The 71526-nt window shown below is 43.5% G+C and overlaps 3 protein-coding genes and 1 long non-coding RNA gene across 10 annotated transcripts; 1 reads left to right on the top strand and 3 right to left on the bottom strand.

Moving 5' to 3' along the window:
- Nucleotides 1–2740: 2740 nt before the first annotated feature.
- LOC308394549 lies at nt 2741–12171 on the bottom strand. 4 transcript variants are annotated; one of them, XR_013971231.1, is made up of 4 exons: nt 11885–12171; nt 4850–4929; nt 4210–4746; nt 2741–3379 (listed from the first exon to the last, which is right to left on the bottom strand). It is a non-coding gene; the product is annotated as an uncharacterized lncRNA (long non-coding RNA). The 4 variants fall into 4 exon arrangements; XR_013971233.1 differs by having other exon boundaries at nt 2741–4293; nt 4712–4746; nt 11885–12142; XR_013971232.1 differs by having other exon boundaries at nt 2741–4746; nt 11885–12142.
- Nucleotides 12172–12238: 67 nt separating this feature from the next.
- mxra5a (matrix-remodelling associated 5a) lies at nt 12239–24880 on the top strand. The gene is made up of 8 exons (XM_080878908.1): nt 12239–12428; nt 12658–12887; nt 13057–13186; nt 13830–14220; nt 14367–18164; nt 18872–19787; nt 19908–20234; nt 22028–24880. The coding sequence occupies exons 2-8, from the start codon at nt 12697–12699 to the stop codon at nt 23616–23618; spliced, it is 7344 nt and encodes a 2447-aa protein (XP_080735034.1). The 5' UTR covers nt 12239–12428; nt 12658–12696; the 3' UTR covers nt 23619–24880.
- A 13914-nt stretch (nt 24881–38794) lies between these two features.
- Nucleotides 38795–52091, bottom strand: gyg2 (glycogenin 2). The gene is made up of 9 exons (XM_080878279.1): nt 51786–52091; nt 47750–47888; nt 45851–46025; nt 44885–45047; nt 43724–43850; nt 42375–42561; nt 41540–41662; nt 40817–40948; nt 38795–40107 (listed from the first exon to the last, which is right to left on the bottom strand). The coding sequence occupies exons 1-9, from the start codon at nt 51790–51792 to the stop codon at nt 39988–39990; spliced, it is 1173 nt and encodes a 390-aa protein (XP_080734405.1). The 5' UTR covers nt 51793–52091; the 3' UTR covers nt 38795–39987.
- Nucleotides 52092–54005: 1914 nt separating this feature from the next.
- Nucleotides 54006–68935, bottom strand: cd99 (CD99 molecule). Of its 4 annotated transcripts, XM_080876817.1 has the most exons (14): nt 68597–68924; nt 64218–64250; nt 64076–64135; nt 63577–63609; nt 63320–63367; nt 63117–63155; nt 62680–62733; nt 62164–62241; nt 60233–60253; nt 59953–59973; nt 59565–59585; nt 57159–57269; nt 57008–57061; nt 54006–55658 (listed from the first exon to the last, which is right to left on the bottom strand). In XM_080876817.1, exons 1-14 carry the CDS (start codon nt 68655–68657, stop codon nt 55630–55632), a joined length of 663 nt encoding a protein of 220 aa, XP_080732943.1. In that variant the 5' UTR covers nt 68658–68924; the 3' UTR covers nt 54006–55629. The 4 variants fall into 4 exon arrangements, with proteins under 4 accessions (XP_080732943.1, XP_080732944.1, XP_080732945.1 ...); XM_080876818.1 differs by lacking the exon at nt 60233–60253 and having other exon boundaries at nt 68597–68928; XM_080876819.1 differs by lacking the exons at nt 54006–55658; nt 57008–57061; nt 57159–57269 and adding an exon at nt 58253–59016 and having other exon boundaries at nt 68597–68930.
- Nucleotides 68936–71526: the final 2591 nt, after the last annotated feature.

Genomic DNA, 71526 nt, shown 5'->3' with positions numbered 1-71526 from the left:
GATTCAGATAATTATTTAATAACAGTGAGACATTTTAAATGAGAATAAGAAAGAAAAGTATTTCTTTGTGCCCCCCTCTCCCTGTTAATGCCTACCTGGCCCCCTGGCAACACTTTGCTAGACCCGCCCCTGCACAGTTACCAGCTGTCAGCTGCTTAGAAAAGGATCCTGGTGTTATTTGTCTCTCAGAAACAGCTCATAACTTCAACTCATTCGTGTCACCTAAAAGGTAAACCTGTTTCTCCATCACAGCTCTGATGATTCAGTAAGGACATCTCCTGGTTTCATCTTCATGTTTCCCTCTCACCACATATCCAAACCGACATCATGACCAGCAGCTTTACAGCTGTGGCTCCAGCAAACATCAGCTGATACTAGAAATTAATATTAAATAAATTCCAACAACAGCTGATCAAGCTTAAACCTGCTGCTGTTGTTTAGCGCGACATCTGCTGGTTTCTTCTTTCTGGCGCAAAGTGGGCGATAAACAAACAAGAGAGACGATCAGCTGATCATTGATCAGTTTCATGATTGAAGTAGCAACAGGAGAGGGAGGGGGAGAGAATGAAAGAAGAAGAGGCAGCTGTGCAGCGTAAACACAGAGTAACTCCAGCTTTGTGTCTTTTTCATTGTAGGTGAAGTCCGGGACAAACTGTTCCTTTTCACTTCAATACGAAACGCGTAATAATTTCTCTGAATGCGGGACGATTTCATTTTTTTTACGGGACAGTTGGCAACTCTACTAACTAACCTTATGAACAAAATAAAGTTCACTATCAGTAACATCATAGCACCCACCCAGCTGTATAGAAACTCCGTCATGCTAGCTAGCACGCAGTACGAGTTATTGTAACTGACTGTAAAAAGTCAGCACAACGAAAATAAACTCCACCTAAACTTGGTTTATATCTGACCCAGAGAGACTGCAGGTCATAACTTCTTACCTGAAGTTCAGTTCACCTGATACTCGGACCGGCGGCCGCCTCGAGTCTCTCCTCCTGTCTCCCCTTCCCTCATCCACCTGCTGCCTCTGTGGAAGCTCCACCATAGCCACCACCAAACAACTGAGTTATTTTTACACATCGACCAGTATCTGGCCAATCCACCACCTCTCATTGTTTATACCGTTAGAAGAAAAAAAAAAATCATCGGCCCATAAAAACGAAAAATCACCATCGACCCACCGGGCAAATACCCGATGGCCAGTCCAGCTATGGTCGTGCCAGCAGTTAACCCTTCGCGTGCCAGCTGTGGCACACGTGCCCAGGGTGGCCGACCCCTGGTATAGACCATTGTCAGTCAATCTCCTGCCGTGTCGCCTGTACAGTACAGAACGCGTTTAGCTTGTCAAATTTATATAAATCTGCGATCACGAGCAGTGTGACTCTGAAGTGCTGCACTGTATGTTTGCAAGTTTTCTCCCCAACAAACACAAAAATGTTGATGAAACGGTTTGCACCGTCGAGCCTTTGTTTTCATTCTATAATACTGGACTTATTTTTCTACGAAGGTTTGAACTTTGAGAGTTTAAACAAGAGAGAAAAGTGAAAATGTTCATGCCTGTCTGAGAAAAGTGTGTAGTGAGGGGTTTTACAGCATTAAAACATCTATAATAATTGTAAAAAATAAAGTTGGCTACTTCGCGGATTTCACCTATCGTGGATTATTTTTGGAACGTAACTCCTGCGATAAACGAGGGACCGCTGTAATATCGAATTACCTAGTCCAGCACTTTGAGGCTCAGCACCCCGTAACACCAACCCATCTTCATCAGGGAAAATTTCACCTTGGAAACAGAAGCCATCAGTGATGTAGCCACCTGTTCTTGGGCCATACAGCTTCATCATGTTGACATGACAGGGCGTCTACGATCTAGGGTCCGAATTATGTAGTTGGTCTTGCTGTGCTTTTTGTCTACAACTTAAGGACTAGAAAATTTAACAGAAAGAGCTGAGCCAGACACAGGAAGGAGAAGGACCACTTTGTCACCTGGCTGGAATGAACGGTCAACAGCCCTCTGGTCAAAGTGTCTCTTCGTCTTTGCTTGTGAAGTTGGTAGTGCATTCCTTGTTAGGGAATAAGCTCTCTTTAACCTGTCATTTAGCATTTTGACAGACTCTGGGAGGATTTTGGTGTTGTTAACCGGAGTAGCCAGCCTATCTTTAAGAACTTAGCTTCATGACAGGCAAATAACACAAGGGGAACACTTTCGTCCCAGTCCCGCTGAGAACTGTAACAGTGTTTCCACAACATGGACTGATCAAGTCTGATCAAACCTTTTTAGCGCCCCCTGACGCTCAGGACGGTAAGGACTAGGGGTTATGTGCTCAATGCCTAATGTTTTAAGGGCCTGGTCAAACACTCAACTTAAAGTTGGTGCCTTGGTCACTGACCAATGGTCAGTTTGCACAGCTTTAGGCAGACCAAAGGTTGAAAAGAATCTCACCAGAGCTTTGACAACAATCTGAGCCGTAATCCTCCGTAGTGGGATTGCCTCAGGAAACCTGGTGGAAGCACACATAACTGTCAACAGAAACTGAAATCCAGTTTTAGGTATGTAACGGAGGGAAGGTGATTCTATTTCCACAGTGTTTTTTCTAAAGGAAGGAAACCTTCCTCCAAACGGACAGAGCAGTGGAGCCGCCAAGGGAAAGCACACGATTAAAAAACTGTATAATTAAAATATAATTTATTATATTTAAATAGTTAAAAATGTAAAATGAATTAAAACAACCCTGGCCAAGGGGTAACACAATAAAAATCAATAAAACACAACATTAAAAGTCCAGTGGCATCCGCCACGGTATAAAAGTCACAAAGAACTAAGAAATCCAGCGAAGTGATATAAAAGGGAAACCCAGCGGAGTCCTCGCCTTCCTCCCCGCGTTCCGCGTCCTGGTACGCTGAAGAAAGGGAGGGAGCGGCAGTCACTATTCTTTTCGGCAGTTTTCATTCGTAAAAAGGGGATAAGTCGAAGACTTACCCCGGGTGGGCAGAGCTCTCAACTCCGCCCGCCGCTTCTTTAAAACTGCAAATCGGCACCAGCTGTCTCGCCGCCTCTGCTCTCCCGCAGTGCACAAGCTGGGCTCTTGTTGCTACTGCCGTCCGACTGTTCGCTCCGCGTCCCTAGTCGCTGGTGCTGTATCGTGCCCTGGAACGCCAAGCTCCAACCCGTCTTATGTGTCTCAGGCCTCATCTCCTAAGCCTCCGTGTCACTTCAGGCTCTCGTGGGTTCCCGTGACACTCATGGGTGCCTTCATGCTTCGGTCCTCTCTTGCCTCTCGGTCGAACTGCTTCCTGTGGTCTGCCAGGCCCTCTTATTGGCCTCTCTGGGATCTCTCGCAGGTGTGATCAGTTTATTATCAGGTAGGGGCGGAGTCTTTCCAGGACAAGTCAACAAATAAATACCATTAAAACATGCAGTAAAACTCATAAAAATAACCCAATGTACAATATTAAAACATTAAAAAGATAAAACACAACAAAAACATGCACAGTAAAAAAACTTAGATAACTTGTCCCTTTCCACCCCATGACAGGTAAAGGTCCCACACAGTCAACAATCACTCTTTGAAATGGCTCCTCTGCTACTGGGACAGGACCGAGGGGAGCCAGAGGGATTCTTTGGTTTGTCAGTTTGTTTTGTCATGTATGGCAGTAACAAATGACATCCAATTTTAGACCTGGCCAGAAGAAATGTTTTGTAAGTGCCGAGGGGATCTGACCTCTTAAAGGAATCAGCCAAGTCAGGGTCACACTTTTCTGACTGGGTAAGTACAGAGGCTGGTCTTGAGCCGAGGTAGACTCCAGACTCGGGTTGGGTCTGTCTAATACTTCAGGAACGGACATGCCTTTGCCTCCAGCACAGTCATTACCTAGGATGAAGTTAATACCTTTGAAAGGCAATGCAAAATGTGGAGATCCCAGTTCTACTCCCTGGACAATGACACTTGATTGACAGAATGACTCTTCAGAAAATGGTAAGATCACTTCTCTAATGACGGACTGAGAGGCCCCGTGTCTCTCAGTATTTTCACCAGTTGCTGATCTTTTGGATTCCCAGTCAGTGAAATTACTCCCTTTTAGGATGAAGGGCTTTAATCAGTCCCACCCCTTCTGGTTGTGAGGAGGGTTGCTGTTTATGCTTTAATGCCAGACACTCTGCAATGAGATGATCCTTTTTATGGCAGTAGAAGCATTAACGCTCACCATGTGGAGGTGAGGGTAGTCTTACTGGCCTAGAGGAGGGGCAACTAGACTCAAGCTGTGCAGGATACAACGGTGCAGGTTTGCCTGGACGAGAAAAAGGGGTAAACACATTTTTATCTGTTAACAGAAACTCATCGGCTACCACAGCTGCTTTTGACATTGACATCACCTTCTGTTCGTTTGAGAACGTTATTACTCCATCAGGTAAAGAATTCTTAAAGTCCTCCAATAGCATTAACTCACAAAGGGACTAATCATCACTAACTCTGTTAGTAGGACACCATTTATCAAAAAGAGCCCCGTTTTCATGTGCAAACTCAGCATATGTTTGACTGCTGGACTTCTTGTGATTTCTACATTTCTGCCTGTAGGCCTCAGGTACAAGTTCATGCATGTAAAATTATTTCTTTCAGCACTTCAAATTGCATTTACGCTCATGCTTATTTTAAGCTTATGTTTACTTTATATTTTGTAAAGCATGTATTGTTCAACAGTCACTTACTCATCTATTTATCCTTATGTGTTTGTCACACCATCCTTGGACAAAAGGCAATAAAAGGAAAGTCCAGTTATACACTTGTTCAGTATATAGCACAGAGTTTTATGAAGAAGCACTATACAGATAAAGTGATACATTTACCTATTTACAAATAGGTCACGAGATCCAAGGTCTGGGTGGATTGGTCCTGCAGTATTCATCCCTCAACTATTAAGAAGAGACTAGCAGATAATTCATCAGTGTAAACAGTAGAGCTGGTGGTCATAATGCTTGGTTTGCAGTGGGCAGAAAGAAATAATCCAAAAAGTTATTAGTTAAAGTTATAAAATTATTGATAATGATTTGGGTCTGGGAAAACATGCAACTAAAATGCTAACATGAAAAATATTATAGTTTGCAAAGATTGCACAATAGGTGTGTAAATACTGAGTTTCTTTGGATTCCCACACATGTACGTGTGGAAGGAAACAAGGATGTGGATATACTGACAAAACAATCATCGAAACTACAATCACTTGATTTACAGACACCACTGAGCAAAGCTTATGTTAAAAGTTATAGTCAAATCCAGAAAATATGGCAGAAGTACTGGGACATCGATACAGGAACGCACTCATACAAAATTCAAAAACATGATGGTCATGGGAAGTGAGCAAGAACCGAAATAAGAAATATCAGTCACCCGTCTCAGGATAGGACTCAGGTCTTCATAAAACTTTACAATAAATATAATGTGAAATCTATGGCCAACTGATGGAATTTGCGATTTGTAATAAGCGTGTCTGTTTTTCTGTCAAATTCCTGATCCAGTGGGTGGCAGTAATAATAGTAATAATCCCGGGCAGGGATAGCTCAGTAGGTAAAGTGGTCGCCCCATGATCGGAAGGTCGGCGGTTCGAATCCACTTAACGGCTACCCTGAGGTACCCCTGAGCAAGGTACCGTCCCTACACACTGCTCCCCGGGCGCCTGCTTAGTGGGCTGCCCACTGCTTCACTGAGTGAATGGGTCAAATGCAGAGAAAAACAAGTAATTTCCCCATGGGGATCAATAAAGTATCCATTATTATTATTATTATTAATACACCTTTAAGCTGGTTTGCCAACTGCCATTAAACCCAACAGATGAAGAGGAGCTTCTGTGGAAAATACCTGTCTGAACTCTGGATTTATCTTTGCCTGAACCAGCGATTCCTTTTGTATGAACTACTAAACTTGTCAAATTTTATGTTAGACTCCAATATTTGAGTTCAACCTGCCCGAGTGGCCATGAGATCAGTTACCTTTTGTGTTATTTGCAGTTTACTTTGCTAGGTAGCAGAACAGTAACAAGTAGGAATCATTTTTTGACTGTACTTAAGTATAATTTACTTTACCTACTTAAGGTATCTGCATTCTTTGTGCTTAGTTGGAACTTATTGTAACCCTTTGAATTATTTACCTGGTTTTTCTTGATTTAGGAACTTTTCAGCTTTAAATGAAGGAAAAAGTTTGACTGAATATGCACTTGTATAAAAGAGAGAGAGACGCAATAGTACAGGGTGGCCATTTATATGGATACACCGTAATAACATGGGAATGGTTGGTGATATTAAAGTCCTGTTTGTGGCACATTAGTATATGTGAGGGGGCAAACTCCTCAAGATGGGTGGTGACCATGGTGGCCATTTAGAAGTCGGCCATCTTGGATACAACTTTTGTTTTTCCAATAGGAAGAGGGCCATGTGACACATCAGACTTATTGGTAATGTCACAAGAAAAACAATGGTGTGTTTGGTTTCAACGTAACTTTATTCTTTCATGAGTATTTACAAGTTTCTCTTTGTTCACAGCCATCGACATGTCGAAGAGGTTAACACGTGAGGAGCAGATCAAAGTTGTGTTGATATCTGGTGAACGCAGTAACCGGGTCATTGCAGCAGATTTCAATGCAAGACACCCTACGAGACCACCCATCTCCCATGCTACAGTCAGCAAACTGCTTGCTAAGTTTCGTGAAACTGGTTCAGTGTTGGATTTGCCAAAATGTGGACGCAAGAAAACTGTGACTAATGAAGAAACATCAGTGGCTGTGCTAGCTTCATTCAGCAAGAGCCCACAGTGTAGCACTCGCCGCATGTCACTGGAGAGTGGCATTAGTGTAATGAATGGGCGAAACAAACGAGATGTGCAGCACCTGAAACTACGGATACTGGATGCCTGTGCTGGCATTTCTCCTGCGGTGTTATTATCAGTGTGTGAAGAGTGGGAGAAGAGGGTTGCATTGACAATCCAACACAATGGGCAGCACATTGAACACATTTTATAAGTGGTCAGAAACTTGTAAATAACTCATGAAAGAATAAAGTTACGTTGAAACCAAGCACACCGTTGTTTTTCTTGTGACATTACCAATAAGTGTGATGTGTCACATGACCCTCTTCCTATTGAAAAAACAAAAGTTGTATCCAAGATGGCCGACTCCTAAATGGCCACCATGGTCACCGCCCATCTTGAGGAGTTTGCCCCTCACATATACTAATGTGCCACAAACAGGACTTTAATATCACCAACCATTCCCATGTTGTTACGGTGTATCCATATAAATGGCCCAGCCTGTAGAATGATAGAGTTGAAGAGCATCAGGAGGATTCCTGCATTTACAGTCACTCTAAATGTCTCTCAGACATTTGGCTTTTCTACTCTATATGCTCAGGGTGACTTTTTTATGACGATTCACCTCAGAAAACAGTCCCACAGCATGTGCTAAAGAGTATTTGGACACTTTGCCATTATGTAAACGCCAAGGGAAACCTAATGGCTGGAAATTTAGAAGATGAAATCCTCAATTTCTGCCACGGCATCCCATCTTCCTGTGTTCAAAAATGACTAGCCAACAGAAGGTAAAGGGATAAGTTCTTCATCATTCTTTCTGCAGGAAAAGCAGCATAATGTGAAACAGGATCCTTGAAGATTTATTAACACATCCACAAGATTTTGTCCTCCAACAACCAAGCCAGATATTAGAAAAAATGTAGAGAAATAGATAAGACTGGTTGAACTTTAAGTCATTGCAGAAAAAAGCTTTGCAGGAAGGAGAGGGGAGGAAAAAGTGACTCACTGCTGGATGGAAAACTCTCTATGACCTCGTAACCCTCACACATACTTTCAAATGTTAACACATGTCTTCTTGTACAGCATGACCTTGTCTGACTCTCTCTCTCCGCCTTGTCTTTTTCAGTAGACTGGTTATAACCTCGTGTAAGATCCTGATCCATAACAGTTAAAATGGGAGGGGTGGAGGAGGCGACTCAAGCTGTGACATTTATAGCAGTTTACTTCACAACTCTCTAACATGACTTCTGGTCTTTTCATGATCATTCCTTTTTATTAACTTTTAGAGTAAGTTTCCTTTCATTCTAGGTTTATAGCTTTTCAGTCCACAATCAGGAGTTTTATTCTCACTCACTATTTTCAAAGTAAAATTGTAGCCATGACAGATGTTTTTAGGGAAAAATGCCAAACTAGTACACTGCATGCAGTCACAGAGAATAACTAGGAAATATAGTTTACGTACCAAAATGGTTCATCTTTGACATTAATTAAAGCTTAAAAATATCCAAATTTACTCGAGTCAAAGTATCTCAGATTTCACTTTTATGTGTATGTTTGTTACGACGGGTAATTTGCTATTTAGGAGAGACTTAAAACAGTATTCCCACTTTGAACAAACAGCTGGCTTGTTTAGCAAACTTATGCAAGAATAATAGTAGCATTAGTATTATTGTTTCAGGCTTGCTCTGTTTATCTTCTGTCTTAGTGTTTCCTGTTTTATTTTGGTAGTCTGCTGTCCTGTGTCAGTGTATCCAGCTTTGCTTCCTCTGTCTCATGATTATCCCCAGCTGTGTTTCCCATCCCGCTGTTTTCCTGTAGGTGTACTTAAGTCTTCAGTCTTTGCCTGTTTGCCACGTTAGCTGTGTTTAGTGAGTGTTTCATGGGCTCTTGTTTATGTATAGTGATGAGCTTGTAGTGTCCAGAGTCTTTGCTTTGTTTGCTTCTTTCTACTTTGTTTTTGAGTTTAAGTTCCCAGTGGATAAAGCTGAAACTGTAAGTTAATTCTTCTTGTCAGAGTCCTGCGTTTGGGTCCCACCCCTGCCTGCCGCACAGCTCACCTTGGTACATATTGTAATTTTTTTGTAAGTTTCAATGCAAACATGTGTATTATCCAACTAACTGAAGGAAACAAAATCTAATTTATTGCGTGCACTATACAGAGGTATTGCATTGTTTTATACCACTAAATTTCACTTCAGTTCTTTATATGTTAGAACCGTTCGGTGGCTGGCTGACAGACCAACAGCAGCATCACCCATTGTACCACACACTTTCTACACTGCCTTCACCAGCTCGCTGCAGGCAGCTTGGCAGTCCCTGAATTGGCAGGGAGTGCACCACGCCGACCATAAAACCAGCTTCACCTTCCAAGACCGCCTGTCTGGTTTGATTGAAGTATTCAGTTTGAATGCTGCACTGTCTTTAATCAAGATATTGAACATCTGAACATTGATCATCGTGAGCCTGTATGATCAGTTTAGTTTATTTGTACTGATATACCAACAATTCACAGCAACAGATTCTTCATTGTGTTATTACTGTTAGGCAGACCTTATGATATTAGAATGAAAATGCTAGCAACCAGTCGATCTCCTATATGAGCGACCACTTGTTGGTGGCAGGAAAGAAAAAGTCTTTAAACAGGAAAAAACGTTAATCAGAACCAGGCTCCAGGGTGGGCAGCAGCTGCTTTATGGTGAGGAGAAGAAAAAGGATCGAGAGTGTTGATCAAAGGTGATTCCATGCAGCAGTGACATAGACCTGGGAGAGAAATGCTCATTTCATCATGTGACTTGTTCTCATATAGCATCTTTATACTCTACCTCAGGGGTCAGCAACCTTTAACACCCAAAGAGCCATTTGACCCGGTTTCCACGCAAAAGAAAACACTGGGAGCCGCAAATACTTTTTGACATCTAAAATGAAGAAAACGCTGCATATATTGTTTTTTACTTTAAAGCATCATTCACACACATAACATGTGGACCGCTCCAAAGCAGATGCACCCACCCAATATTTCAGCCTATCAAGCAAAATTTGGTGGTCAATGGTATCGAAAGCAGATGTCGGGTCCAACATGAGCAGAGCTGAACACTCGCCTGCATCGCTTTGCATCAAAATGTCACTGGACAGTTTCAGTAGAATGAGTGCTACAAAACATGACGGTTTGTCAAGTAAACATCTGTAAGCTGCTCAGCAACAACCTTTTCTAAAATCTTAGCAATAAACGTAGCAATGATTTGGAGATTGCTCTGTAATTGTGAAGAAGAGCAGGGCCAAGCGTAATCTTAAAAACAAGCAGGGACCAGCTCGAGTAAAGAAACGGGCAAAAACCTTCTACAATAACAGGATAAGATGCTGGCTGGTTATTAAAGACCTCATATGTGGATTTACTCTTTCACACAGGGCTGGATACATATGGCTTTGTTTTTTCTTTAATAGTAACTGAAACCAGGATTTAATATTTTTTATCTATCATTAAAATTAGTTTGATGATCTGAAAAATGTAAGTGTGACAAATATGCAAAAATACTAATAAATGTGACAGAGGCCAAAACCGCTCTACTCAATTCACAGTGTCCATGAGCTAACTCAGTGTAGTTCGTCTGAATGTTAATGAATGATGAGAGGACTGAATCAAACCAGAAAACACTGGGCCCTAAAATAAAAAGAAACGTACAGCCTAAACATGATTCTCAGTTTCTTTTAGAAGAACTTACAGTGTCAGATTATTTATTCTAATGCAGTGAAAAGTCGTCTTTTTTAATCTCTGCTGCAAATGATTGTAAGAAAACTTGAAACACACCTAAAAGTAAAACGTCACCGGTGTTAAGAATCAACCATGAGCTCAACTGTGTTAGAAAAGCAACAGGAACAGAGGGAGCTCCATCACCTCCACTGTTCTCCACCACGTTACAAAGCCTGAGCTTCAGCGTGTTCTCTATGTGTTTTTGTTTATGGCCCATTCTTAGTAGGCCTTGTATGCGTGTCTGTCTGTTTGCTGGGTTTTTTTGTGCCCTATATGTATGAGTCAGTGTGAATGACTAGTTTACATTTTCTTTATATTCAGCTTGAGTTTAGGGAAAACCGAGCAGTAATGCCACCTTTCGGTTCTTCTGTCTCTGCATGCAAATATCAGCTAAACCCAGACGCTCAGTACTGCATCAAAATTTCTGTTATCTTCGACTTCTAATCAAAACAATTGGATTTGAAATGTTTATAATAATGCACAATGAACTGGCCTAACTCCTAATTCCTTACACTGGAGGGGAAGAGGGATTACTGCTGGCACTGTGACAGTCTACAGTTTCTACAAGTACGTTTGGCATGTAACACAGTTGCACTTAAAGTAGAGTAGAAAAGCACTATCTAAGAACCAGTTCAGTTATGCGAGCTGCAGCATGCTGGCAGCACTGGTTCTACTGGTCAGTTTGACCTTGAGTAGGCTGGACCAGTGAAACTCCTCTTTCTGTCAGTTCATATTTAATTGTTTCTCTACGTGATAAAGAAAAAGCTGCTGTGACACAGAAAGAAATCTGTCAGCACGACTCTTTGGACTTAAACTGTAAGAAATAAATGTGCAAAATTACAGAAAACGTTCTGAGAGCTCAGACGACTGTCCAGTTTTTGTTTTTAATAACTGTAGTTTTTAAAAGCCTGAAATTTAGATATTAGAAAGCGAAAAATAGACATTTTTCTGTCCTTGAATTGTTTATTGCTTACTGACTGTGTGTAGTGTGAACGGCCATCAGGCAGGAAAAGGTGTCAAACATATAAAAACTAGTGAGCAGCAGATCAAAGAAGTGTGAACGGCTTCAGGCACATTCAGACCTGTGAGACTCACACTGAGCCTCTGTGCTTCCTGCCTCTCTGCCACAGTCAGCATGCCACTTTGTACATGCTGACTGTGGAATATTCAACACTCAACTATAAATTTAGGCTTTTTCAATGAAGCAATTTTTACTCAGTGTTTTCATAAAAGCCTTACTTTTATGGATTCACTGCTACAGCGGAGAACACACACGAGGTTTAAGACCTGTGGCTGAAAATAAAAACGGGCATCACTGTATCAGTTCTGCACTCACCAACATCATTTCATGTTTTCACTCATTTCTTCACTGTTTCCCGACGCGATGCTTTTAAACCCGACTCCCCGTCTCTCTGTGGACCTGGCCTGTACCACTACATTATCTGTCCTCAGAACTAAATGTCAAAGTTTGTTCAGTTTGTGTAGTTCAACAGTTTCTCCTCCTCATTCTTTCAGCTTCCAGCGTTGATCTACTTCCCAATAGCTTCAGTATGACTCACGAAGCATATCTAAACACTCAGCAGTTGTTAGAGAGCGGTGTGACGTCGCTGCTCCGTCCTTCAGCGTCTACGCTCTCCTCCACGGGCTTCGCTGGCCCCTCCTCCTGTCGGGTCTCCGCCGAGCGAGCGGAGGAGACTCACCGCTCGTTCCCCGACGGAGGTTCACAACCAGGGTCACTGCTTAAAGCAGTCAGTGATCAGGAGGACTGTACTTTAAAATCGTTTTTGCTTTTGGGGGTTTTCTGCAGCACGTCATCTTAAAGTTTCGGTTTTAACAGTGTCGTTAAAATGGGACACAGGAGCCCCCCTGCAGGAGAGGAGGTAAGGATATCTGCATTTGACTGCAGTGCTTCAAGCAGACGTTTATGAAACCTTGCTTCAGCGCTATGTGCATCATTCAGCAGAGCCTCAAAGTCATGCATGGGGGATGAAAGTGCTGAAAGTAAAGTTGACCTTTGACAGATTATGACTGACATCTCAGGCGAGCCTTTTCACCAGAAAGTGAGCAGCTGGGTTTTTCTGTACTCTTTTCATTGTTCTGTCATTATAGTGACTTTACAGGCAGCTGCTGTGACGGATAATCCCGCAGATGAAGATGGATCTTCCCTCTCAGTTCGTCCTAAACACTCTGCTGGTGCTGATTATTGTTCCTCTTGCCACTTGTGGCTTCTGCCCCCGACTTTGCTCCTGCCCTCAGCCCACCGAGCTCCACTGCACCTTCCGCTCCCTTCTCACCATCCCAGCAGCTATACCCAAACACGTGAAACACATGAACCTGGGGTCAGTCGCTCTGGCATCCGTAGCATTGATTTAGCATGGTTATTAAACTGTCAGTGACTGGATTAAACACTTAATGCAGTGAAATGCTTTATGTAAAGACCGAGGCTTAGGAAGTGCATGAGTTGGTTTCATGTCTGTTATCCTCTCCACTCTGGTTTTGTTATTTAAGGTTCAACAAAATTAATAACATCACTGACAAATCACTGATGGGCCTGAGGAAGCTGGAGATGCTCATGCTTCATGGGAATGACTTTCACCAGCTACCTGATGGAGCGTTCACGGAGCTCAGTTCACTTCAGGTGCAATGACCTAAATCAATAAATGGTGGCAGGGGGATTGTTGTTTGAGCAAAACAGTGAATTTTAATGATGAATCCATATTAGTCTGAGCCTTTCATAATCTCTCATATGGTATCTCACACACACATATGATTATGAGTGTATACATAAAGCCTATATCTCCTAAAATGCTCGGTTTTAATACAATAATAACTATTTTACTAATGTGCAAAAGAGTCAGCACATATTACTGATTAATTCAACACGAGCACTTAAATGAGATTGTGCAAATATCTTAGATTTATCCACACAGTCTAGTTTTAGGAATAAAAAAGCAAAAGATATCTGAACCTGGGCCAAACTGTGAATCGAAATTTACAAAAGACATCCAACTTTAATAATCATTTTATCTGCTGGACAAATTCCTGATTCTTCCTAAGAATTTGTAAGATATGAAGTAAAAATTGTGTAATTTTAAATCCCAAATTTCTCCCTGAAATGTTAATGAAACAAAGCACTGACACACAAACTGTATGATGTATATGTGCCTTGATGCTGAACCTTGATGCCTGGTTCATGTATGTCTCAATGCAGCAGAAACTAGAAGTACTCTAATATGATGAGCAATAGAGACGTTCTCTGTTCTCCCTGCTCACTGATGTAGATGCTGAAGATGAGCTACAACAAACTGAAGGAGATCAGCAGGCACGCTCTCCACGGTCTGTGGTCTGTGGCCAGGTTACACCTGGATCACAACCAGCTGGAGTACATCCATCCAGACGCCTTCCAGGGCCTCACTTCTCTCTGGCTGCTGCAGCTGGAGGGCAACCAGCTTCAGCAGCTGCACCCAGACACCTTCACCACCTTCACTGTGAAAAGCCATTTTCATGTCTCAACTCTGAGGCACCTCTACCTGTCAGACAATGATCTGGTGACACTTCCTTCCAGGCTGGTAGGGACCATGCCCCAGTTGGAGAGCCTGTACCTCCATAGAAACCCTTGGATCTGTGACTGCAGCATGAGGCGGCTCCATGACTGGAATAAAAAGTTTCCAGGTGGTATTTTTAATATGTACGCTGCAATTATATTTAGAGCTTTCTTTTTGTGATGGTTAAAGTAAACTAAGACTCAAAATGCATAAAATATTCAAAGAGACGTGATGATCTGATTTTATAACGCTCATGCTCTGTTCTTTGCCCAGGTGTTGTAAAATGTAAAAAGGATAGGACCCTTCCTAGTGGCCAGCTGTGTCCCATGTGCTCGTCTCCCAGACACCTCCAGAGAAAGGACCTCTTTGATGCGGAGAACCTGGTCTGCAGAAGCCCCGTCATCACCTTTCCTCACAGGATGTCCACACCTAAGGATGTTGAGAGTGAGGTTTTGACCACAGAGGATTTTATAGAACCATTTGGAAATCTCTCGTTTGGCCTATCTGATGAACATGGGAATGAGCTGGATCTGATGTGTAATATTAGCAAGTCTAATGAGCTTACCAAGATCAGCTGGCAGCAGAGCAGTCAGCCTCAGCTGACCAACATCACAGTGGCGGTAGATCTGGACTGTCCAGTTAATAGAGAAAAATATGAAAAACTGTGGAGGCTCATAGCATACTACAGCAGTGTGCCAGCACATTTACAGAGGGAAATTATTCTAAGCAAAGACCTTCATCAAACCCATATGTACAGACAGGACTCTGAGAAAGATGCCCTGTACTACACAGGTCTCAAAGTTAATATAACAGCCCAACCACCATGGCTGCTGCAAACATCTGTGAACCTTCAGCTGAACCGGCTTCAGTCGTCAGCCAGGATGGCAAAATTGAGTATGAGCACAGAGCTCTCAGAGATGGTGGAGACGGAGGAGGTGCAAAGACAGAAGAGGTCATGGGTCACGATTGAGTCAACAAACACCAGTCAAAAAGTCTTCAGTGCTATCCTAGGAAAGCAAACTCGAATGAACTGCAGCGTGCACAGTTCAGGTCAACCAGTTATTCGCTGGATGCTGCCAGATGGCTCCAAAGTGGAGGCACCGTACTCAAGTCCAGGCAACAGACTGTCTGTGTCCCGCGGTGGAACGTTGATTATTAAGGCTGTCCGCCCCACAGACGCAGGAAGTTACTACTGTATCGCCAGGGCTCACGAAGACTTTGCTGTCTTGCCGTTCTATCTGACAGTGCAGGAATCCTCCAGCCCTCCCCCGAGGGACGAAACATCAATCAAACCTAGTGAGGTATTTGTAGGCAAACCTATTTCCCTGCATTGCACTGCATCTGCCTCCCCCGATGCTGAAATTAACTGGATTCTGCCAAACAGCAGCATCGTGAGTTTCCAAGCCAACTCATCCAGAGCTTTAGTCTATTCCAATGGCACTCTACATATTCCACAGTCCAAGTTATTAGACAGTGGTTATTATAAATGCGTTGCCATGAATCAACATGGTGTGGATACACTGGCCACAAAACTCGCTGTTATCAGGCACAACTTCAGGAAGTTTCCAGCAACACCTCAGTCAGCTTCAGGAGTCAACACTCAAATTAAAATCCCCACAGAAGACACAGAAGAAGCATCAGGGGACACTGAAGGCACTCAGGGTGGGGCTCCAGTGAGCCACCTGGAGCCTTTGAGAAGGAGAACTCCAGGAGGTGTGGTCCCGAGCAGGAGGGGCATTCACCCGTCCAGGCACTTCTGGCGGAAGCCCCCAATGCTTCAGCAACCAAGAGGATCGCGTGTTGTAGACAGGAAGAATCCTACTGACAACACAAGGAGGATTAATATATCGAAAGGTAAAATAGATCCACAGAAATGGGCTCATATTTTGGCCAAGATTAGAGATAGAAAGGCTCAAAATGCTGTGACACCAGTCCCAACTCAGCACACAACAGAGAGGAAAGCTGCAGAGGGGACAACGCAGTCAAATGAAGCTACTAAAGGATCAGCAGACAGTGTGACTGAGCAGGCACGGCAGGGTTTTTTCAGGACGCTGCACACTCCTGTACACAATCCGCTGTTCAAAACTGATAAACAAAATGTACAAGACCAGGCCACACAACGTGTGACATCTAACAGCAACATTATAGACAACGCACACAGCGTGCAAGCTACAACAGCACAGACATCCAACGATGCGGTCTTAGACCTACACACAAGTTCAAACAGTGTGTTTTCCCCACAGGCCACATCTGTTCCACTGTATGCTGTCACGTTCTGGCAGTCGCTCACAAACACAGATGTTAATGAGGATAAAACAGCTGATTGGTCCAAGGAATCACAGAGGCATGTCAATACAGATAGACTAAAGGTTATTGCCAGTTCGAGGAATGATAACGAACCCTTTTTGAAAAGGATCCTTTCAGTAAATCCAAACAAATCAACGAAAAGCAAAGAAGAAAAATATCCTAGTGAGCCTGTCATAAAATCTGATGATTTGCAGTCTGTAGCAAGGGCATCTCCAACAACTGGCTCTGAAGGCTCTGAATCCCCTCCACGCCTCCAACAACATAATTCCAGGCGAAGGAATGGGAGTCAGAGGAGGAGGCCAAACAGAAGGAAACAAAAGCTTGTGAAATCTGTCCCGTCTATGGCCATCACACCTGCCAAAGCTGTCCCAGCAACTGTCAAGACCACTCCCTCCACACTGCTAAAAATAGCTTCCTCAGAAGTTACAGCAACCAATCCCAGTACCACTGTTCCATTCACTGGCAGCCAAGAAGCGTCATCAGGAAAACTGAGTCATAAAGAAAGCACAGCCTCCAGGCACGACCACGAGGCAGCCACTAAACCCTCCTCCCCACCAGCTTCTTTCCTCCAAACAAAGGACAGCCATCTGCCATTATTAAAAAGCACGTTAGCGGCACCATCGCTTCCAGCAACTTTTCCAGAAGTGGGTGATACAAAGACAACCTCTCAAGCAGCCTTTGGAGTTTCAGACTGTCCACTAGAGCACTTCAGTGCACCAACACCGGCCACTTTGCAGCGGCTTATAAACACGCCTGCTCCACCTATTAGGCTTCCTGAGGAGACACAAAGGTCAAGTGTTATGGGTGACCTTGGGCCTCTGCCAAGCTCTGACAGCTTGTTGGTGGGTTTTTACGCCACCAACACTTTAGAACTGCAAAGCAATGTGGAGGAGAGCCAACTGGGCCAGCAGTACACAACTAATGAGGGGATGCTGTTGAATGAGAGTGGGGAGGGGTTTTTGGCACCGCTGTCCCCATCCTCCACGTCTTTGATCGACCAAGTAATCAAGACAACCTCTGGGTACACTCCCAGTGACTTGACTGTGACACCAAGCACACTTTCCAAGGATTATTTGGAGACAGCTCTGGGTGTTACACAGACTTCTGCAGTACCTGAAAATTCACATTATACTTCTAGTCAAAGTAAACCCTCAAAGGTAGCTCAGAATCTTAAAGAAGCTCTAAATGAAAATGTTTTTCCTTCTACTGCTAGTACCTTTAAAGCAAAACCTACCTCTCCTGCCACTCCGAGGCTTGATCCTATAATGCGTGTCAAAGTGACAGTGGATACCACACTTCCCAAAATATCTTCCACAGAAGCCAAGATGGACTCTTCACTGAGGACCAGCATGCAGGAGACTCCCCGGATCAGAGTCGGCCATAATGAAGACCAACAAATAAACCCCATCATTAACATATCAGAGCCACGGAAAGAATTAAACTTCCAGCCCACAGCCCAGTCGGCAGACCACAAACCAACTAGCACACGTCTGACTGGCAGACAGATCGTCTTACAGTCGGTCACCTCTGCTCCGACTGCTACAGTCCAAACGAATCCGCATAGAGGGACACTGTTAACAAGTACTCACAATGTGTCCAGGAAGCACCAGGTACCTACACAAGGATCTGTTCCAAGAGGAAAGCCAAGGATAACTAAGACTCATTTCCAGACGTTCACTGTTAAAGCTGAAACAGATGCTCAACTTCCCTGTGAGACCGAAGGTGACCCAAAGCCCTTCCTGTCATGGACCAAAGCTCTTAGTGGTATGTATGACTCAACCTCATTCATTCTTTTTTCCATACATTTTCAGAGCCATCATACTTCTGTCTGCTGAAACATGGCTATGAAAATAGAAAACATATCATTTATTTATTCAAATGGAAACATCCAAAAATATTTTGATGTAGTGAAATGTTAACCAGAGCAAAATGTAACTACCTGCAGACTTATATAAATATAGCTTGCAAAGATGTTTTATTGGAAATATTGGCACATAGTATATCAAATAGCAGATTATCAGCAACATTTGCAAGCATATCAGTATGTTCAGACATTCCTTATTACTGTAGATGTGTTTCCATATAACCTCCATGACTGACGATGCTATGATGTAGATGATGCACTTGTAAGATTATGGTTATAGTCTTGAAGTTTGTAACATTTTTATAATCTATGTTACTTACTTACTTTATTATGATATGAGTTTTTAAAAGGGCCTTTAGCCTGCTCATAATTAAAAGTAACTATTTTGCTCTTATATGGTACGGGGTTTTTTTCCACGGTTGGCAATCACACTAAAATATTTGCATTTTTCAATAAGTCCTCTCATTTATTGTATTTTTGTACACTATGTAAATGTGACATCAATTTCTCTTACGCTAAATATTTTATACTCTCAATTATTTTCATCTTAAATTTTATTCTGTGTTTGAGAAAAGACTGTGCAATTTGTGTCTGTCCACTTTTGCAGGGGCGAATATTCCTCAGAACACCAGGGTCCAGAGGTTTGAGGTCCACCAAAATGGTACATTAATCCTCAGGAGCACACAGCTCACAGACGGAGGCCAATACCTGTGCACAGCGCAGAACCAGTACGGCACGGACACGATGCTGGTCAACCTTGTGGTCTTGTCTCAGCCTCCGCGGGTCCTGCATCCTCAGCACAGAGAAATGACTGTGCATCTAGGTGACAAAGTCAGTGTGGAATGCAAAGTGGAAGGGCATCCTGCGCCCCGGGTCACATGGGTACTCCCTAACTACGTCCATGTAGCTGCTGGTTCCGTTTCTGTTCCGTCTCAGCAGCACGTAGTTGTTGGAAATAACGGGATCCTCCGGATCAGCCAGGCCCGCTATACAGACAGAGGGATTTATAAGTGCATTGGCAGCAGCGCAGCTGGAACTGACTCTGTTTCAGTACGTCTTCATGTCCGAGCATTGCCACCCGTGATTCAGCAGTCACATCATGAGACTGCCACCATTTCAGAAGGCAGCCCTGCCTACATCCACTGCACTGCTACAGGTTCCCCTCCATCTGTTATTCGCTGGTTTACACCTGATGGTGCACAGCTCACTGCATCCTTAGACACTGGACAGAACCTAATTGTTTTCCCCAATGGGACTCTCTACATACAGCGTGTGGGCAAAAGAGATGCTGGGAGATACGAGTGCTCAGCCAGTAACACAGTGGCATCCAGCAGGAGAACTGTGATCCTGAACATAAGGAAGAATCTGTCCTCTGCCAAGGCCAGTATCACCTTATCATCACCCCAAAGAACACATGTCATCTATGGGAGTAGTTTGTTACTAAACTGTGTGGCAACAGGACAGCCAGAGCCCCGAATCCTCTGGAGGACACCTTCTAAGAAGCTAGTAGATGCTCAGTACAGGTGAAACGTAAATCTTGTAATGAAACAAAATGCTCAAACTAAGTGTTGTCATTAGAAATCATTCAAAGCAATCTTAATTATTAATCATATGCATCAACTTTGGTTGTTTGTTTTTTGCAGTTTTGACAGGAGAATCAAAGTGTTTCCCAATGGCAGCATTAGCCTTCATCCAGTGACTGACAAGGACAGTGGCGATTACTTATGTGTGGCTCGTAACAAGATGGGCGACGACCACGTGCTGCTGCGGGTACACGTGCTGAGCAGACCAGCCAAGATCGAACAGAAGCAGCAAAGATCCAGTCAGGAGGTTTTGTACGGTGGGGACCTGACGGTGGACTGTGTGGCTTCTGGCCTCCCCAACCCGGAGATCAGCTGGGTTCTGCCGGATGGCACGATGGTTAACCCAGTCAAACAGAGCGATGGTGTCTCTGAGGGGCGCAGTCGCAGGTACGAGCTGTTTTAACTTCTACAAAGTGCTCCCAGTGTCTAACACAGGGGGAAAACACCTTCACCAGCCAGCATTTGTGCTGTCTGATCCAAGTTCTTCTGTGTAGATGGAAGTTTAACCATTTTTAACCCTGGAGAACCCATGGGGTCAGATCCGACCCCATGGGTTCTCCAGGGTTAATGAAGTTCTATTCTGTGGTGATGCTTTGTTTATCAGAAGGATCTGTGAGTGTGGGAACCTAGTCACTAGAGAAATGACTGAACATCCATCTTCCTTTAACTGTTTCATGAACTTCTGGGCATTATTACAGAAAACCGAGCTAATCTTCTTTCTGTCTCTGTGCTTTCCCTTTTGCTGCAAGAACTCGACTTAACTGTAACTTAAACAATTCTGCCACCATGGGGTCAAGAGCAGCTACAGAGCAAGTAAATGAATTATTTAAAAGTACAATATTGCTCCAATAAATTGTATCCATTTAAACAAAAATGACTAAAAACATAGCTTTGCTAGTTTGCCTTATGAAAAGTCTGCAACTACCCCATAAATATGTTGAAAGGTGTCTTATGTCATTGGTCTCATTTCATTAAAACTAGACTCCCTTGGAAACGATTAGTCGAGTCTCTAGTGCTCAAAGCTCACTAAACTATTTCAACAACCACACAAAGATATAAACACAGAGCGTGGATCGTTCACCCGACCGCACGTAAACAGGCACGCCGTCGGTGCTGAAGGCCGACGTCTCACAGATTCTGATGCTGCAGGTTTTGTCTCTCTCCATCCAAAATTCACTGAACCAGCAGCAAAAGAAGATCCAAACTAATCTTCATGTTTGATAAACATCGTTAATTCCCTCTGACTTTGGCTGTTTTGCTTCCACCACAACATAATCACACTTCCTGCACAGCTCTTTCTCTCTCAGTGAACTTCAAGAACAGTTTACCATACTAGAGAAATCCTAGAGTATTTAAAAGTAGAATGGGAGGCAGAGCCTTCAGTTTTCAGGCCCCTCTTCTGTGGAACCAGCTTCCAGTTTGGATTCAGGAGACAGACACTATCTCTACTTTCAAGATTAGGCTTCAAACTTTCCTTTTTGCTAAAGCATATAGTTAGGGCTGGACCAGGTGACCCTGAATCCTCCCTTAGTTATGCTGCAATAGACGTAGGCTGCCGGGGGATTCCCATGATGCATTGAGTTTTTCCTTTCCAGTCACCTTTCTCACTCACTATGTGTTAACAGACCTCTCTGCATTGAATCATATCTGTTATTAAACTCTGTCTCTCTTCCACAGCATGTCTTTATCCTGTCTTCCTTCTCTCACCCCAACCAATCACAGCAGATGGCCCCGCCCCTCCCTGAGCCTGGTTCTGCTGGAGGTTTCTTCCTGTTAAAAGGGAGTTTTTCCTTCCCACTGTCACCAAAGTGCTGCTCATAGGGGGTCATATGATTGTTGGGTTTTTCTCTGTATCTATTATTGTAGGGGTCTACTGTGCAATATAAAGCACCTTGAGGCGACTGTTGTTGTCATTTGGCGCTATAGAAATTAACTGAAATTTAATTAAATTAACAGATTTCAGTCAGACTGAAACATCAGGTGTAATCACTAGTTATTTTTCCTTTGGTAAGAAAAGAACTTCATGTGACATGAATATGTGAAGTTTAAATTTAAATAATGTAATTATATATGTTGTATTAATTTAATACATTCTCTTTGTTGCCAACCAATGAATCCAGTCATGAAAGTGTAACAGTGAGTAACCATTTCTTATCCTTCTCTTCTGGAACTACATGTAGGTATGTGGTGTTTGACAATGGGACACTTTACTTCAACAATGTTCGCATGCCAGAACAAGGTGACTACACATGTTACGCGGAAAACCAACATAGCAAAGATGAGATGAAGGTCAGAGTCAAGATCAAAGCTGCACCCTCCCCACCGAAAATTCAAAATAAAGACCCACAGACTGTCAGCGTTTTCTATGGCAATGAAGCTACACTGAAATGTAATGCCAAAGGTGAACCAGCGCCAGTCATCACATGGTTATCCCCTTTAAACAAAGTGATTTTCCCTGCATTAGACAAATACCAGGTTCTGGATGATGGGACATTGGTAGTTCAAAAGATCCAAGGTTTTGATAAAGGTAACTACACATGCATAGCTAGAAACAATGCAGGACAGGACCGTGAAGTTACCAGACTCGAAGTCTTGATAACACCTCCAGTGATCAGTGGGTTAAGAGGAACTTTGAATGCTATCAAAGTAACCGCAGTTCAGAATCAGCAAAAGCTGCTGGACTGCAATGTACATGGAAACCCCAGCCCTCGAATCACTTGGCTTCTGCCAGGAAATTTGACCCTTTCTGCTCCATATTACAGCAATAGAATGGTAGTTCATCAGAATGGTACCTTAGAAATCCATTCACCCAAGGAGACAGACTCGGGGCAGCTGGTTTGTATTGCTCGTAATGAAGGAGGAGAGGTCAGGTTGGTGGTCAACTTGGATGTGAAGACAGTTGATGAGAGGCCACAAATTAGAGCTCCCAAAGCAAATGTTCAGTCACTGAGTGTAGGCAATGCTGTGGCTTTGAATTGCTCCTTTGAGGGCTCAATACTACTGCCTGTCACCTGGATCCTGCCCAGTGGTACACCTTTGCGTAGTGGTGCTCGGTTCTCCAAGTTTTTCCACCAGCCTGACGGCTTGCTGATCATCAGCAACCCCTCTATGGCTGAGGCTGGTATGTACCGCTGTCTGATACATAATTCAAGGGGGCTTGTGGAGCATACTGTTACACTGTCCCCAGGAAAAAAACCAGAGATCAACAGCAGATATAATTCCCCTGTCAGTGTCATGAATGGGGAAAACCTTTGGCTTCACTGTCAAACCACTGGTGAAGCACTCAGACTAGCATGGACTCTGCCTAGTGGAGTCGTCCTCAGCAGACCACAGAGAGCTGGGCGATACGCCATACAGCCCAATGGAACCCTTGCCATTCAACAAGTGTCAGTCCACGATCGGGGTCCCTACGTTTGCCGAGCTAGTAATGAATATGGCAGCTCCTTGCTCTCCACTGTGGTAAATGTAATAGCATACGCACCTCAAATTACTAACGGCCCTCCCTCTGTGACTTATGCTAAACGTGGAGTTGCTGTTCAGTTAAACTGTGTAGCAACTGGCATCCCTAAAGTTGAGGTAGCATGGGAAACACCTGACAAAATTCGTCTGGCTGCCAATGCAAAGCCAAAGCTCTTTGAAAACAAGTACCTCCTTCCGCAAGGTTCCCTCATCATCCAGAATCCAACACAAAGAGATGCTGGCATCTACCGATGCACAGCCAGAAACGCCATTGGCTTGGACTCTAAAGCTACAGTTCTCAACGTGTTCTAAAATGTCACCGTTCCTCTTCGTCTGTTGCTGCCCAAACAACTGCCTGATTAAAAGGAAGTGTTTAATCACCACATGTAGTAATAACTTCAGTTATAATGATGAGTTGATTAAAACCTGCAGTGATGCTTTGAGTGTTTGCTCTTTAGAGGCCGTTAGTTGAAGACACCGAGTGCCAGTTTACAGTTTTCACCATTTTGCAAACCTCCCATTTCAAGCATGTAGGAAATATATGCAGTTTTTTTGTTTTTTTTTTATAGAGGACCAATTCACAACAACGATTTCCTCAGGCCACTTTACATTGTGAGGTAATTAGCCTACACAACTGGAAAGAGAAAGCAAAAGTAATTGTCTTGTGCTGGCACTTCACACTATCAAGCAGAATAGCTGTGTTCACCTGCTATGTGCAAGACAAATACTGTAATAAAGATAGACTTAAATAATATAAAACATCGTTGTTTCAAGTGACTCAGGGACGTGGAGCGTGCATGCCAGCATGCAAAACACAAAATGACTCTTTTATTCAGTAAAGAAGTGAAGATGATGTTGATTCGTTTTAGTATAAGATGCTTATCTTATCAAGGATGTGCAATGCTTTAATTTATTTTTCTAAACTTTTGTAATATAATTGTTAATTGGAAATCTACATTTGTATTCAAACTAAATATGTGGACAGCGATTTTGTTTTGCTGGCTTGTGATTACCTCAGCTGCTTATGATGCTGCCGGGGTGCGATGTGCAGGTTATGGCAGATGGATCACGCCTAACCACAATCGTCTACATGAGACTGGTGCTAAATGAACAACATTGGAATAATTAGCATTTACGCCAATGACTGCCAAACTGTTCAGCATGTTAAAATGTAGCCTGGCGGGACAAAGCTGTGCAAAGAGTTACTCTGCAGACCCGGCCTTAAACTATCCGGCTTTGGCTCTATCAGCTCCACTCAAAGTTAATCACGACAAAACATTTTATCCTTTGGCTGATCTCCAGTTGATCAGTGAGCATATATTCCCAGCTGTATGTGTACCTTTTCTTCAGTGGAACAGTTATTTCTGACAAGGACAGATGATGTCAGCCTGTAAAGAATTGCTAAACAGCTCATTTAATTGTGAAATACTTTTGAACTTAATAAAATTGACTGAGAATATATGTAATTTTGTTGTTGTTGTATTTTTATTTAAAGAAGCTGAAACTGCTGGTATCCTGTGCTTTTCATAATAAAGGCCCAACCTGAATATTTCCATGTTTTTGTACCTTGGTGCAGATTTTTCAATAACTCACAGCAACGTGGAGCATCTTTGAATCTGCTTCTGCAGAGTGCTGACACTGTACTACGTTCTTATATGTAAATAATTTGTGTCTGTCAGACTGTGATGCGTAGCAGTTTTCCTTATTTGAATATAAAATTCCTCCACATTTCCACTAAGCTCAAAAACAAAACCTTTATTTCTGCTGAGGTTGGAAAGGGAACAAATTGAAAAAGTGATGACTCAAGAATGTTTTGCCACTCTGCTAAAAATGTTTGTAGTATTTTCTTGGAAATATAACTTTCTAACTCTAAATAAATAATTCAAGAGTGCAGTTTTTGTTTAGCTGGCCTTATAGATCGAACTTTGCAATTAGGACGAGGGAAGCTGGTCGCAGCTACGCTGAGTCGCCTCGGGGAATACAGCCACAGTCTGCAAAGCTGTGAGGAAATCAATTAGATTAGCATATATGTCCTAAAACAATCCCACTATGAGAATTTTAGCATCAGCTACTCTTTTTGTGACAGCTGGTATCAGAATTGTCAGGGTTAATCAGTAAACGGACAGATTTTCTAAAGTGCTTTTCCACTCTCCCGGAGCGCAGTACTCAACTGTGGTACACCACCCAACTTCTCAAATGCTGTGCAGCTTTTTCACCAGTAAAATGACTGGAATGCAATGGTGCATGTTTTTAATAATGTGGCTACAAAGATTTAAATGCAGAACTGAATAACCTTGAAGTCTTGGTCTGTGACCCAGGAGGTACTAGGCTACAGTTTGGAGATGCCACCACGGATGGTTTCCTCCTGCTGTAACTGTGGTTTTCTCACTGATCAGGATTATGTAATGCCTCTCCTCTGGGTGTTTATGCTCTTCATATGTACCTGTTACTTTGTTGTGCTTACCCGCTCTGACTTCAGATGATTTACAAAGGGAAGTCAAATCATAGGAAATGGAAAAGGACCCTTACTTCAGGGATTAGTGGTAATGAAAGCATGTGCCCTCCTGCTCAGAAACATCAATATATGGAGAATCTGCTTTGATCTATGGATGACTAGAGATTGTCACATGATGTCACAGCTGACTGATGAACCCTAAGCTGGGTGAGAGGCACTTCATGGCTGCGTAGCAGAGAAGATAAATGTAATGGTTAAAGAGAAGAAAATGCTTTCTCTCTTTGGACCATGAGAATAAGGACGTACAGATGCCTCTGCAATGAGAGCAGCACTAGCTCATCGTAATGATCAGATTTGGAGCTTTGAGCTAACTGTGAGTGTTAATGTGGCAGGTTGCTCATTTGTGACAAAGACACTGAGCTGAATGCTCGCGCTCATTCTAAATCATATCAGAGAGACTGAAAAAGGGACGAGTTTATTTACTGGGAGACTGAGACAAGCTGCCTGATGGTCAGCCAGTCCAATGAGATTCTGTGCTAACATGTTCACTTCACCATTTCCATTTAATATTTACCAGTGTTCAACACTGTAACCAAAATCTTCTGTGTTCTATAATCAGATTTTTAAATATACATTAGCTTTGTTTGGCATCCAAACTTCAGTCAGTTATAAAAACTATTGAGACCATTTTATCTGTAACATCTAAATCCACTGGCAGTGGGGCATTGGTTATCACTTTGTAATACAGTGTCCTGCTCTGGCCTTGCCGTTTACATAGACATTATTCTGACACGTACAAAGTGTTAAAGAATAAACACCTGAAATCCCACACAACAGGGGGCAACCCCAGCAGTACACTACGGCCCATCACACCATCCAAAGTGAGCACAAACAGCCTCCCCAGATCCCAATCCAAGCATGGGATGCAATAAACCTGATCCACACATACCTCCACCTGCAGGACCAACCGCCTCTGACACAGTCCCTGTGACAACCCACCAGGGTCAGAAACAACAAAAGTAGAAGAAGAAGAGGGACAAACATATCATATCATCATCTGAAAAAGCTTCTAGTTGACTTGTATACATTCAAAGATTACTCCCACTAGGTTTATATCTGGGACTCTCCACCATTTGACCTTAGAACTGAAGAAGCTTCTCGGATGAGAGGTGAAACGTCTTCAAGCAACTTAAAGAAGTCCAGACGCTTTTCTTTGCAAGCTCCTTAGACTACATTCAAAGAGTTCTATTGAAATGAGGTAAGGAAAAAAACAGAAGCATACATGTTTTAAAAGCATCTATAGTTCTGAATTTCCTGTTTAGTTAGGTGAGTTTCCTTTCATGCTCCAAACAACCTCCCATCTTCTATTCTTAATCTCTTATCCTTGACCTCAATGATGATGCCATCAATCAAGGAAACGTGTGAACATATTCCAGCTTCAATCTGGGAGACAGACACTCTGTACTTTTAAGATTAGGCTTAAGAATTTCAAAAAAGATTTTCACCGAGCCGGACCAGGTGACCCTGGATCCACCCTTCTCAGGATGCTTGCTCAAAAGGGGTCGTCTGATTGACGGGGCTCTCTCTGTGTCATTTCTGAACCGAAAATAAATCTTTTGCTATCAAAAATGTGTTTTTTATTCATCAGATGGTCTGAATATAACAGAAGTTATTCATTACTATGCTATGCATGATTGGAATAAGTTTTAAGTAATTTGATTTATTTATGGGGTTTTTATTGGATTGTATAACACTTGTGGTCCTCGTGGACAAAAATGACCCCAAAGTACAAAGTGTTGCAAAGAACCATATTTTCACACCATACTGCTTTCAAACATCTTTGATCTTGGATCACTGATGTGTGGGGTCAAGCACTGGTCATAACAACCACAACAACAACAACAACAGGCAGCACTATGAGGAGGAAGGTGCTCTATATTCAATGAAATTTTATTTATACAGCGCCAAATCACAACAACAGCCGCATCAAAGTGCTTCATAATGTAAGGTCGACCCTACAATAATACATACACAGAAAGTATGAAAAAAGTACATTTTTTTACCATGTTGTGCAAAGCAATGACCAGTAGAACAAAGCACATATTGTCCTCTAATAAAATGAGGAGGAAGAATCAACGATCAGTTTACGACATCCTGAGTCTGGTAGAGAAGTTTTAAAGGTGACACAAGATTAATCATAGAAGCACAAAAAGGACATAATTTCTTGATAAAGACACAATAGATGATCATCGTTCATGACACAAACGTGCTCCTGTGAGGTGTATGGAACAAGTGGGTGTTCCTCCTGCTGTGATGTAAGATCCTGGTACTGATGTGACTGTATGAGCACCAAGTCCCCTTCAGAGGACTCTGTCCAACAGAACATCCAAGTAAACCAGGGAACTATGAGATACAAACATGGGCAGCATGTGATGCAGGTCCAGCTGTACATGGAACATGCTCTTGTGCGATGGCAAACCGTCTGTCCTGCAGTCAGGACACGAGTTGTCCCTAACATTGCAGGTTTCCAAAAGAAAACAATCACCTGTAACAGCTTGTTTACTGTATATGCCCCTTGGCCTGCAACTGCAGAAAGAATGCTGTCCATGATGGGACCAGTGCAGAGGAATAAACCTGAGCTTCCTCCTGCACTTGGGTCAAATATGGACACGCCTTTGTCCTCATGAAAGTTTGCCTTCACTCAGACTCATGCCCTCCTACCATGCCAAAATATAGAAAACTGTCAGGCAATGAGTTGGAATAAAGATGAATAAAACCTTGAAACACAGAGATGGATGATATTTTATACTTGTTGCTTTATAAACAGTCAAAGCAAACAGGGTCATTTTTGACCCCTGAGGACCACAGGTGTGATTATGTGCTGCCAGTAAAAAACTTGAAGTAGTTTAAAAACAGCTTTCTAAATTAACTTTGACATAAACCCGTCTGTGATCATCTGTTAAAGCAGCCGACTCTGGTTGTGAAACGATCCTCACGATAACTGATGATTTCATTTATTTTTTATGCAAAAACAAAAACATTTTATAATAACATATACAATAACTTTATTTATACAATAACATTGTATAAATAAAGTTTTATCAGATATAAATTTGAAATGGAATAAAGAAATTGTGTCAAAATGTTTGAATTAAGTTTTAATTAAAAGTGGGGGAAAATCCACTTCATAGTAATTAAGTATCAATCAAATGGTAAATGGCCTGTATTTATATAGCGCTTTACTAGTCCCTAAGGACCCCAAAGCGCTTTACATATCCAGTCATCCACCCATTCACGCACACATTCGCACACTGGTGATGGCAGCTACATTGTAGCCACAGCCACCCTGGGGCGCACTGACAGAGGCGAGGCTGCCGGACACTGGCGCCACCGGGCCCTCTGACCACCACCAGTAGGCAACGGGTGAAGTGTCTTGCCCAAGGACACAACGACCAAGACTGTCCAAGCCGGGGCTCGAACCGGCAACCTTCCGATTACAAGGCGAACTCCCAACTCTTGAGCCACGATCGCCCCGTATCAAAGGAAATGGGACCACAGCTGTGATTATGTGCTGCCATTTAAAAATTTGAAATGATTAAAAAACAAACAATTCTCACTAAAGTTCAACATACAGCACTCTGTGGTTAGTCAGACAGTCAAAATAATCTAAACATTTAAATATTTTATTGTCTTGTTTTATTTTTGCTCAAAAACAGACGATACTTTATGTAAACAAGGTCTGGTGGCCCTAAAATGTAAAATGTTGGGTAAATTTTGTGTTAATGTGTTGGTCTTAAGTTAAACTAAGGTGTAACACTGAATTGATTGACAATTTATACTTTGTACTTTAAAAAACACTCAAATGAAGTGGGGACATTTTTGACCCCAGAGGACCACAGGTGTGTGGAGGACATTATGAGGGTTAAGCTGCTGCCAGCGTAGTGCAGGTGACTGTCACACAACAAAGGCTGAAATAATCTAACCCAGCTTTCTGTTGGTCATCCTAGGTTACTGCAGTTACTCGAATCATTTCAAGAATTGTATCGCCTCCGTGGACTGATCTCTTGATTCCTTTTAGTTTTCAGGACTTAATGAATGAGGTGGTCATGTGAACTTATTAACCCTGTCATGCATGAACTATGCCAACCTCAATCAGGACTTTTATTCATCTTTAGGCATGAAAAGATGAATAAAAATCCTGACTGAGGTTATCATAATTCATGCATGAAACAGTTAAATAACAATAATTACAAAGAAACACATCATACATCTATAGTAACATTAAAGGACCAGGCAGTGCTTGGAGTGACACATCAGTGTCCAGTGTAGGGGTTTAAGTATACCATCAACACTGACACGAATACAAGACAACAGCCTTTGCATAGCTGTCCACTGTCGTGACTACTATGTGTGAAAGGGTTGACTTATCCCAACTCTGCACTCACACACTAATCTTGAATGAATTAGAATGAAGGAGGAATTGCTTAGAAAGCCGGGCACATCACTGCTCTTAGCCGAGGCCTTCTCACATCTTTACTCTTGCTTTACATTCAGCACACTGCATTGTGTTGTGGTGACAACATTATAGGAGAAATGCTTATGAAAATTACATGCACTGTGCGCCCATTGGATAAGGATCACACAGCATCCTGCCAACAGCAGAGAGACAGCTATTAATCTCTGCTTTTGCTTCTGTGATGAGCTGAGAAGATGGCCACTCTAAAGGACCACAGTGCCCCCTACTGGAAACATTAAAGAACATCCTTAAGAAATAAGGTAGTGAGAGTGTGTGTTTGTGCAGATGCACACATGGGGTGGCCTAGGAAGTTTTTATAAATCTGACTACATGACCAAAAGTAACAGCTCCACAAAACAAGCAATTTTGTTGCAAGTTGATTCAATACCAGCTCAGAAATCACAAATTAAACTGGTGCTACTGGTTTCTCAAAACCAGCTAAAACAGAAAGCAGTTCTTATTACACGTTAAAAAGCAGAAGCCATCATCAATCATTTCACCTGCTTTGGTGCACATTAAAGAGACACCAGCTACACTATGGCGTTATTTTTGTGCCTCTACTCTGAGTGCACATAAAAAAATGTTGCAAGTACAAATGTTGCATTTTGAGAAGAAAATTATTTTGAGCAAAGAAAAGTTTAATTTGAGTGAACAAAATTCATTGCTGTGTGCAAGAACTGCATTTCAGTGTTTGCTATTATCCATATACACACAATAACAGATCTCTGCTCTGTGAGTGTTTTTTAAAGTACAAAGTATAAATTGTCAATCAATTCAGTGTTACACCTTAGTTTAACTTAAGACCAACACATTAACACAAAATTTACCCAACATTTTACATTTTAGGGCCACCAGACCTTGTTTACATAAAGTATACTTTATGACTGCAGGACAGACGGTTTGCCATCGCACACTAGCATGTTCCATGTGCAGCTGGACCTGCATCACATGCTGCCCATGTTTGTATCTCATAGCTCCCTGGTTTACTTGGATGTTCTGTTGGACAGAGTCCTCTGAAGGGGACTTGGTGCTCATACAGTCACATCAGTACCAGGATCTTACATCACAGCAGGAGGAACACCCACTTGTTCCATACACCTCAAATGGCAGCACGTTTGTGTCATGAACGACGATCATCTATTGTGTCTTTATCAAGAAATTATATCCTTTTTTTGATTCTATGATTAATCTTGTGTCACCTTTAAAACTTCTCTACCAGACTCAGGATGTCATAAACTGGCCGTAGCGACTCTACTGGATGCACGGCAGTAAGAATCAACACACCCACATATGCCTACAGCTGCATTCGGTCCATTTTTCTTCCTCTCTCGTTGTCCCTCCTTGTTCGTCATTGAGTTGGCTGTAGAGCAGGTCATCTGCTAATTGGATGGTTGTTGGTTCAATCTCTGTGTGCTCTAGTCTGGAGTTCTTACCACGGTGTCCTTGGGCAAGTTACTGAACCCCAACTTGGTCTCTGATGCATCCATTGGCATGTGAACGTTAAAAAGCAGAATACAAGCAGAATACACTGTGTATAATGCTTTCAGTACTCGAGTAGAAAAGCCACTGAAGGAGTATGGGACCTGGCACATGTGCTTGGACTGTGGTAGATCATCTTTCTCTGAGGCACATGAGAGAGTCAGGCATCGTCTGTCACTGGGAAGGTTAGAAGACCAGATCAGTGTTTCCTTACATTACTGCAAATGGAGGCTTGTGAGCATACTTTGTGTGTATGTATTATTGTAGGGTCGACCTTACAATACAAAGCACCTTGATGCGGCTGTTGTTATGATTTGGCGCTGTATAAATAAAATTTCATTGAATATAGAGCACCTGCCTCCTCATTGTGCTGCCTGTTGTGGTTGTTATGACCAGTGCTTGACCCCACACATCAGTGATCCAAGATCAAAGATGTTTGAAAGCAGTATGGTGTGAAAATACGGCTCTTTGCAACACTTTGTACTTTGGGGTCATTTTTGTCCACAAGGACCACCAACGTTATAAAATTCAATAAAAACCCCATAAATAAATCAAATTACTTAAAACTTATTCCAATCATGCATAGCATAGTAATGAATAACTTCTGTTATATTCAGTCCATTTGATGAATAAAAAACACATTTTTGATAGCAAAAGATTTATTTAGAGGAGAAAAATTACCCAAGGACAACACAAACTAGATTAAAACCAACGGTGGTCTTAGTTGACTGTTGTGTTATCAGTGTTTTGTGTTCAGAATTGCCACTCACTTATGCCCCATTAGTCGTGAATGGACTATGCTGCTCAGCCCCGGTGGATACCGGGTCTTCAGCCACAGTTTTAAGACCCGATGTGGTGGGAAGGGGGGGTAGGATCCTCTCTACCATGGTGAAGCTGCAAACTGTCATGGGAGAGTGGGCCCCCATGCTAGGGGAAGCGCTGCTCACCCTGAGTGTGAGGAGGAAGTCAGTCCACTGCTCGGTATGGGTGGCAAACTGTATACTGGGGCTGGAGGTACTCGGGGCACTGGACTGCGTTATTTATACAAGCAGGGGAGGGGGGGGGGGGCACTCTTGTTGTTCCTTGACGGGTGTGTTGTTCAGTTGTTGAGGCGGCCACCCCAACCTGATCAGCCTACAGCCCACGCCATGTCTGAGCTGGCAGCCGACTCCTCCCCCGATCTTGATGATGTTCCGGCCGCTCCCAAGGACCCGCTTACACCAACCTCAACTGTACCCTATGCTGCTTCATGCCCTCCCCTTCCCCCCAAAGAACCGCCAGACAAGGACGGGAGAGTTTAAGCTGTGAGGGGGGTGTGGGAGGGGAGCTGCGATGGACTGACTGCTAGCAAGCAAGGCTTGCTCTGGCAGCTGCTGCTGGACTTCAAGGACTGCTTCTCCTTTTCAGAGGATAATATGGGCCTGGACTGACCTCATTCAACATGACATCAATACAGGAGATGCACAGCCCATTCAGTTGAGGCCTAGACACCTCCCCCTGGCCAGACGGGTTGCAGTGGACAGGGCTCTGCAGGAGATGCAATGTGCTAGACTCATTGAACCATCCAACAGCCCCTGGGCCTCGCCAGTTGTTATAGTTCCAAAGAAAGTGAAGGATGACTGGCGGTTCTGCGTAGATTTCCGGCCTTTGAATAAGGTGACAAAGAAGGACCCACATCCGCTACCATATAGATGAGACCCTTGACACTGTGGCAGGATTCTCATGGTTATCCTCCCTAGACCTACGTAGAGGGTAGTGGCAGGTACCCCTTGCACCAGAGGCCAGACCAAAGACCGCATTCATTACCAGTTGAGGCTTATGGCAATTTAAAGCTCTTCCTTTCGGCCTCTGCAATGCCCCTGCCACATTTGAGAGACTCATGGATAAGGTGCTCACTGGAATTCCCCATGGAGAATGTGTGGTGTACCCATAGCTGGACTGGCCATCGGGCATACCGGGCATTTGCCCGGTGGGCCGCTGGCGATTTTTTGTTTTTATGGGCCGATGGATTTTTTTTTTTTTTTTTTTTTAGGAAGGGTATATATAATGAAAGGTGTTGGATTGGCCAATTGGTCATGATCGACTCTGGGCTGGACCAATTACAGCCGAGGAGGCCGGATGCACCCTCCCCCTTGTTTAGCAATCACGTGATTTTCGTGCATTGCATGCCGGTAACTCGTGGCAAAACAATCCAAGTACCGCATCAAATGCAAGCATTTGCAGCACCGCAAAACGTTCATTCTCCGGTTCCAATACCTTCTTGTTTTTTCTTTGCCGCACAAAAAAGTATGTACAAAACAAAAGGAGAACAATGCCGGTCCGTACAAAGACAGACTCGACAAAAAGACAAAGAAAAGATACGAGGAAAAAATCAAAGGAGTGAAAGGGTCAGACCCTTACGAGCACACAGAGTGGACAAAATACGTTAGCGTGCTGCCCAACTTTCACCACGCTCAGATTTATAATTATACGGTTCTTGGAGTGAGTGCATAGAGATTGACAGACCACGTGACTTTCGCGCATTGCATGCCGGTAACTCGTGGCAAAACAATCCAAGTACCTGCATCAAATGCAAGCATTTGCAGCACCGCAAAACGTTTATTCTTCGGTTCCAATAAATTCTTGCTTTTTCTTTGCCCCCCAAAAAGGTTCTGTACAAAACGAAGGAGAACAATGCCGGTCCGTACAAAGACAGACTTGATGAAAAGTCAAAGAAAAGATACGAGGAAAAAAATCAAACCAGTGAAAGGGTCAGACCCTTACGAGCACACAGAGGGACAAAAGACGTCAGCGTGCTGCCCAACTTTCACCACGCTCATATTTATAATTATACGGTTCTTGGAGTGAGTGCATACACTCATGAAGTTTAGTAACTTCAGGTCACTGCAACAAGCCCAGGTACAGTTTACTGACGGATGGGTACAGGACCTTGAAATGCACCGTGTAGAACGAAAGACCATCGTACGTATCATAAGTTTACCAGTCTCACAAATCGTCGTCATAAATACACATTTGTTAACCGTTTATTAATAGGACCTTTGAGCTCAACGGTAATTAATTAGTAGTGGAAATAATTTCTGGTAGCATCACAGAAATGTAGCAGTGACAATAATACTGTATGCTGTAATCGCACTGGACAATTAGTGATACAAAACAACTGTTTTATCCTGTGAATAAAAGTATATGTTTTTGTCAATGTACCATAATAACAGAAGCGAAACACAATATTGTGTCAGGACAATTCACTATTTATGCACAATAAACAAAGGAGCATAGCGCCACAATTTCTGTTCAGCGCCAGACTTGCTTGTAACCTATATCACCAATTATGTTATGAAAATGACGTATTAACTACTACAAAACTCTGACCTTTGTGGAAATGCTTGGAGCAGACTAACATGTGAGCTGGAGTGTTCTGGGACGTTATATTTGGTATATCCAGACCATCCGTCGGCTCTTACTTCGGAAACATGGCTTAAAAAATTTCTCTTCAACGACGTAATCCGATAAAAAAAAAAAAAACTATCTCTTTACCCGTCGGCTTCCCGTGGCTGTCATGCGACCGGCTATTGCAGTTAATAATACAACAGCTTCGTGCCATTTTTTGGGTTTCTTTTTATCGCTGTGTAACTGAGTTCAATTGAAAGCCTGCGTGCGCTAGTACCTCTTGCCACAAGTTCCCAGAATCCTTTGCGGTTTTACCCCTGAATGACGTCACATTTTCAATCTTTATCCTGGTGGGCCGGTCTCTAGTCAAAATGCCCGGGCCGATTTTTTGTCCCGGTCCAGCCTTGGGTGTACCTGGACGACATCTTGGTACATGGTGTTTCTTTCTACGTTGCCCTTGGGGCCCTCAGACGGGTCCTGGAGAGGGTATTGGCAGCAGTGCTAAAACTCAACCCACAGAAATGCTGCTTCATGCAATGTCAGGTCACGTTCCTAGGCCACTCACTGGGGGCTGGGGGGGTCGGCACCATGGATGATAAGATCCAAGCTGTGAAGGACTGGCCCACCCCAAAATCTGTGCAGGAGTTACAGAGCTTCCTGGGCTTGGCATCCTACTACAGAGGGTTTGTAAGGGGTTTCTCCTGCATAGCTGTGCCACTGTTCCATTCCAGTGGACAGCAGGCTGCCAGGGAGCTTTCACCTCACTGCAGGAAGCCCTAGTGGGGGCCCCAGTTCTCTCTCCGCCTGACCCCACACTGCCCTTTGTCCTTGACACACATGCCAGCAGTGTCGGATCTGGTGCAGTGCCAGCCTAGATGATACCCGGCGGGAAGAAAGTGGTTGAATACCATAGTAGGGCCTTCAACAAAGCTGACCGCCGCTTTTGTGTCACAAGGCGGGAGCTTCTCGCAGTGGTATGTGCCACACGCCACTTTAAGTACTACCTCGGGGCCTCCACTTCACGGTCAGAACTGAACATGCTGCCTTGCAGTGGCTCATGTCTTTTAAGGAGCTAGAGAAGTGAGGAACAGTGACAACCCCAAAAGGAGGAAATCGCCATGTTGTCACAGGCCACAAAGGGACTCTGGTCCATGTTTAATGCCGTGCGGCAGTACGATGGAGTGCTGCAAAGGGGCTGGAAGGAACCAGCTACGGGCGAGATGAGGTGGCAGTTGGTGGTCCCGCGGGCCCTGCAAGAGATGGTGCTTCACGCAATGCATGGAGCCCCAGGGTCTGGCCACTTTGGTGTCACTTAAAAACTCTGTCGCCTCCAGCAGGGATTCTATTGGGCCCGACATAGGTCGGATGTAGAGGACTTTTGCCACTGCTGCGACAGCTGTACAGCACGGAAGGGGCCCACAACCAAATCCCATGCCCAACTCCAACCGTTTCCAGCAGGGTACCCTGTGGAGAGGGTGGGGATGGACATCCTGGCTCCTTTTGCCCGCACAGAACGGGGAAACTGCTATATCCTCACAGCTATGGACTACTTCACAAAGTGGCCAGAGGCACACAGATTGCCTAACCAAGAGGTCGAGATGATTGTGGATGCTCTGGTGGAGGGGATGTTCATCAGATTTGGGGTGCCTGTAGTAATCCACACGGAGCAGGGCAGGAACTTTGAGTCCCGTGCGTTTGCGGCCATGTGCGAGAAACTAGGCTCCCATAAGAGCCATACAACACCCTTCCAACCACAGAGTGAGGGACTCGTTGAGAGATTTAACCGTACACTGGCAGAGCAACTGCCGCTAGTGATGGCTATACATCAACGTGACCAGGACACTCATGTTCCCCTGGTCCTCATGGCATATCATTTGGTGGTCCAAGGCTCGACTTTGTGCTCCCCTGCCCTCTTGATGTTGGCAAGGGAGATTCGGACTCCAGCAGAAATGATGATGGACCGACCCTCTGATGCTGATGAGGATCAACCAGGTTCTGACTATGCGAGGAAGCTCCAGGATCGCATGGAGTCTGCTCATGACTTTGCTTGAAGGAAACTAAGTGCGGGGGTGGGGCAGAAGACGAACTACAGCATCCATTCCAGAGGCCGACATTTTGACATTGGGGAACTGGTCTTGGTGTACAACCCCTGGAGGAAAAAGGGCAGATGCCCCAAGCTGGACAGTAACTGGGTTGGGCCCTGTAAGGTTCTGGAACACCTGGGAGAAGTGGTGTACAGGGTACAACTACCCCCCCCAAGGGAAGGAAGGTCGCCCTGCACCAGGACACACTGGCCCCCTATCGGGGCACGGACAGACCTGGACTCCACCCCTACAGACTCTTCCATCACCATTGTGACTCCCCCTACAGTGAGCCCCGTGAGCCTTGGGCCTGTGGCCGCTTCAGATGTGGCACCTTCGCCCAAGGAGGCACCATAGACCACCAGGCCACCTGAGAGACTTTATCCGCCCGGCGAGGGACTATCCTTGAGTATCCTTGAATGTGTAGTAGTCTAGAGGCCGTTTGGCCTGTCAATCAGATCATCTACCAATGGCAGAGAGTCTGGAGAAGAGCATGTGTGTGGTTGGCTGAGAGTGTTTGGGGGTGTTAGAGAATGTTGTTGTGCGTGTTTGCAGGGGAAAAGGAGCGCAAGTTGGGGGTTTGTTTTGACTCAAGAGAGTGCGTTTTTCCCTCTTGTTTTGGCGTTGGCTATGGCACACAGTAGCCGGTGTTACTGTTCCTAATATAACACCAGGTAACCGGAATAACGATAGTCTCCGTCTTCTGTCGGAGGGACGCTACAATACTAACCGAAAATGGATTTAGTTACATTCTGGACCATGTTTCCCGAATGCAGTAGCTAGGGAGCTGATTGGAGACCAAAACAGCCAATCATAAGTTTTGCATCCAAGTCTGTGATTGGTTGGTTTTGTGGCACATTTGTAACAGTGCACAGAAAGAGTTGAGCGTGCAGAGAGCAGAGATGATGTGAGCGAGAACAACACACTGAGAGCAGATGTCTGTGAGCGCACAGAGCAGAGATCTGAGCAAGAGCAAATGCCAACAACTGAGCGAGAGGGGCTGTTATTGTGTGTGTATATGGATAATAGCAAACACTCAAATACATTTCTTGCATGCAGCAATGAATTTTGTTCGCTCAAATTAAACTTTTCTTTGCTCAAAATTATTTTCTCCTCAAAATGCAACATTTGTAAATTCTTTACGTGTGCTCAGAATAGAGGCACAAAAATAACACCGTTGTACACTGACAATAAGAAGACAACCTCCAAAAAAAGAATGGTTCTGCAGGTATTGGCCACAGGTGTATCTTTGCTGTGTCCATATCACTGTTGCAGGCATGAAGCGGCAGCTGAGCTCATCGAGGAAAAGACATCCTTGTGTGCGCCCACAGGGCTTGTTCCATCTCCCAGCAGTCTCATGAGAGTGGAGGAGACATCGGGAGACAGGGTTAGGGTTGGAGCCCACTCCAGTCAACACTGAGTGAACGAGACCTTGATGGCTGAGCTGCAGGTCCTCTCATCCACTACTCTGAGACATTAGGCCTTTTCATTGTTGTACTGGTCAGATCGTGTCAGTGCTGAGGTATGTAGAATTTGGTCATTATTTAATCGTTCATATCAAAAGTCATTTAAAACCAACTCAAGGACTGCAACCATTTTTAATGGGAAAAACATCTATTAGCCATCAGTGAGTGTTAGTGGTATCACCAGACAAGTTCCAGTGTTAAAGGTTTAAATATTTAAACAAGCATGTGTATAGACAGACTCCAGGGGTCAAGCATCTGCCTTTTTGGCCTTTTCCTTTAAGGTTTTACAACCTATTCATCTTGGAGTCACTCTTGTTCAGAATTTCTGTAAATTCTATGGATTTTCATTATTTATAAGGATAGTCATAAATCTTTATGTGTTTATAAGGACTGTCTTAAAAGAATCGATCAAAGTTTGCATGACTCGGGATATGAGTAGCATGACATCTTGCATTTTGGTGTTCAAATGATCCAAGTTTGAAAGCCAAGTGCATACTTAAAGTCAACTTCAAACTATCCATCCATCCATCCGCTTTCGCTTATCCTTTCAGGATGGCGGGAGGTGCTTGGAGCCCACCCCAGCTGTCTTAGTGAGGCAGGGTACACCCTGGACAGGTCGCCAGTCTGTCGCAGGGCCAACATATAGACAGGAGACAACCATTTGTACTCACATTCACTTCCACATTCACACCTATGGGCAATTTAAAGTTTCCAATTAAACTATCTATATCATATTTTTATGATTCTCACATGCAATATTAATTTTGCATTTGCCACTTCCAGCACAAAGGCTGTTCCTGCCACAGCGTCACCTACTTCCAAGGTGCATGGAGAAAAACAAGGGTCCAAAGAACACTTGGAGTATAAAGAACAGCTTTGATCCTTGACCAACAGGTTTTGGCCTGTGGTCATTGTCAGAGAATGATGAAGACTAATCCAGCACAATACCAAGAAAGCACAGGTTAATAGAACAAAAAGAAAAGAAAACTACAGAAACTAAAACGGGTACTAGCTCTCCTCTGTCCTGACTGGGCCATCTAGTAATAAGCAGCAGAGGGGAGATACTTTAAAAACAAAACAAAACCATCTATGAACGATGTAGATGTCTATCAGACTGCTCAAATAAATAAATCAGTAAGTAAACAGGTAGAAAGCGTGTTACTGTGTGTAACTTCAGTTTTTATAAATAGTTGTGTGCCCTTCTATGTATTAAGGCATGCAAACTGTCAAACCCCAGCATTTTAGTAACCACACTACAGAACATGGAAACACTAAGGCTGATGAAGTTTGACATTTTTTAATCCAAAAAGCGGTCCAGCATCCTTTGGATGTTTTGAAAGGCATCTCTGCCGAGGTAGTCCACCTGTCCCATCTCCCACAGCCTGCGGTGATCCAGCGGCTCAGTGTCTGCAGGTGTCTGCCACGACAAAGTGGGAAATAAACATCACATAATTATTCCATATAGATGCATTTAACAGAAGTCTCGTTTTGAAATCTGGCCGGATTTGAATTCTTACACAAAGACAACACAGTGTAAACACAAAGAGTCAGTGTGAATCGTCTGTGAAGAGGAGGAGGAGTATCACAGTAGCTAAAAAAAACAAAACCACCGCTCCACGAATCATGTTCTGGCAACACAAGTGAAGCTTTCACAAGCTGTCTGCTACTCTGTGCCACACATTTAAGGGAACACTGACAGTCAAAGGACGTTTCAACCAGTGCAGTAGCTCTACTTCATTCTGAACAGATTCAACTGGTACAATAAACATCGATCTGAAATATTGTAAGTAAACCAAATCAAAATGATAACTGCCACCAGCATGTGCTCTGTGCAGTTTTGAGCAACCAGTGTTGCCTTGAAAGAATGTGCCCTGCATAGCGCTGGCTCAGACACACCTCACTGAAACCTTTAGTTATAAGTTGCTGTGAGCCTGGAGAACGTGCTAATATTTCCACACTACGTCTGAGGGGCCGTCAGAACTAGTCTAAGGAATGACATAATTACGGTTTCATTTGCGATTCTGTTGACAAGCAAAATCTGCAGATTATTACAACATAAATTGTTTTACAGAACATAAATTTGGCAGCTGTAAATTCATACTTCTACGGTTTAAAGGACTACATACGGGATCAGCAGCCGTGTCTGCAGGAACGTCACTGCTTTCAGAGCCTTCTGCCCCCAAAGGTGGATCCTCAGCTTCTGACTCCTCAGACGATCTCGACTCCTCCTCCAACTGTGTGCCATCTGTGTGGGAACACTGCAGACGCAGGAATCATTTTACTAAACAGCAAACGTGATTGCATGTGCCGTACGCTGTTGTAAAAGCTTCTACATCACCTGATCGTGGGGATAACTCTGCTGATGCATGTTCATAGCTGTGATCATACTGGAGGGAATGTGGTTGTTCAAACTAATCGTACAAGCTTGTATAAACACAGTGCATCAAGTTGTAATGAATTAAACAAATGACCAAAGACAACGAGAAGCTCGGAGGCCCGTGGCAGACAGCAGGCTGTATCCCTGTCTTGTTGTGTTTTTTCTTCCTGGAGTCAAATGAAGTCAGGCTGAACTACTACGATCATTACTATGATATATGAAAAACACAACTAGCTAATAAGGTTATTCATTAAGCTAATTAATGTACTGATAAGAGATTATATCGAATGAGTACTTACAGGAAAAGTCTGACTTGTGTTTAAAGTAGTTAATCCCCCTACTCTGACTCATGAGATGCACAGCTATGACAATTATATTTAGTAATAAACAAAAGCAAAAAATGATGCTTCAACAAAACACAGAAACTGTCCAAGAGCTTAACATACAGATCAGCATGTCAGTCTCAGCTTACCACAGCTGGTTCAGACTGTGAATAAAGGTACTCTGGAGGAGGAGGAGGAGAAAAATGTGCAAGCAGTGAATTCGAGGTGTCCAAGTTTTCTGTAAACGGCATCTTGGCTTCTCTTTCTTGGATCTGCACAAAGACAAAAAAAAAAAAGGAGGATAGTAAATGTTGGGCTGACAACCAAGACCAGCGCTGCACAGCCATCTGACACGTCTAGCTGCCACGTTCATGTTGCAGCCAAACTCTGCAGCAACTTATGTGACAGATTGACAAATCTTCAGCTACAGAGGGAGAAGTCAGCAGTGAAAACTGGTGCTGGAGCGGCTGCAGAGAAAACGTGCAGAGCATCTGCCAAACGTGGCAAAGCAACACTCTTCACAATGGAACAAAATCCAGCAAACTGGTGACAATGTATCCTTACATGAGTCCAACAAAGCATCGGATTTAAACCAGACAGTGTGAGTAAGCCAGTCTGGTGCCTTCACTACAACATCATGACAGTGATACTGGTTTACTAACAAGGACACCACCTGTGAGCTGCTGTACTGCACAGGCACATGATGGTAAAGCAGAGACATCTCGGGGGTTTCACTATCAGCCTGATGGCTCATCCCATGTGAACGTTTGCATAGCTCAGTTGTAACTCATGCTGGTAACGTCTGCTGCTGTTTAAAGCCAATCTTTAGCTTCAGATGTCATTTTTGTCTTTGTCCCACTCAGATCCCTTCCTTTGACTCCTGGTGTGTGACTTTGGACCTCCACCCACCAGTGAGTCCCACACCTGTTCCGTTTCCCCCGATTAAACCTTTACTGTCCTACCCGCCCTCGTGCACATTCCTACCTGTTGTGGTTTCTTCTGCTCTTGCTTGGGCTGGACAACTGGAGCAGATGACACTGTGTGAATAAGGTATTCCTTCCACCACAGAGACACAAACTGCTCCATGTTGTGTGAGTAGCTGCTGTTTCCCTGCGAGTTCCAGGGTTTGTCTGCTCCAAGGAAGTGGATGATCTTTGCATTGTGGCCAAACCTGCAAGAACAAAACTGTAACTCCAACATGTCCAACTGTGGAAACCAGTAACACAGAGGAGACTGAAACCCACACGGTTCAGAGTATTTCCCAATTTATCAATTCCTCAAACCTATATTTATGTTCCAGAAGGTTCATTGGAGCGTCATCAGCTGTCACCGTTTGTTTTCTGTCAGTTTATTCTCGTTTCATAAGAACTCTATCAGTTGTGTTCAGACTGTAAGATTACATTCACAGTCAATGCAGAGATGCACAGTTAGCTCAAATTAAAAATGAACAACAGAAAACGTGCAGGGCTTAAAAACCCTCCTGATCCTAATATTAAGGTACACTACAATACTACAGATGTTATACTAAAAACACACTCAAGCCAGATAACTGCAGCATCCAATCAACGGTCGCCTTCATAGACCAGCTGAAAAGTGTCACACTAACACAGAGATGAAAAAGAAGCAAAGCGTTGTCGAAAACACCAGGACACATTCACACCAACAGGGTTATGGACCGGTGGCCTTCTGCTACAGCACTTTTCTACTTTACCCGACTGCCTCATTCACACCAGCACGTTTCTATGTATAAGTGCTTTCTAGCCAGCATTTTTCATACAGAGCTTTTCATGCCACATTCAAAACTGCAGCATTAAGACTGATCATGTACAGCAGCAGTTGGACATGTATATATCATATATATCATGGAGCATTCAGGAGTCTGGAAACTTGGCAGTTCTGTACCGAGCACAAGGGTGAACGGTCAGTGAGGGCGTGTGGAGTCAACTTTAACGGCTCTGCTTCGACGGCATTGTGCAAACACATCCTGCACAGATGGAAGAGGACAGCTAAAGCGACAAGACGAGCATAGAAAGTCCACCTCTGAAGAAAACTAGATTTTGGAGTCCAGATTAAAGAGATTTCTCAGAGTGATGTCAGCGACTGATCTGTTATCAAAGTTTTATTTCAGTGCCGACTGCACGTCTAGCAAATATGTTTTCACCTCAGTGATGCAGGCAGCAGATGATGCTCCTGTGACAATAAATACAAAACTATTTGATTTATGCCCAAAACAATGACATGCATTATAGGACTAGAACTAGCCTTTACACGTGGAGATATTTAACTGTGGGTTTTAAGTGGAAAAGAACCACAGGCAGCGCAGACACACTCACTGTTGGAAAGCAGGAAGGTAGCTGTAGACTGAGCTGGCACTGAGGTTGTAAACAAACGGTAGGTGTTTACTGAGGTCTTCCACTGACCAGCTACTGAAGAAAGAGTTCAACAGTCCTTGGTCTCCTCCTGTCAGCACACAAGAACAAAGTCCACAATAAAACAAACTCAATGTATGGTTTTTATCTTTTGTTCCCCTTTTTTTGTGTGACTGTGTAACAATTACCCAGGTTTGAACAATAAAGCAACACAACATTTACAAGGACTGCGGCCATTATTTTAGTAATCGAGTATCCTATTGATCCTTCCGTGCATTTTTTGAGTATAGGCCGCAGTTGATAAACGAAGCATCGAAGCAAAGAATTTGTCCTCAGATCAGCTCAACGGCTGCAACGATTCATCGAGCAATTCAAGGAATTAGATTTTTTTTTTTTTTAAATCTTTGAAACAAAGTCCTGATATAAAGAGCTGAAAACAGGCCAAAATCTCAATATTCTTTTATTTTATTCTTCCTAAAGTTTGGTAGGTGTGCAGGTGCTAAAGGATCCTGCACATTAAAAACATGATGTTATGTCAGTGCATTTGATGCAAAGCTGTCCAAGAGTTCATTGTGAAAGGGTTAACTGTGAGATCCACACCCACCAGAGGCTGCCTGTGTGTGTGTGTGTGTGTGTGTGTTCCTGTCTAGCTATCTTTGTGAGGACCGTCATCTGCATTCTACTATACTTGTGAGGACCGACAGTCACTTGTGAGGACACACTCACCGGTCCTCACAAGTTTGAAGGCATTTTTGAGGCTCAAACAGTGGTTTTAGTGTCAGGGTTGCAATTAGGTTATGGTTCGGTTTAGGGTCAGGGTTAGGCATTCATTTTTAATGGTTAGGTAAGGGGCTAGGGAAAGCATTATGTCAATGAAGTTCCTGACTAAGATAGCTGAAGTCCTGGTGAGGCTAGGTTGACATAATATAATGCATTTCTGAATCAGACCAGTCACCGCTCTCTCCCTGATCAGAACGAAACCAAAAGCTGACTGAATGTTTTTGTTGGGAATAAAACATCATTGACTTGCTTTCTATGAGCACATGACTCCAATTAGTTGAGCCATTGGAATTCAAAGCACTGTAGCTCATTGCTTGTGCCTGAGCCCGTGTAGTCGTGTGTTACCATCAAAGCTGCCGTGGCGACTGGCGTGATCCAGCAGTCTGGTGTGAGTGTGCAGGGACGGTCTGAAGACAAACACTCCTGAGTTGAAACAGTCGGGCCAGCCGGGATCAGGAGCGGCTGACAGCTCGTCCCTGTCAAACAGCTCGTCCACGTTACACAGCACCTGAGGAGACCAGAGGTCATCTAAACTCACATCTACACGGACTTCATCCACCTTAAGTTGACATCTGGAGGTATACATGTTACCTTTGTGTAGAAACAGGCGTCATAAGGGATAAAAAAATAAGTTTTAGTCTTCAAACGTGCTTTTTTACAGAAAGCATGAGAACATTACTCATTACAGAGCCTGCTGTGAAACACCTCAGCTGGTGTCTGTGAAGGTTCTCAGTCATCCAGGTCATCGTAGTCCAAGGAGCTTGCAAAGAAAAGCGTCTGGACTTTGGACGCTTTGGTCCCCCACAGAGGGACAAAGGACCCCCTGATGATCCTCTAATCGCCTGAGGTCACACCTTGGCTCAGGCGATTAGAGGATCATCAGGGGGTCCTTTGTCCCTCTGTGGGGGGAAACTCCCACTAGGTTTATATCTGGGACTCTCCACCATTTGACCTTAGAACTGAAGAAGCTTCTCGGATGAGAGGTGAAACGTCTTCAAGCAACTTAAAGAAGTCCAGACGCTTTTCTTTGCAAGCTCCTTGGACCTCAGCTGGTATTAGTTTCATTCAGTAGGAACATATTGTAGGTAGGTAGGTAGGTGGGTTGTTCTTGTTTTTATTGTTATTGTAACAAACTCTTTTTCTATGCTAAATGAAGATATCTGTGAGACACCATTTCCTCTGTGCTGAGAAGGCGACTGGCTCAAATGTGCCTTCACTACAAGGACACAAGGGAAACTGCTCCCACCCCGAGTGTTTGTGATCCTCCCCTCAACCAGCTTCAGACATATCGGCATGTGTCAGTGAACTCACCAGAGTGTCGGCATCCAGAAAGACGCATTTGCTATACTGTGTCAGAGTCCAGCAGTGGATCTTAGTGAAAGTGATACCGAGCTCAGGACGTCCCAGCAAGGACAAGTGGTGGTAATCTTCACTGTCCATCACATCCACCACAATCACTTCATCAAACACATCTTCAAGGGCGAGTCTGTCGGGCGATTCATAAACGTCAGTATATGATTTTTAGCAGATGCACCTTCAGAGCCTGTTTGTTCAAGAGTAATGGGACACCTAACATTTTCACACACAGCTCCCATTTCACCTTATGTTTGTTGCTCCCATCCCAATAACATCTGGCCAGTATGCCAACTTAACGTTACTTCATGTAGTGACAAATGTGGGTCACTTACTTCACTTTGAATTTTTCCTATATGAAAAGAAACCAAACCACAACTACAAGTTTCATCACCTGGTTCAGACCAGAGTAAAAGTATTTACAGCACTTCACTTGTTCTGCATTTTTCATGTTACAGTCCCAATTCCAAATTCTACGCACACAATAACCCATAATGGAAAAGTCTGGATGCAAATTTTTTTTTTTTTTTTTTAAAAGCTCTTACAACAGTTGGATAAGGATCGAATGGCTCGTAGCAACGGGCAAGATACGCCCATACTCCCGAAACACCTTCCACAGAACACTGAGGGCCACGGTGGAATGCCTTATCCTAGCCCACAAAACATGTGCACTGGTTGGGTAAACTCCCATGCACCCTTGAATATCTTTGAGAGGGTAAAGAGCTGGTCCAGTTTTGCGCAACTGGGACGATCCTCCTGTAACCGAGGTTTGACTAATGCAGGCGTGTCCAACTCCAGGCCTCGAGGGCCGGTGTCCTGCAGGTTTTAGATGTGTCCTTGATGCATCACAGCTGATTTAAATGGCTAAATGACCTCCTCAACATGTCATGAAGTTCTCCAGAGGCCTGGTAATGAACTAATCATGTGATCCAGCTGTGTTGACCCAGGGTGAGATCTAAAACCTGCAGGACACCGGTCCTCGAAGCCTGGAGTTGCCCACCCCTGGACTAATGGATGGTGGGCTCTCCTCTCCAGCACCCTGGCATAGACCTTCCCAGGGTGGCTGAGGAGTGTGATCCCCCTATATTTGGAACACACCCTCCGGTTCCCCTTCTTAAAAATGGGAACCACCACCCAGGTGTGCCAGTCCAGAGGTACCACCCTTGACCATGCACCATTTCAGAGCGTGTCAACCAAGACAGCCCTACAACATCCAGAGCCTTCAGGAACTCAGGGCGAACCTCATCCACCCCCGTGGAGTTGTTTAACTGCCTCAGTGACCTCGGCCTCAGTGATGGAGGAGTCATCCACCCGTCCCCAGACTCTGCGTCCTCTACAGAAGACGTATCAGTGGGTTTAAGGAGGTCTTGGCTCCAAAGTCCCACAGGCTAACCAAGCCTGATAGAACTGCTTCTTCAGCCTGATGGCTCCCTTTATCTCTTGTGTCCTGACCTGAATGTACATTTCTGTAGGACTCAGACAATGACTGTGCACCAACATCTCCCACCTTTGTTTGATCAGTTCCACAAAGCAGAATGAGAGAATCTGCCCAAAATTAGATGCATCAAGCTTGTAGAGTCATACACGAAAAGAACTGAGGCTGTAATTGCTGCAAAAGCTGCATTAAACACAGGCTGTGAATACTTATATACATATGAAGATTTTTAGACTTAATATATTTTGGAATAGGGCTGTAACAGGACAAAATGTGGAACAAAAGCTTTCTGGAGCCACTGCATAAAGATGAAAACACCCTTGGAAAAGATATTTAACAATGGCTGAGCATACTTCGAGCACACATGAGGGAGTGAGACTAAATTCTTTTAACGTTTGACACATGGTTCATCATTCTCCCACCTTGACTGCTCAGAGACATTTGGTGTGATCATGGCAACTATGTGGCGAGTTGTTCCATGCCGCCGCAGACTTCTGGCCACTACAGCGGCTCCCATGCAGTAAGAGTCTGTGGTGGCAAGGGTCACAAAAGCCTCAGCAGCTGGAGAAAGAACAAAAAGACCCCATCAGGCTGACTGACCCGGCTGACGTGTGTTTGTCATTTAATCTTTGTTGGATTTGGCGTTTCTTTGTTGCAGCAGGAAAAGTAACCACTGCATGGTTTGACTTTTACATGAGGTCCTGATACCCTGTTCATACTGAGAGTTAAGTAACAGTGACCCTTTCACAAGCGATATCAGTAAAGGCATGTTAGAAAGAAAAAGAATACTTGTAGTATTTAAAATATTTCAGGATCTTTGTGGAACAAGGAGCTATTTTAAATAAAGAATACAATTCAGAAAGCCACTATGGACAGATCCAGGCCTGACCTGGTCCAAATCCACGCACTCCACCCCAGACACTGTTTAATGACCTATTAAGGAGCCTATGATAGGTTAACATCAAGCAGATGCACTTCTAGTAAGACCAACTGAGACTAATTTTGGTCATTCTCAGTGGAAAATATGTTGAGGTTCAGACTCTGAAACTGTACCTTTCAAAATGTTATTTGACAGAATTTAAAAAACCAGTCGTAACATGTTCAGAACACTGCACTACGTTTTACACGTGCCTGTTGTCAAGCTTACCTCACGAGAACCAGTAAATGCACCAGCTGTGCATTATATTGTTGTAGTGAGTAACTGTTTAAATTGTTTTCACTGTGATCTGCAAAAAACTAAAGTGATTTCCATTATGCTTTAAAGTTTTAGCACGTCTGATGTGTAGAAATCTGCAGCAGCACTGAGAGCACACTCAGCCATCAAATAATAAACTGGAGCTAAAATGTTTTATCTTACCGCTCTGTGCGCTAAAATCACCACGACACCATTCAATCTGTGCATTTTGCACCAGCGTTGCATTTTACCGGCGCATTTTCTACCTTCTTTACCAGTTTTTAATCCCCATTTGAGAATGTCTCTGGAGTAGTTGGAACACATCAAACCTGATCATTGGATCGTCACTGCTACAGATGAGCTAAATTCACTTTGTAGTGCAGGGCGCAGGGGCCTGTACTGTAAAGTAGGTTCAGCACACACATGACCTCTCAAGGTGGGTAGCAATACACGGGCGGTAGCAGAAGGACCTCTGAAACATGGGAAGCTCTACTGGCAGGAAGATAAATATAAGCGTAATATCAGAATAAATGCAAATATGAAAGGGTAGCTGCATAATACAGACTGAAGTAACCTAAGCTGATGTGAGTTCGTAGTAGTAAAACAAGGGTAGGGTTACTTAAGCACTTTGGTCAACTGATACTTCAATGCCTGTGGGGCGGTCAGCTCTGCAAAGGTACCATCAAGGCTGAAAGTACATACAGGTTTTAGAGCAGGGGTCTCAAACTCGCGGCCCGGGGGCCACTTGCGGCCCACGTCACCCCTGCTTGCAGACCAAATCTTGAAGTGAAGAATTATAATGCAGTTTGGCCTTTGAAGTGACTTTTTTTGTTAAAATAAGTGATTTAATATGAAGGCAATATGAGCAGAGAGCACAAACGTGCTGAGGGATTGGCTGTGTTAGTTCACAAACTAGTGTGTAGCACAAGTGCTGCTGTGTGTGTGCACAGACACAGAGGACCAGTGTGTTTGTTTGGTAGTTCACTGAAAGGATTCGTTTAGTGAAGAGGGAGGAGCAAACAGGCTTGTTTTACAATATTTGACATTAAAAAAACCATTTTAGGAAATATTTGTGGCTGTTTTCTTGTCTGTTGGGGTTTTTGTAGTACTCGAACACTAAAGTGGCTCGTTGAAGTTTGACACCCCTGATTTAGAGTCACACACAGAGTCCAGACGTGCGTTTTATTTCTGCTGTGTTTTTAGAAAGGCATGCCTTTGTCTGGGTTGTGAGCTGACCAGCCTGAAATCTTCCATCTAAAAACATTTGAATCATCAAGAAACAACATCAACAACAAACTGGTTTCAGTTTTCAACCTACTTTGTTTAAAAAAAAAATACAGTAGATTTCTACGTTTAAACAGCTGAGATGCTCGGATCAAATATGGCTTAAAGATATCTGCATTCTGTTTTGATTTACATTTACACAAAGTTGGTAACTGTGGTTGTACATTTAGGATGGGATGTATTTTAGGTGGGATTTGTGTTGTTGTTGTTTGTGTGTGTCAGTAAAAGCCACAGTCACAGTCAGTAGTTTCACAGAGTGGCTGCATCGCCACCATCGCAATGACAGGACACAGGATTGAAGTTCTGTGAATGTAAGTATGTTTTAATAACCTTTAGACTTGGCCTCTGCTGGGAACACTCTTAATAATAAATAACAGCCCACTGCTGGTTCTTCTGATGCGTGGATATATGGTTACACTCCTATTGTGGTTGTAAATCACGCGTCACGTAGAGCACAGAGTGTGCATGGCTTAATATCCCGAGCATGCAGTCAGATCACAAGCATGTTAACCTTTTCCTGACTTCCTGACGGACAGGAAGCAGCACGTGAGGCTGGGAAAGAATGTCTCGGACTCTCGGACCATCAGCACCGGCTCCCCTCAGGGCTGTGTTCTTTCTCCTCTGCTCTTCTCCCTGTATACCAACTGCTGCACCTCCACCCACCAGTCTGTCAAGCTAATCAAGTTTGCAGATGACACCACCGTCATTGGGCTCATCTCTGACGGGGATGAGTCTGCCTACAGGAGGGAGGTTGAACGTCTGGTGTCTTGGTGCAGCCACAACAACCTGGTGCTGAATGCCCAGAAGACAGTGGAGATTATTGTGGACTTCAGGAAGCACACAGCTCCACTCCCCCCCATCATCCTGACTGACACCCCCATCACCTCTGTGGACTCATTCTGCTTCCTGGGTAGCACCATCACCCAGGACCTGAAGTGGGAGCCCACCATCACCTCCGTCATCAAGAAAGCCCAGCAGAGGATGTACTTCCTGAGGCAGCTGAAGAAATTCAACCTGCCAACACGGACGATGATGCAGTTCTACACTGCAATCATCGAGTCCATCCTCACCTCCTCCATCACCGTGTGGTACGCTGGAGCCACTATCAGGGACAAACAGAGACTGCAGCGTGTTGTGCGCTCTGCTGAGAAGGTGATTGGCTGCAGACTCCCATCTCTGCAGGACCTGTACACCTCCAGGACACTGGGGCGTGCAGCTCGGATCTCAGCTGACCCTTCTCACCCTGGACACAGTCTGTTTGACCTGCTCCCCTCAGGCAGGAGGCTCCGGTCCATTCGCACCAGAACCTCTCGCCACAAGAACAGTTTCTTCCCCTCTGCTGTTGGACACATGAACAATAACCACATGACTGTACCCGCCACTAACACATGACCCTACGCTGTGTCACTGCATCATTTCATGTCTGGCACTGATCACCACCTGCACTCATGTATATATCTTTCTACGTAGCACTCATAATTCTTATTCTCATGTATATATCTCATGTATATCTCATGCACATATCTTTCTTTCTACATAGCACTTTAATTCTTATTGTCTGCACTGAAGCACCGCAGCAATTTCCTAATGTTGTAAACCTCAACATCTGGCAATAAACCCATTCTGATTCTGATTCTGATTCTTTTGTCTGCACGAGTGTCACATTTCACGCGGCTCACTGTGTGGGAGAGTGCTGGGGAACAGCAAGCAAAGACTTTCATGTCAGAATTACACTGCGCCGTTTTTCATTGAGTGGAAGCTTGAGCGAGTTACGACTCAGTTAAAGAAGTTAACCTGTGGAGGGGTTAACTGAGTTATTACTGTGGGCTCTACCTTACATATAAAGCGCCCTGAGGCGACTGCTGTTGTGGTTTGACGCTGTATAAATAAAACTGAATTGAAAGAAGGTCACGCACACTGACGCGTACTTGATTCCTCAGTAGAACAAAGTATAACGTGATAAAGACTAGATCGTGTGTGTTAAAGGAAAAGCCACCTACCTGACATTCCTGTTAACAGAAGCTTTGTGCACACCTGACAGCTGCACGTATCCACAGAGGAGATCAGGAATATGCGGCACGTGTGTGAAAGTCTCCCTGCAGCGCTGTGGGAGCAGCCAATCACAAAGGCCCGGGACAGACCCGGGTTAGCAACGGCTAAATCCCGAGAAACGCCACCAAACCACAGCTCATTCAGTTGTTCCTCCCGACCGTGTGACACTGAGCTGCTGGTGCTGCTGGTTACCTGTTTGCTCAACTGGTCATTCAACCAGCACAAAGGAAGCTTTGACTGATGTTGTGCAACACACTCTGCCCTAATGCCCCTTTGTTGACCGCCCTCCTTTCACTCCACATGCGTGACAGGTTACCAATCAGCCGGTGTTTCGGCTCGACACCCCCACTCTGTTACTGTTTGTAACGAACTGCTGCAAAAAGGAAGCTGGCCATCACAACACGAACACCTTCAGTAAAAACACTCGTCATTTATTCAGATATAAGTTGACTTAGTGTGAGTAATAACTGTGCATATGAGCAGTGAAGTGCTTTAATGATGTAGCGTCTATCAAAGAGAACAAATCCTGCATTTCATGACCTATGTGGCTGTGGCAGCTTTTCCAGCAGCTCTGCAGCACCGCACTACACCATCTCCGCCCGCCGGATTAATAAAGTCTAATCTAATCTATTTTATGGACTTTTGTATCATTGATAGCATTAATGTATCTTTTAAAAGACACCAGCATTCACATGTCCACCTCACAGGTGTGACAACCAACCCCAGGACCAGTGCGATGCCCACCTGACCCAGTGACAGCTGCCTATTATGAGCTCAGTAAGAATGCAACGCTGTGTGTCACCGTTACATTCTTTGTTCATAACAGCGCATTTGTTGAAACCGTATGTGTATAGGTGGTGCAACATCGACAAAGCCAGTCCATATTAGAGGTTAGAAATTAAAATGGAAATGAGTGGTTTCCATCAAATTTTTTTAGATCATATCTGGCTGAATATGACATAAGATTTCATTATAAACTAGATGAAACATAAAGAAACTCCTGTTTTTTATGTGTGTATTTCTAACTTTCTGCTTCTTCATTCAAATCAAACTGAGGTTATTGTACTCGGCCCTGAGAATCTTAGAAATATGGTATCTAAGCAGATTCTTACCCTGGATGGCATTACCTTGGCCTCCAGTAACACTGTGAGGAACCTTGGAGTCATTTTTGACCAGGACATGTCCTTCAACGCACATATTAAACAAATATGTAAGACTGCGTTCTTCCATTTGCGCAACATCTCTAAAATTAGAAATATCCTGTCTCAGAGTGACGCTGAAAAACTAGTTCATGCATTTATTACTTCCAGGCTGGACGACTGTAATTCATTATTATCAGGATGTCCAAAAAACTCCCTGAAAAGCCTTCAGCTGATCCAAAATGCTGCAGCAAGAGTCCTGACAGGGACTAGAAAGAGAGCAGATTTCTCCTGTTTTGGCTTCCTGTTAAATCCAGAATTCAAAATCCTGCTCCTCACATACAAGGTCTTAAATAATCAGGCCCCATCTTATCTTAATGACCTTGTAGTACCATATCACCCTATTAGAGCACTTCGCTCTCGCTCTGCAGGCCTACTTGTTGTTCCTAGAGTATTTAAAAGTAGAATGGGAGGCAGAGCCTTCAGTTTTCAGGCCCCTCTTCTGTGGAACCAGCTTCCAGTTTGGATTCAGGAGACAGACACTATCTCTACTTTCAAGATTAGGCTTCAAACTTTCCTTTTTGCTAAAGCATATAGTTAGGGCTGGACCAGGTGACCCTGAATCCTCCCTTAGTTATGCTGCAACAGGTGTAGGCTGCCGGGGATTCCCATGATGCACTGGGTGTTTCTGCTTCACTCACTATGTGTTGATAGACCTCTCTGCACTGAATCGTTCGTTTTTATTGGTTCTGCCGGAGGTTTCTTCCCGTTGAAAGGGAGTCTTCTTTCCCACTGTCACCAAAGCGCTCAAAGGGGATCTTCTCTGTATTATTCTACAGTCTTTACCTGAATATGTGTATTCTCATAAAAACTAGAGAAGCATTTAGATATGAAACAAGTCCAACAGCTTTGCCTTTGCACTCCAACAAAAGGATTTAAAATGAAGCATAAAAATGGGAGCAGACTTTCAGCTGCTCAGGTACGTTTGTGTGGACTTGGTGCAGGTTAAACACAACGAGGGTTCCAAAATACAAACACAGATCATTTTATTTGAAACATTAGCGTACATTAAATCCACTCACAAATGCAACATTTCTCTCATCTAAGTCAGATGTAAACAACTAAATAACCTGGATCACATCTCGGTTTGTAAACCCAGACAAATTAGTAACAGACTAACAAAGCTCAAAGCATCTGTACACACCAGCTCCCCAACTATCTACATCTCACAGGGATGCAAACTATTTCAATATTTTAGCATCGTAAGAGTTCACATCACATTACAGTCTGAGTGTCTGCTGATGAGCCCTCAGACTGTAATGTGAAGCTCATTTATGACCAATGTCCCAGTGTGAGTCTGTGGGACAGCACACAACGTGTCACACTAAAACAAACACCTGATGAGCATAAATGCGTCGGCCCAGTGATCTGTGGCTGCTGCTCGTCTAAGGCACTGATTCATTAAACCTTTCACAAACTCTCTGTTTGCTAAACATGAGCCGACACATCTACACATCCCATGTAAATATACCAAACACCTGAATTCAGCTGCTAAATGTTCAAACTTTTAGTGACATCGTATTTAGGACACTGTGTACAATTACTTCTCATCATTTGGCATAAATCATATGTTGATAAAGAGCTGCTGATTCTGAGCGTTCATCTACAAAGCAGCAGACTGACTGTTAGGACGATAAAAAGGTTTTGGACAGACGGAGGAAAATGAATATTTATAATCAAGCTCAAGATAGCAAGAAACTCATGTTTGTGCTGTATGTTACATTAAGAGCAAAGATCCTAAGAGTTGGCTACAACGAGTGCAATAATAAATGTGCATTTTTTGTGTTTCATGAACAGATGTGCTCACACTGCAACCAACACTACAAACATCTCCATGCGCTCAGCACGGGCTGTGCTTCCTGCTGTCGTTTACCAGCACTGGAAATGTGCGTGGCCTCCTGAAGAATGTGCACTTCCACTAAACGCTTAAATCATGCGACAAACACGGTTCTTTTACTCTAAAATACACATTTTCAGTTGATTTTCATCGGTCACACACTGAGCCTAAACTACAGCTCAACTAATGAAAGCTCTCCTTCAGTTTGAAACACCTCCAGGGACCAGGCTGGCTAGCATGAACACACCCTGCTCCAAACGGGGTCACTGCTGTGTTTGGATGTGTTCATTTTGCGCTGCCCAGCAGCTTTTATATCCCTGTTCTCTGCAGAGGTGTGCTGCAGAGGTGTGCGCTACGCTGAATAGTATATGTGTGTATTTAGTAAACTGTAGTAACGAGTGTTTTAAACGGGAACCCTACAGAGGAGACTTACTGTTAAAAATATCACCTGCATGAATATTTGCACCTACTTTAAAATAAATGTGTGTATTACCACAGTGCCAGAGTATTCATCTTTACAGTAGTTACACACAGCCAACAAACACAAATACAATGCTCCTTTCAAATCACCTTTGGGATATTCTGATTTTTGTTAAAGACACAAAGAGAAGATGCACACTCAGATGTTTGCAAATGGACAGTCTTCAAGCTGGGCTACAGTTGTAGTTCTGGTTTAAGTCGATCAGGCTGCAGAAGCACCACCAACAAGGCTGACTGGAAGTTGAATGAAGTCCTCTGGCAGCAGGAGAGACGCGTCTAGTTTGTCTGGAGCAGGTTGCTGAGAACTGAAGTTAGAAAGAGCACAGCGATAAGCCAGTGCCTGTTCACAGTCACCACCAGGGGGCAGGCTGGGCTTAGTTAGTCTTTTTGGTGCTGTTCTGGATGTTGCCAATATCACGCTCCATCGGACCTTCATTTAAGACTTGTTACATATAATCACTGATTATTTCCCCCTAATCATTCTTTAGTATTCGAGCTGCGAACAGCAGACTGATCTGCATTCAAACATTTTAAATATTCACTTTGTGCACTCTGATTTTTCTCCTTCCAGTTCACACTTAACATGACTTTATCATATCAATGAACATCTGTTAGCAAACAAGCTCACTCACTGCTCAGGTCACACATTTCAGAGCGTAACAGTTTTAAAACTGTTGACTGACCAGTCATCGCTCCTGTGTCACAGCTGAGAAAACAAGTAACACTAAAGCTACAGTAACTAGAATCTACTCTGTAATGAGGGGCTGAGAGGTACTCTTTACTGTTACTCTGTGACAGCGTGACAGTCAAGCACCCCAGGCAGGTCTCAGTGATCACCTTGGTGATGGGTGTGGTCTCGTCATGAAGGTTCACTGAACGGTTTGATGAGGTGATGCTGCTGTCCTCAGCAGATCTCAGTCCAGTGAACACTCCTTATTAACTCATTCACTGCCAGGGTTTTTGAGCATTTTTACTCATTTTTGAAGAGCCACAGAAAACTGTGTGTTATGATCATATAAACGCTGAACCTACCAAAATGAAGAACAGACTCTCTTCTTCCATCCAAAAAAAAAAGCTTGTTTCTACCATTTTCCATTCTTTAGTAATCAGCTGTAGAAGAGAGGTGGGTTCCACCAAAAATGCCTGTTTTGACCACAAAAAGGGAGAAAACGAGCTTTTTGTGAAAAATACATTTCAAGCAGTCTGATGTTCACTGACAAGCTGCCCGAGGTTGTATTCTAGCCCCTCCCATTGGAAACGTAATTGACGTCTATAGACGTCAATGGCAGTGAATGAGTTAAGACACCTTTTGTAACTTCGTAGTAAGCAGCCAGCTTGAGCCTGATTCATGGCCGTGTCACAGAGCCCTGACGCTCTGCAGCCTTCTCACAAATAAACTGTGAATTATCACTGGTGTAGAAGTAAAGACAGGAAACAAAGAAAACAGTCTTGTTTCTCCAAAAACCTCACATTTTTCATTCTGTTGAAGCCCTTCGCCCCTGGTGGTGGAGAGAATACGATCATACACTCCCGTCTTCAACCCAGGTTACAAAAATCAAGATGTGCAGGCCGTCCGAAACAACACCAAAAGTGGCGCATGCGCGGGCAGCTTTGGGGCGTGTCACGCCACCGTGCGTGGACTGTGAGAACTTACCTTGAGGCTCGGAATGAGTGCCTTGGTGTCCTTTACCACTCTCTGGATCTGCACCTGGATCAGAAACACTTATCAGGATGATGTCAGAGTCCTGTTATCTGTAATCAGCAGTAATACTGAAATCATTATTACAGAAACGAGGGATACCGACCTCCCTGCAGCTTGAAGCACAGTTTCTTCTTCTGATAAGCAAAGTAACTGGACGCTGCTCCCACCAGGGCAACGCCTACGGCACTGATGATTCCTGCAATCGGACCACTCCCTTCGAACGGAAAAAGGACACAGACATTACTGGAAGGGACCCACTTTAAATGTATTCAAATTCTATTTTTTAATCGGTATGTCAAATGACTTCGTTTATCAAGATCAGAGTAAAATCACTTTAAAGCAGGAGTGTCCAACTCCAGGCCTCGAGGGCCGGCGCCCTGCAGGTTTAGACGTGTCCTTGATCCAGCACAGCTGATTTAAATGGCTAAATGACCTCCTCAACATGTCTTGTAGTTCTCCAGAGGCTGGGAATGAACTAAACCTGTGAATCAGGTGTGTTGACCCAGGGTGAGATTTGAAACCTGCAGGACACCGGCCCTCGAGGCCTGGAGTTGGGCACCTCTGCTTTAAGAGTGGCAAATGTTTGCAAATACTTGTAACTTGATACCTGCTCAAGTGAGAAATCGAAACAGCGCTCTGTGTTTGTTTGGCTCACAAACATGATCGTTAGAGTTTAAGATTTTAGGAACAATTCAAAAAGCTTGATCCAGACCCAGTCCATGAGCTGTAATGACCACAGTTCACCACACGATGGCGGTACCTGTGGCGTTAATAACTTTCAATGCCACAGTTACTGGCAGCACTGGGAAAATGTGCAGGAAGGCAAATGAAAGGCAGATGCAGCAGCTCCAGTGCAGGGCGTGGCAGCATGAATAATGAAGCTGTTCTTTGAAGCCACACTGAGTCACTGAGCTTTGTCTCATGATGCTGCCGATCACTAAAACAGGGAGTTGCCTGGATATTAAACAACAAGAAAACAAGGCAGGCTGGCAGCTGTGTGCATGACTTACTGCTGGGAAATGTGGAGAATGTCACTCACTGCTCTCCTGTCTCACACAGGACCCCCGAGGGCTTAGCGTGATGTGTCTGTTATGTTATTATGATACTGGGACATAAGTCGAGGTCATTATAAAATCTAAATCCTACAGCACAACAACTCTTGTGGATTTAGGAATCATATTTCAGATACACTGACCGTTTCAAGCTGCTTTTATGATTTTATTATTATGTGTTACACTTTTCTCAAAATAAAATCCAAATCCCTTAAAGACTCGAAGCAAAAACCAAAAGTCCAGTCACACAAAGAGCAGTTCAGAAGCTGAGCTGTGCCAGAGAGAAGAAGCATCATCGGATCACACATCAGAAAGTCTACCCCGGGAAGTTTGCAGCTCTACATGTTGGATGTGTCAGCTGAGGCTTTCAATGCGTGCTATCCTAAGAATGCCGACTGTGGAAGAGATACGCAGGCGTGTCCTGACACAAAGGGATGGCAGTAAAAAACCTGATTTCCAGTAAGCAAACCAGTTGTCATGAACATGGATGAACATGTGATATTTAGCTGCATTCACAGTCAGACGTTCTTTAAAAAACTCTCCCAGTATGAGGTGCTGCTGGTATGTGGTCCCCTCTGACTGTCAAAGTACTACAAAGCACACATTTGTTTGCACAGCAACAAATTACACAGAAAATGAAGTAACATAAAAAAGTATCCCAATGACCACAATCCTGGCACCCAGCAAAACAACATGTCTAACTGCTCATTTTGAGTCCATCAGATATTGAAAACAGCTTTTGTAAACCGCCGCATGACCCAACAGCTCATTGCACAGCTTGTAACAGATCCATGGCCCGCTCTAACAGAGGTGTTAAGATCTGCTTTAAGTTGGACATCCAAACATAGAATTCCTCGGGCATGTTAGCGTTTAACATCTTCAGGATGTGGCCCCACAGAAAGTCTGGATCTGCAACGACACAATCGTAGCAGGGTTTTAACCAGAGGAACCAGACCGGGGGGCCATTAGCAACTTAAACAAAATGCAGCCCATCAAACAGCCAGCACATAATCCAGCTCCTACCCACCAAGGTAATGAGCTAGCAGAGCTTTCAAAACAACTAGTAACAGGAAGTCCATAATGATAAAAACGTATGTAGGAAAGCAGAGGCATTCTGTGGTGCTTCCTCCATGACAGGAAACAGGAAATGACCAACAACAACTCAAGAGCTTCGATTCTGAAGACGAACACACAGGAAGAAGGGCTGCGCGTCTTCAAGGCCGAATAGATAAATGTTGGTCTCATGTGCTGAAACCTTTTTATAGCGACTGCACAACCAAATGATCCACTGTTATTATTACAGCTCATGATTACATCATCACCACATTTAAACAAATTCCACGTGATCATAAAAACAAGAACACTGTTAGTGCTGGAGACTGAGCATGGTCCTCATATGGAGGACACACTGTGCAGGTCTAGCAAAGCATGGACTGAAGATCAAACGTGGGACTCACCTTGAGGCTGGTCAGCGCCACCTGTGAGAACACGGGATTCACATTAATCAACAGTGTTTATTACAGACGTGCTTCATACTGTGACACTGATGTCATGTCATGCTAATGCTAACACGAGGACGAGCGAGCTGCCTTAGTGCAGCTTCGTGCTTCTGGATTCTTGTTTTTCTGTTTACTGCTGCATTCATGTGGTTCAAAGTGCGTCCTGGTTGTTCTTTATAACCACAGATGAACCAAAAGGCACACGAGTCCTCTAAGACTGTCTGCAGAGCTGCTGCTCTGAGGCAAACCTGTGTGTGTGTGGGTACAGTACAACAGGCCCATCGAGTGCTGCATTTCTGCACTCGTCCAGGCAAAGCATGGACTGAAGATCAAACGTGGGACTCACCTTGAGGCTGGTCAGCGCCACCTGTGAGAACACGGGATTCGCATTAATCAACAGTGTTTATTACAGACGTGCTTCATACTGTGACACTGATGTCATGTCATGCTAATGCTAACACGAGGACGATTGTGCTCATTGGCTGATCTTGAGCAAAGTATAAGTATTTTTTGTGGCATGATAACTTAGGACAGCAGTGCACTCCTGCTACTCTTGTTAAATGAAACATGTAGTCATAATATTTGTAAGGTAAAAACGAGACAAGATGAACCAAAATACTGCATACCCTGAGGACCCATGGCACGACCTGGAAGAAAAGGTTAGACGTCAGTCAGAGAGCTGACCTCAGACTCTCAGCACAGCAAGTCAACATGACATCACATACCTCAGTCATGACTTGTCTTTCCTGTCTTTGGTCAAAATACAACTAATTATTCTAATGCTGTCACTAAACCAAGACCAAGGGTGTCCATCTCCAGGCCTCCGGTGTCCTGCAGGTTTTCGATGTGTCCTTGATCCAACACAGCTGATTTAAATGACCTCCTCAACATGTCCTGAAGGTCTCCAGAGGCCTGGGAATGAACTGATCATGTGATTCAGGTGATCTCTAAAACCTGCAGGACACCAGCCCTCGAGGCCTGTGTCCTGTTATCTAGGAATTAAAAAACAAAAAGATCTACACTTGTTTTTCTGTATTTTCCTTTTTTCCAATGATAAGAAGAAACAACATTGCAGCAGTTCTGATAAACGATGAGACGTTTTGATCTGTCCTTTGGTAAAAATAGCTTCTAACCATTTAAAGGTCAGCAGAACAGCATCAGCAGCTCAGTACTGATCTACACAGGAGCACCTCAGACTGGTCCTAACGTAGCACCTTTCTAGTTCTGGTGACCACTTCAAGTCTAAACAAAAACAACAAAGTGAAAATGCTTTTATGTCCCATCCTCAAACCTCCAAATGTGACCAATAAAAACAGTTCCAAAAGCTCCATCGCAGCTTTTTAACCTTTCACACAGCGGTCACTGCAGCTATTCAAAGGCTGTTTACTTGTACGTCTGTCAGTGTTGATGGTATACTTGCACATAAACCACTGCACTGGACACTGATGTGTCCCTCCAAACCCTATTTGTTATAGTTTATATACATGCTGTTATATTGACATGTTTTTTATCACAAATATTTGAGCTATTTTATAGTTTTTACACAGCGTATATTATTTATTTGTGTGCCTGTTGTCTACCTAAGTGGATGTAAAAAACTCTTTGAAAAGTACACGTTTAAAAAGAAGAAGTTCAAAAATCTTTTTTTAAGCCTAAAGAAGAATAAAAATACTAAAGAAAAACATCCAGAGTGCGGCTGTCATAATTCATGCATGGAAGGGTTAAACAGATGTGCAGTAAACTCATTAAATAACAAATAAGGGGCCAAAGTGCATTAACCTCAATGATAAAGACGGCCAAAAGAATCTACTGCAATAAAGACTAAAAATAAAAAGATAGTTGCTTCTGTGCATATGAAACTGTCTCTTTTGTCTTTAAGTAATTTTAGTTCCCTCGAGACAACATCAAGGATAAATAATGAAACAGTGTTGGAGAAGAGCCACAGGGCGTCAACATTACCGTGACATTATATCAATGTGTTGTTGTCTTCCAGTGACACATGATACCATTATAGCAGCTGGGCAGAGTCAGCGGTAGTGAAGGGCAACAAAACACAACAACAGAGAGGAAGTACTGCACAAACTCCAAAATGTTTCCTAAATACAAACTGGAACCACTGAATTTTCTGACTCACAAATGGGAAACAAACTGCATAACAGCAGTAACAAAACACTTATCAGCTACAGTGCAGATTTAGACCGTGTTATAGTGCCATCTGTCATTTATATAATCAAAGGTCTACAGCTGCAAACACCAGCAGTATACAGCTGGAAGCACAACGAGTAACATCCTGATGCATTTATCCCAGGGGTGTCCAACTCCTCACCCTGGGTCAACACACCTGAATCAAATCATTCCCAGGCCTCTGGAGACCTTCAAGACATGTTGAGGAGGTCATTTAGTCATTTAAACCAGCTGTGCTGGGTCAAGGTCACATCTAAAACCTGCAGGGCACTGGAGGCCTGGAGCTGGACACCTGTGATTTAGGGTTACACAGAGCCAAGACAGAGACATAAAAAACGATAGAAATAACATCATAAAACAACCGTTATCGTACCTCCTGAGCGGCCTCCATCAGGCTTGTAGTCTCCATTGCTTACATCAAACAAGTCGGAATCATCAAACGTTCCACCACCTGAAAAAATGATGAACAACCAATTATGCCGTCACATGAGAACACCAACACTTCTGTACTGCTACAGCTGTTTCCACATGTTAACAACATCTGCTGAGACTGAAAATCTGCCACAAAGACACTGCTTGATAATCAGTGAACACAAATGTGGGTTTTCTTGATGAATTCAGTCGTTGTCATATCTTAAAAAGGTAAATTTATTTCCATTCATGGTTGTGACAGGAAAAGCATATGTAAGGTCACGTGATTATATCTGACCAAAACCTCAAAATGCCTCAATTATTATGTTTATTTGCCTTCATGATGTGCACTGAAGAACTGACAGGGAAGCAAAGAGACAGAGCCTCAGGTCAGAGCTGCTAAACTGGAATCTCATCCATAAATCAGTGTCGAACCAACAACCTGCCACTGACAGCAGCTTATGAAACAGAGGCTTACCTCCTCCACCCTTTGGTGGGTTGACAGCAGGTTTGTCAGGTTTAGTGGTAGGTCCTGTAAATACAAATGCATCATGAGAACCAATAATAATATATACGATAAACAGAGCAGATGGATTAAAGTCTATGTGGGCAAAGGCCCACCTGTGAGCACAGCAGCAGTGCTATACGTCCATGCTCTGTGCAGATAGCACCATGTTAGCATTGAGCCACACACAGCAGTCAATCAGCCAGACTCAACATTAATGACTGAGTCCAGACTGAATCTACAGCTGACAGCTCAAAGCAGGCGGGGGAGGGCCAGCCAGCTCGAGCACAGATGAACTCGCTCCACACTCTCTCACCCTTGTTGAGGCGTAAAGGAAACGCTTCCCAGTACTCACCATTGCTACTACTAACAAAACTGGAGTGACTGATGGGAATGATCCATGTCTTTACCTGGATTGACAGCGTCTCCCAGATTGAATCCATTGGAATCTGTGACATAAAAAAGAAAATTCTTCAAACACTGTAAGTGATGATTCATTTACCTTCAAATACACTCACACACAAAACAAACATGTAAAATCCGTCTTAGCGTCAATGTCCCTGCATCACAAATGATACAAAAGCACAGGATGTATGAAGGCTGTCAGACCTACCAGAGTCTCCAGGACTTGGTTTCTTGGGTTTTTCCGGCTGTGGCTCGTCTGTGGAAGAAAGATTAATTTAAACAAAACAGTGGTGGACAGTCCAAGCATGGCTAACGAGGAGCTATTTTATGATTTATGCTTAACAGTTTTGCATTTGTAGAAGTAAAAATCAGACATAAGATTAAAAAAGGACAAATATATTACGCAGAACAAATTCTGACACTCAGCAGAAGACAATCAGTAAAATAAGACGTCAGCGTATCTACCTGGTCCAAATGCATCCCAAAGGTCTAGCTCACCTGAAGGAGAAACACATGGAATTAGTCTGTTAACCCGTCCACGTGTGTGGCTTCAAAACAGGAAGCTGTGCAGCATATCAACTGGGACATACGTTTAAATCTATATTTATACCGTTTTATTTCTGCTTTCACAGTCTTACGTTCTTATTATGAAGCAGTTTCTGGGAAATTTAAAGATGGCACGAATGACTGCCAGAGCCACAAAGAAGAGCATGAAAAACATCCAAGTTTGATTCATCGAGTTTGATTTACACAGACGATATGTTACAATGGATACACCTGTAATCTCATATATATACATATATATGTATGTCATTCATGTCATTACTGAGCACTGACATATTGTGTTCAGGACAATGGGACAGACTAACACAGATCATCATATGTGTAATATACATCACTGTAAACAAAAGGCCACTGATGGCGTGCTTCAAAGTTCAGTCGTAACACATGAAATACTACAAACCATCCTTATTGGGCTGCTCTGGTGCCTTTGGCTTCTCTTTGGGCTTTTGGGTTGTCGTTTCTAAAGAAACAGAAAGAAACGAGTGAATGAAACCTTTAAAAAAACAATGCTAGGAAAAGTGCCCGATGTGACGGTCACTCACTTATTTCATCCAACCCATCCTCCAGGCTGAGTTCTGTATGAAGAAGACATGAGGAAGAGCATTACAGTTTAATAGTGGAGACTGTTGACTGTAACCACAGGAGGGTAACACTGTCACACTACATCACACTTCACATAAATACCCTTTATATTTATATCTATATATGTTTATATCCAGCTTTGTCAGCATGTCTGATTTCCTCTGAGTCTTTAACTAGCAGACACAAACATGCCCGTGTGGGCCCATGGTGGGAAGCTGTGAGTGACCTGGGTCATGAATGGAAGGCTGGGAGTACTGGGAGTGCTGGGAGTACCAGCAGAGCGAACATGTCCAGAATGGTGACGTCACATTAGATGGTTTCATGCACAGTGTGGACGGTGGCAGGTAGATGTGAGGTTCATGTTTCACAGTGACTGCTGTTTTTATTTCCCGCTGAACGCCATAGTTTTACATTTCTATCATGTTTTCTACGATATCATCACTGAATTATTAAGATGTTTGGTATCGTGTTGTTTATTTGTAGCCTTTGTTTATTAACATATTTTAAATACCTTCACGATCTGTACTTTGTAAAACTAATCTTAAATACCAGTTTCACTAAGTCGAACTTAGAACTGGGAAAACTGGCTGAAATTAACCAATTGAATTTTTTACCTATTCATGTTTTTATTGCAGAATGGAGTCAGAATGTTCCCTGTGCTATTGAAAGCAGCACTGAGTCGTCACAACCCACAGTCCACACTAATCGCATGCCAGATGTGCCGGGCCCACAGCTCACTGTGCCCCTTGCGTGTTGGATACAGTCATACAGTGTATTTGCTGGTTGCTAGGGCAGCTCTGACTGACACATCAAGAAGCTGTAAAAAGCACGAGTCACAACTGAAAGTAGGAGGTGTGAGCCGCACTTTGCCTGAACAAGTGCAGAAATCCAGCACTTGCTGGGCCCGTTGATCTTGTACTGTACGCGCCCACAGACAGGTTTGCCTCAGAGCAGCAGCTCTGCAGACCGTCTTAGAGCAGCGGTCCCCAACCCCCGGGCCTCGGACCGGTACCGGGCCGCGAGAGTTGAGGCTCAGGTCTGAAATGTCTGGTTTTCAGGGTTTTTATCAGTTTTCAGCGTTATTTTGTTATCGTTTTTAGCATTTACGCGGTTTTCCTGGGTCTTTTCACGTGTGTTATGAATAGATTTTCTTTTTTCGGTACCGGTACTAGTTTTATTTTGTTGTATTTATCCGCGACACCTTAAAGGCCGGTCCATGAAAATATTGTCGGGCATAAACCGGTCCGTGGCGCAAAAAAGGTTGGAGACCGCTGTCTTAGAGGACTCGTGTGCCTTTTGGTTCATCTGTGGTTATAAAGCACAACCAGGACGCACTTTGAACCACATGAATGCAGCAGTAAACAGAAAAACAAGAAACGAGAAGCGCGAAGCTGCACTAAGGCAGCTCTCTGGCCAGTACTCGAACTAGTTTTTGCATATATTCCTTTTATCTGCTTTGCACTTTTTAAATATAGTTTGTGACCAGATGAGTGCAGCATGACAAATGTTGTACAGCAGCAGGTGATGGACAACAGAAGCTTTCGGATTTTGTTTCATTTTAGTTTCATTCTCTGGTGTCTTCCTACAATTAGTTTATCCATGCTGGGAGTTTGTTGTTTAATTGTTTGGCTTATTATGTAATATATACGCAGCCTATATTTGTAGATCTGTGTGAAGGGAGGTTTCTTCATTTGATTGTTGGGTGTATTATTGTAGGGTCTACCTTACAATATAAAACACCTTGAGGCGACTGTTGTTGTTGTGCTGAATACAAGACAACTGAACATACAACGTTGCCTCTCTTCACAGTTCTGTCGTTAAAGATCTGACACATTTTGGGGTCAAGTTGAGTTTTTCAGTCTATTTTTCTCAGTCTGTTTCAACCTTGGTGGATGTAAGCAACATTTGAGTGGACATGAGCCCACTCTAATCCCCCCCAGAATTCAGTCAACAGCTTTGAAGGTATCGTGCTGACAGACAGACAAAACGCACATATGCACACAGCACCACAAACCTACGGCCTTTTCTGACTCATGCCAGGACAATATGTATTACATGTAGATTACTGATCAGCTCTTTGTGGCTCTGATTCAGTGTTGCTCATGGTCACATGACCTGTGACAGGTGATGTAAGACGATGGCTCAGAGGTCCATCCTGGGAGTTCTGCAGTTTGGAATGTGTTTTAATTCTTTTCTCCAAATATCAATTTCCCATCAAACATGCACGTATGGCCCCACGGTGAGCACGCCAGTGTGGGTGTTTCGGCATGTTTCCTGGGTTACAGTTATAATTTAAGATTTATGCAAAGTATCGTGACGAGCTGTGGGTGAAGTAGAAAACCTCAGTTACTACAGTGCGTGCCATCTACTTTAGAAAGCATGCCTGTGGTTTGCCATACCAGCTCTGTTTGAGTTTCATACAGGAAGTATGACAGAGGAAGACGTGCAAACTTTAAATGTAGCTGACACTCACAAAGGCTGGACTGATATCTGTCAGCTAGCTTAGTAACGCCCCCAAACAGGATGCAGAAAGGACACCAAACCTAGATAAGTGGCAGAAAATGAATGGATGTATTTTTGTCCCCATGACGTTTTCCCGTGGAAAAGGTTTATACCTTGGAGTATAACTATGTTGAACAAATCCTGGATGTGTATAATATGATGTGATATGATATGTGTGTTACTTGTATTTGATTTTTGGAGTTGTTACTGAGCACTTTCTTGTTGTTAGTGTCTTTAATGTCTGTAATTTAGTGTGATGTGTTTATTGTTATTAACCTCTGTCTCTCTTCCACAGCATGTCTTTATCCTGTCTTCCTTCTCTCACCCCAACCAATCACAGCAGATGGCCCCGCCCCTCCCTGAGCCTGGTTCTGCTGGAGGTTTCTTCCTGTTAAAAGGGAGTTTTTCCTTCCCACTGGGTTGGGTTTTTCTCTGTGTTATTGTAGGCTCTACCTTACAATATAAAACACCTGAGGTGACTGTTGTTGTGATTCGGTGCTGTACAAATAAAATTGAATTGAATTATCGTTGTGGTTATTTGTCCGTCTCCAAAACATGAACTGGATTTCCAAGAGGTCAAATAAATGTAATGTAAAGTGAACAGGGACTTGGACACTAGTGTTTGAACCGAGGAGAAGATCAGCTTGGTTGATTTGGATCTTCTCACATTAGTCCAAACAGATATCCAGCCACGTCAGGCCCACTCACACTCGCACTCACAATCTTTTCTACAGGCACCCCAACCTTCATTTGTAAATGAATGAAAATAAAACTGTTTGCTTGATCCTGACGAGCAGCATCTTTTCGCTCTAAACTCATACCAGTCGTGTGACAAATTGCTTCCACTTCTGGAATTTGGTGTATTCCCAAAAAAGGAAATAATCCTGGAAACCTCAGAGGAACCAGCTATCATGTGTTTGACCCAAAGAACAAAAAGACCAGAGGACCACACTAAGGACACTGTAACAAACATGTAATAAACATTTTTCAACATTATATGAAATGTAGTGTTAATGTAATTATTCCAAAAAACATCTCGAGTATGGAATATGTTGCAAATGATATGAGCTTCAAGCCTAAACTCTTTAATGACATCATTGCACTCTGGGAGGAACATCCTTCAATCAATAACTCGAACATTTCGGCGGCTACTGTGTAGCGTCTGTAACTGATACATGTTTTCTAACGGGTTATGAGTTTGTTTAGCGAAAGAAACGTCCGCTTTATTTGAAAAAGCACACAAAAACCCCACACAGGAAGCCCAGATCTCCCAGTTTTACACTGGGAATTGAACGCAGCCTATATCTGTAGATCTGTGCGAAGCTGGCAACATTAAATTTGCTTCAAAACCCCACGTGGGCATGACGTGATCAGCGATTGGCGCACACGCATTAAAGTTTTGAGAGACGTGTTACGCGCAGTTTCAGACGTTTGTGCGCACAGGAGGGTTGTTAACAGAGACAATGTTCGGATTCGTGAGCTGAACTAAATAAATTGTGAATAAAGGATGAGTATCCCGGTTTGGATCGAGGCAAACAGTTCAGCGTGTGCTCAGGTTGCAGGTTTTTGTGTGCATTGAACCACAGTCCTCAAAAGTTACACGTTATTACAAACATTTGTCTTATTTTACGCGTGTGGATCATATCGTCCGCATGTGCAAAGAGCAGACGTTATTACTACGAAATAATACCCAGCTTTTCAAAGAAGTGCTTCTTTGTTTATTTGCTTGTTTGTTTGTTTTTGGCAAGTGGCCAAACAACTTTTTAATTCGCTATACTCGTCTCGCGTGACCTTAAAAAGCAGTTACACACAATAATAATGGCAGCTGTGCTTTTACCTTGTGTTAATGTTCCAGTAACCAGGAAAAGCAGCACCGCAATCCTCAAACAAAGCTTCATGTTGGCTCTTCTTTAGCCGTGTGCGCGGGTCGGCGGCGGGTATTTGTGGACTCAGAAACACTCCGCTGGTGTCTTCTTACACTTCATGAGTCAACTTTGCCTGTGAAGCACAGACTGGGTGTGGCAGCCTCTGAGAGGGCGTTGTGAGTGAGACGCAGGGAAAGATACAAGAACAGCAAACGGAGCCTAAAATCTTTCAGCGATTTCCCCAAAATTTACATCAGCCGATATAAATATTACAGTTCGTATGTTTGCTGCTGATTATGTACTTCAGTTACGCCTGTAGCTATATAAGACTGAGCTTTTTTAAGGCAGGTGGGAGGTCTTTCATGGGATGACTCATATTTTCTGGCTTGGTTGTAGCCCAAGGGCTCAGGCTCCTAACCAGCTTATACAACAAGAACCAGCAACAGTTTCTAAAACGTGTGTGCCCCCTAGTGTGTGTCCGCCTCTGTCATTTTACACCCTTTCTCCACATTGTTCATCCATTTTTGTTCCAGTTTAACTTTTACAATTAATCTGATTTTTGGCTATGATTACTATGACATGCAACAGTTCAGGGGTGTATGCCCATGCCTGTGTGATTACAGAGAACTATAAACAGTAAGAGCTGATCTAGATTTGCAACATAAACACACCTGGGATGCCTTCTGCTTATCAGATCCCTGTAAATGATCACAAGAGTTTCAGAAAACTCAACTTCTGACCTTGAGGTCACTGAGTTTCAAACTAATTCAAGATTTGGCCTCATCAGTGACAACGATGAGGCCGCCTACAGGGAGGAGGTGGATCGTCTGGCTGAGTGGTGCGACACAAACAACCTGCTGCTTAACACCGAGAAGACCAAGGAGCTCATCGTGGACTACAGGAGGAATGCTGACCCACATCCACCCATCCACATTAAGGGGACGGCTGTGGAGCGTGTGAGCAGCTTCAAGTTCCTGGGAGTCCACATCTCCGAGGATCTCACCTGGACGACCAACTGCTCCAAGCTGGTCAAGAAGGCTCACCAGCGCCTCTTCTTCTTGAGGACTCTGAGGAAGAACCACCTGTCCTCAGACATCCTGGTGAACTTCTATCGCTGCACCATCGAGAGCATCCTGACCAACTGTATAACAGTCTGGTACGGGAACTGCTCTGCCTCGGACCGGAAGGCGTTGCAGAGGGTCGTGAAAACTGCCCAGCGCATCGCCGGAGCACCACTTCCTGCCATAAAAGACATCTACAGGAAGCGGTGTCTGAAAAGGGCTGGGAAAATCATCAAAGACCCCAGTCACCCATCACATGGACTCTTCACCCTCCTGCCCTCTGGGAGGCGCCACAGGAGCCTCCGGACTAAGACCACCAGGTACCGGAACAGCTTCTTCCCCACAGCTGTCAGACTCCTGAACTCTGCCTCCTGACATCTGACCCACGTTAACATATGGACTGAACATACACACACCCACAATGGACAACTGTACCCTCAAACACAATAATAACATGGACTGAACCACCACTCACAACCACTAGCACTTTATATAGCCTCTGTAGAAACTATCTACACCCTCACTTATCTTAACTGCACTACTGTATAGCTCTGTGTAAACAATCATTCTGTACATTCGATAATCTTTAATCCTACAACTGTTTACAACTTGCATAGTTCCCATTTCTGTATAGCTGTATATCTCAGATTCTGTAAAGTTATTTATTTCATATTCTGTATAGTTTTTCATATTTATATCCTGTTCATAGCCTGCACATAGCTTGTACTCACTACAGCCTGTACATACTTATAGTTATAGAATATTCACAACATACTTCATACCGTGTACATTATAACATAATAGACCCATTTCTGTAATATACTTACATTTCGTTGCCCTGTACCTGTGCATGTGTAATGACAATAAAGTTGAATTCTATTCTATTCTATTTTTAGTAGACACATTTGAAACTCCCATGTCACTGCTTTCTCCATGTATCACATTGACAAACTAGTATTTCAGCCTTGCCTGCCCACCTGGCAGCATGACATACCCCATCAGCCTGTTAAAGTTATGTCAGTCTCAAAGCCATTTCATTTGCACCATAGAGAGGAACAGCAATCAGCACGTTTCTTATCTCTCATAATAAACAGACATTTAACCAGTTGGTGTAGCATGAAAGAACTTCTTTACACGAGTATGGCAGCTAATACATGTGTCACTGAACACATTAGAAATATAGACGCCTATGGATTTAAACGTCAATACGTAAATAGAAATTGTCGGTTAAACACTTGTTTAAACCACATCTAAAGCATGGCTGGACCGAACCAGGTATGAAAGACAAGTCATGCTAAACAGACACTAGTAAAGCTGGCTGTAGGCAGTCACCAGTGACAGTTAATGTAATGAATTCATGTTATTACTGGTTTACCAAAGTCTCTGTGTTTTTACAGTGGAAAATGCTGCTTCAACCAAGTGAGTGTGTGAGGAAGAACATCTTTTAAGTGCTCTGCATGCTGTTTACTATTTTACAAAATGAAAAGATTGCCATGTCATTAAAACAGTGCATTGCTAGCTCCAAGCTAACCCTTTCATGGGTAACGTTGAGCTAGTATCGAGGCTTTCACTTGACAGGATACATGTTAGAGTGAATCTCTAAATTCTACTGCATCATTGTTGCATTTCCTTCTTAACGTATCGAGGACAGTTATTTGTTTAGTGGATTTTTATCCATGTGAAACAATAAAAGACAGATCTACATCATTTGGTCACAAAACACATCTGTACACATGTAGCATCATGTAAATATCTGCACAAAACTTCTAATTAAGGCACCTCCCTGCTTTTCCTTCAGTACCAATTGAAAACAAAAGCTCACATGTAATGTCCCCATTAAT

Source organism: Rhamphochromis sp. 'chilingali' (genome assembly GCF_963969265.1).
Source record: "Rhamphochromis sp. 'chilingali' genome assembly, chromosome: 3".
NCBI classification, from domain to species: Eukaryota; Metazoa; Chordata; class Actinopteri; order Cichliformes; family Cichlidae; genus Rhamphochromis; species Rhamphochromis sp. 'chilingali'.
This window is presented reverse-complemented; position numbering and strand designations above follow the sequence as displayed.

Coding starts and splice junctions, on each gene's coding strand:
- cd99 (XM_080876817.1), bottom strand. CDS start 68,657: ATGAAGCTTTGTTTGAGGATTGCGGTGCTGCTTTTCCTGGTTACTGGA. Junction 64,251..68,596: donor TACTGGAACATTAACACAAG/GTAAAAGCACAG, acceptor TTCTTCATACAG/AACTCAGCCTGGAGGATGGG. Junction 55,659..57,007: donor CACTCATTCCGAGCCTCAAG/GTAAGTTCTCAC, acceptor TTCTAACTTCAG/TTCTCAGCAACCTGCTCCAG.
- gyg2 (XM_080878279.1), bottom strand. Junction 45,048..45,850: donor TTCTGGATGCCGACACTCTG/GTGAGTTCACTG, acceptor TGGTCTCCTCAG/GTGCTGTGTAACGTGGACGA. Junction 42,562..43,723: donor TACCTTCCTGCTTTCCAACA/GTGAGTGTGTCT, acceptor TTGTTCTTGCAG/GTTTGGCCACAATGCAAAGA.
- mxra5a (XM_080878908.1), top strand. CDS start 12,697: ATGAAGATGGATCTTCCCTCTCAGTTCGTCCTAAACACTCTGCTGGTG. Junction 14,221..14,366: donor CTGGAATAAAAAGTTTCCAG/GTGGTATTTTTA, acceptor TTCTTTGCCCAG/GTGTTGTAAAATGTAAAAAG. Junction 20,235..22,027: donor TCTGAGGGGCGCAGTCGCAG/GTACGAGCTGTT, acceptor AACTACATGTAG/GTATGTGGTGTTTGACAATG.